The following is a 66,038-nucleotide window of genomic DNA, read 5'->3' on the forward strand; positions in this document are numbered from 1 at the left end:
CTAAGCTGGCAACATGAATTTTAGTTATATACAAGCAGTTTCTGGAGTTATTTGTTCTGAGTATTATAAGGCAAAAGCTATTCCAGTTGTTTCAGATGTCCCAGTTGTAGGCACCAGACTGTCACTGCATATAGCTCTTGTATAATTTCATTCTATAGACTTTCTTCTTCTTCTATATGAATAAAATTATAGTCCATACAAATTATAGTCCACTTAGTTTCTTATGGTTTTTAATCAGTCTCAGTCATGCTGCTCTTTCCCTTGTCTGTCTCTTGTAGAATGAAATCCAGTCAGGTGCTTTGGTTTTATCATGAAGACCAGAAGAGCAGATCTGGCATTTCAGGGGGCCCATTCAAACCATACCAATTTCCAACATCTTTCTTTAGCTGAAGCAGAGTTTTTAAAATATATCTACTAAATTATTTCTAAAGTTCCAATAACCAAAGAGATTCTGGTGAACTATAAGTGTTTATTGTCTTCAGAGTCAGGTTGTTTGACAGATTACTACTGGGGACTGTCAGTTATCAATTTCTGTCAGCTTAATGTGGTTCCTGGAGAAGCACATCAACCTGTATTTGCCACTAGTGGCTGAGGATGCATTTTCAAGAATAGGTAGATAGGAATTGGGCTGTACCTATTTTAGACCTCTAGTGGCCCTGTCATCTATGAACCAGAAGCCATCAGAAGCCAGTTACATACTCTTCTGTCAAGAGTATATCTTGACAAGAGGGTAGAAATAACATGGTTAACTATATCTTGACAGTTATTTGGACCCTACACTGTGCCCACGTAGTTCTTTCCTATTACTTCTATTATGTGAAATGCAAAAGATGTAACATGAAATGACCCAGGAGTTTACAGAATCCACAACCCTTCCCCACCTCCAACTGTCTGTCTCTTTATCCTTCTAAGAGGGGGAAACTCTTTTAGACTAAATTAATTTGAAATCTTAAAAAGTGAGTTCTTGCAGGGTCTTCATGTACATGTAAGATTGCATGGTACTTTCCATCAGAACAGAATTTTTCTTTGGTATCCTGATAAGTACTTGCACTTCTTGCAATTATTGCTGCTTAGTGTAATATTCTCATTGGCTGCTGGACCTTCATTTTAGGGGAGCTGTATATATGTAATGTAGGTAATTCTTTGGGATCCTCCTAGGTGAGAGGTGTTGTATAAAATACAATACATTTGAAGTTATGCAGATACTGTATTATAATTGCACAGAGGATGTTGCCAGCATTTCATGAATTATTTCATTTTAGTCCTTAAGAATATCTAAAATTTCAGTAGAGTACAGTTAATTTCTAGTTCATCTTCCTTTAAGGCACTTTATGCTAAATTTTATCATGACATTTGATATACTCTGTTCATAGGACTGTATTTTGACCTGACTGGATCAGGGAATTAATTGCAATTTACTGCTGATTTTCGATCTCTGACTACTTTTGGTGACTCAGTTTCCATAGAAATATAGGGATTTTCAAACAGAATCATGCTGATAATCCATTTAGTCCAATATCCATATAGCTCACTTGTCCTGTGTTTCACAGGAAGGTGCAAAACATCTAGCAGTAGACACTTATGAAACAACCTGCCCCTGTGGAAAGTTTGCTCTGATCCACCAATAATAATTAGAGACTGGCTTATGCTGTAAATCTTGAAAAATGATATCCCTAAATTATTTTTTTTAAATATTTACAGTGATGTCTCCATATATTTTCATTACTCATATCAGTGTCTAATACTGCTAACTTCTTAACTACAATGTCACCTGACAAATTTCAAAACTGATTGCATGTGGAAAAAGTATTTATATTGCTTTCAAAATTGCCATTTTAAAGTTTCATTGAATAGCCTCTTATTCTTGTACTAAGAGAATGAATAGAAATTATCAGCCAGCCTGACTTTGGTATCAATTCTTTTCTTGTTTCCTCTCTAACAAATTTTCTTCATATAAAGTCTTTTCAGACTTCTGTTCATGCTCAATGTCCATTTCTTAAAGATGAGTTCTTGCAGGGTCTTCATGTACATGTAAGGTTACATGATGCTTTTTGTGAGACCAGAAATTTACTTTGGTATCCTGATGAATACTTCCCCTTCTTGCAATTCCTGCTGCTCAACAATAATTTCCCAGTAAATAATTCCTCTCTAATTCTGCTATACCCTTACCAAGATAGAATGATTAGAAGTGAACACAGAATTCCAGGTGAGGGAATGCTATATCAAGTAGCATTATAATCATTTTGATTCCTTAGGCATTTGATCAGGTGGGAGCCAGATCCTATTTCACCCTCATGTGCATAAGTGACACATAGCCACTTAACTGCAGCTTTTGGCACTCATGCACATTTTTGGGTTCAGCATAACTAGGCACTGTGCACTTCTCTACTGTGGATGCTCAGCAGGCTGCATATTGGCTGTATAGGTAAAAGAGAATTCAAGACCTGGAACTTTAGTTGCAGAAAAAGTGTGACTAGCAGGTGTAAAGGGAGGTCATGCCTCACAAATATACTAGAGCTCGTTAAGTGTGTTGATATGCATGTGGATCAGGGTCGTTCAATTGCTGTTGTATATCTGGACCTTTAAAAGCTTTGACAAAATCCTGTACCAAAGGCTCTAAAGGCACAGACAAAAATTAGATTTGTCACACAATCAGCCCCTTGAAAGTGTGCCTAAACTGAAGAGCATGGCTGCAGAGTGCTCCATTCACGTCACAAATTAAGCTTCATTATATGAAGATTCAAGTGAAGGCAATCCAAAGCAGAGCACCTTCATTAACTTCTATCTGGTCCAGTGCTCCAGTCTCTGGTGCTGTCTCAGGATGGAAGGTGAGAAGGCAGGGGGGGAGGTCCATTCTGGGGCTTACCCAGCCTTGCTAGAGGCAGGGGCAGGTGGATTGGAGCCCCCGCTCTGCCAGGTGAGGGGCTCCTATCCACCTGTTCCACTCCTCCCTCCCTTACTCCAGCGCAGCTGGGCATACCCCAGAATGGATTTCCCTCCCCTGCCTTCTCCCCCTCTCATCCTGAAACAGCACCGGGATGAGAGAGGTGGGGCAGGGTTGAGGGAAGAGGCTGCAGCCTGAAATGGTCTTGTAGTAGTTTATGACCATTCGACCTCGTCATCCCTTGGGGCACTCTGGTGAACAAACGTTCCCCCAGATACTGGTGGTCACCCCTGATAAACTTATAGGTGGCCATCAAATCACCCCTGAGCCTGCTCTTTTTTAGGCTAAAAAGCCCCATGCCTCTCAGCCTGTTGTTGTAAGGTCTGTTTTCCTGACCTCTGGTCATGTGCATGGCTCTTGTCTAGACTCTCTCAAGCTTCTCCACATCTTTTTTGGATTGTGCTGCCAAAAACTGGGTGTAATACTCCAGCTGCGGCCTCACCAAGGCCGAGTACAAGGGGAGAGTGACGTCCCGGGATTTGCTTGAGAAGCATCTATGGATGCAAGCCAGTATTTTGGTCGCTTTAGTAGCCGCAGCATCGCATTGCAGGCTCATGTTCATCTTGTGGTTAATGATGACCCCCAAGTCTCCTTCTTCCACAGTGCTAGCCAGTGTAGCACTGCCGAGCCTATAAGGATGCTGCAGGTTTTTCTTCCCAAGGTGGAGAACTTTGCATTTTTCAGCGTTAAACACCATCAGGTTCTCGTCTGCGCATTTTCTGAGCCTGTCCAGGTCAGCCTGGATCACCCGCCTGTCTTCTGGCTTGGATGCTTTGCCCCAAAGTTTGGTGTCATCGGCGAACTTGGCCAGTCCGCTCGTGACTCCAATGTCCACATCATTAATGAAGATGTTGAACAATATGGGTCCAAGGACAAAGCCTTGGGGGACCCCCACTGGTCACAGGACACCATGATGAGTGACTGCCATCAATTACTACACTCTGGGTCTGACCACGGAGCCAATTTCCCAGCCAGCAGATCATGGTGGACCCAAGGCCACAATTGGACAGTTTTGCCAAGAGGTGATCATGGGATACCAGATCAAAGGTTTTTTTGAAGTCAAGATAGATGACATCAATCTCTTCTCCCTTGTCCAGGTGATAGGTTACCTGGTCGTAGAAGGAAATGAGATTGGTCAAGCAAGACCTACCCACAATAAACCCATGCTGGCTATCCCTTAGGATGTTGGCGTCGGCCAGTCCATTAAGGACGGCCTCTTTAATAAACTTTTCTAAGATCTTCCCCAGGATAGAAGTCAGGCTGATGGGCCTATAGTTAGCTGGATCCACTTTCCTCCCTTTCTTGAGTTAGGCACCACATTGGCCTTCATAGTTTCATAGTTTCTAGGGTCGGAAGGGACCCGAGCAGATCATCTAGTCTGACCCCCTGCCATGGCAGGAAAGAGTACTGGGGTCAAACGACCCCAGCAAGGTGTTCATCTAACCTCCTCTTAAAAACCCCCAGGGTAGGAGCCTGCACCACATCCCTTGGAAGTTGGTTCCAGGCCCTAGCCGCCCTGACTGTGAAATAGCGCCTCCTGATGTCTAACCTAAACCTACCCTCTGCCATCTTGTGACCGTTATTCCTGGTCACTCCTGGTGCTGCTTGGGGGAACAGTGATTCCCCCAATGCCTGCTGATCCCCCCTGACTAGTTTATAACAGGCCACAAGATCCCCCCTCAGCCTTCTCTTTTGGAGGCTGAACAGGTTCAGGTCCCATAGCCTCTCCTCACAGGGCCTGCCCTGCTGTCCCCTGATCATGCAAGTGGCCCTCCTCTGGACCCTCTCCATGCTGTCCACATCCCTCTTGAAGTGCGGTGCCCAGAAATGGACGCAGTACTCCAACTGCAGCCTGACCAGTGCTGCATAGAGGGGGAGGATCACTTCTTTTGACCTGCTTGAAATGCATCTGTGGATGCATGACAAGGTGCGGTTGGCTTTCCTAACTGCCTCCCCACACTGCCGACCCATGTTCATCTTGGAGTCAATGATGAGTCCAAGATCCTTTTCTGCTTCCATGCTGACAAGAGGGGCGTTCCCTAACCTGTAGGTATGGTGCTGGTTGTTCCTTTCCAGGTGCATCACGTTGCACTTGTCTGTGTTGAAGCCCATCCTATTCTCATCCGCCCACCCTTGTAGCCTGTCTAGGTCTGATTGTATCCCGTTGCTTCCTTCTAGTGTGCCCACGTCCCCCCACATCTTAGTGTCATCAGAAAATTTGAGCAGGGTGCTTCTTACCCCCTCGTCCAAATCACTGATGAAGATGTTGAACAGCGCAGGCCGGAGGACCGAGCCCTGCGGAACCCCACTGCCCATGTCCTTCCAGGTTGAGAAGGACCCATCCACTACCACCCTCTGGGTGCGGCCCTCCAGCAAGTTGGCGACCCATTTGACTGTGTGGGTGTCTATGCCACAGCTCCCCAGTTTCTTAATGAGGACGGGGTGAGAGACAGTGTCGAAAGCCTTCCGGAAGTCCAGGAAGACTATATCCACTGCTACCTCTGCATCTAATGATCTGGTGATCTGATCGTAAAAGGCCACCAGGTTGGTCTGACAGGACCTGCCACTGATGAACCCGTGCTGGTTGCCCCTAAGCATGCAGTCCCCTGCTGGCCCCTCCTGGATGTGTGCCAGAATAATTTTCTCGAACAGCTTGCCTAGGATCGAGGTCAGACTAACCGGCCTATAGTTTCCCAGGTCATCCCTCCTCCCTTTTTTGAAGATGGGAACCACATTGGCCCTCTTCCACTCCTCCGGTACCACTCCAGAGCACCATGAGTGCTCATAAAGCCATGCCAGGAGACTTGCAATGACCTGGGCCAGTTCCTTTAGAACTCTAGGGTGGAGATCATCCAGACCGGCTCACCTGAAAATGTCCAGCCCCTCAAGAACCTCCCTAACTAAATCCTCGCTAACCCTTGGCCTAGGTGTGCCTCCCCCGGGGCCCGAGGGGGGCCCAGCAGGGAGGTGGCAGTCCTGGTCCCTACTTAGGAAGACGGAGGCAAAGAAATCATTAAACATGTTAGCTTTGTTGTCTGGTGTGACGACCAAGTTTCCCAAAGTGTCCTGCAAGGGCCCCACATTACCCGGGACCTTCTTTTTACCTCCTATGTATTTAAAAAAGGACTTCTTATTGTCCTTAATCTGGGAAGCTAGTCCCAGTTCCATCTCCACCTTGGCCTTCCTAACTACCCCCCTACATCCCCGAGCAACTGCAGAATAGTCCTCTCTGGAGATGACCCCTTCTTTCCATTGGGTGTAAGCCTCCTTTTTAGCAAGGAGACATTTCCAGATGCTTTTGGTGAGCCATGGAGGCTTGTGTGCTCTCCTGCTCCCTTTGATCCTCGTTGGGATTACCTTCCTTTGGGCTTGAAGGATCGTCTCCTTAAGGAGAGACCACTCTCCTTGGACACCTGGCTCCCCTCCCCTCTGGGATCTCAGCGCTTCTCCAACTATACTCCTTAGCTCATTGAAGTTTGCCCTCTTAAAATCTAGGGCCACTGCCTTACTGCTTGCCTTTGCCACCTTGCACTGGATGGTGAATTCCAGCAGGTGATGATCGCTGTCGCCCGGGTGGTCGAGCACCTGCAGCCCTCTCACCAGGTCAACACCCATGGCCAGCACTAGGTCCAACAAGGCGTCCCCCCTGCTGAGGCTATGCACCTCCTGGGTTAGATGGAGGTCCTGCACTCTGTCTAAGAACCTACGTGAACGATCTGACCTGGCTGACTGCTCTTCCCAGCAGATGTCCAGGAAGTTCAGGTCCCCCATGACTACCACATTCTTAGCCTTCACTACCTCTGTGAGCTGACCCAAGAAATCCTGGTCAAGGTCCTCACCCTGGTTGGGAGGTCTGTAGTAGACTCCCACCATTAAGTCTCTTTCCCCTCGACTGCCTTGTACTCTAACCCAAAGCACTTCAGAGTGCCCCTCCCCGACTCCTTACTAATTGACGAGGATGTGCATTCCTCCTTAATATAGAGAGCCACGCCCCCACCTATCTTTCCTATCCAGTCCCTCCTGTACAGCCTATAGCCCTTGACATTCACCGCCTAATCATGCATTGAGTCCCACCACGTTTCTGTAATCCCCACTATGTCCGGACTGGTGTCAGCCAGCAGGAGGGTGAGTTCCTTCTGCTTGTTACCCATACTATGAGCGTTTGTGTAGAGGCATTTGAGGCCTCCTGTAGATGTGTGTACTGACCTCCTAGTCCCACCATTACCCTGGCCCCTGTCTCTTACCTGTTTATTTGCTTCGCTCGGTGGTCTGGGCCAGGCTGTAGTTGTGGGTGCTGTTTGGTTTGGCAGTCTGATGTTTCCTCCACCCTCGTCTACCCCTTGCCCCGACGAGCCTTCTTCCAGTCTTTGGAACAGAGTGCCAGGAGTTTTCAAAGATCTGTGCCAGGGGCTGGGCTATGATGCTCGCCAGCTTCTTGAGTCCCCTGGGGTGTAGATTGTCAGGGCCGGCTGACTTGAAGGTATCCAGCTTCTCAAGATGTTCCTTCATGAGGTCAGCATTTATGGAGGGCAGGGGATCTCCGCCACCTGGCCCTCCCTGTCCCGTAACGGGCATGGGCGTCCCACGAGACTAATGAAAGACCAATGCAAAGTACTCATTTAATAGGTTGGCTTTTTCCTGAGCGTCAGTTGTCAGTTGCCCCATCTGGTTCAGCAGGGGTCCAATGTTGCCCTTGCTTTTCCTCTGTCTCCCCACATATCTGAAAAAGGACTGTTTATTGTCCCTGATGCTCAAAGCTAGTTGGAGTTCAGTTGCAGCCTTGGCTTTCCTGGTTTGCTCCCTGCAGGACCGGACCAGTGCAGAATAATCCTCCTTGGAGATGAATCTCGTCCTCCATCCTTTGTAGGCTTTTCTTTTTAGCCTTAGGAGGTCTGCTACGTCCCTGGAGAGCCGGGGGGCTGCTGTGCCCTCTTGCTGCCTTTCCTTCGAGATGGAATAGACTTAGCTTGTGCATTGAGGATTGCTCCCTTAAGGAGCAACCACTCTTCTTGAACTTCCCTCTCTCTGTGGTCATGGTCCCTTAGGGCCTGACTGACAAGCCTCCTCAGCTTGTCAAAGTCGGCTTTTCTGAAGTCAAGGACTTCTGTGTTGCTGACTGACTTGCCAGCTTTATGGCGGATGGTGAAGGTGATCAGCTCATGATCATTGTCACCAACTTCCCATCGATCACTAGGTCACCGATTAGGTCATCCCCTGTAGCCAGTACCAGGTCGAGCAGCGCTTTGCCTCTTGTTGGCCCATAGACTTCTTGAGTCAGGAAGAGGTCATCCACACATGAGAGGAAGCTTTGCAACTGCTCGGATTTTACTGAGTGGCCCTCCCACGAGATGTCCTCTACACAAATGCTTGTAGTATGGGCAACAATCAGGAGGAACTCACCCTCCTGCTGGCTGACACCAGCCCAGACATAGTGGGGATTACAGAAACGTGGTGGGATGAAACGCATGATTGGGCGGTCAATGTCAAGGGCTAATAGGCTGTACAGGAGGGACAGGATACGAAAGAGGGGTGGGGGCGTGGTGCTCCATATCAAGGAGGAATACACATCCTCGTTAATTAGCAAGGAGCCAGGGGAAAGGCACTCTGAAGTGCTTTGGGTTAGAGTACAAGGCAGTCGAGGGGAAAGAGACTTAATGGTGGGAGTCTACTACAGACCTCCCAACCGGGGAGAGGAGCTTGACCAGGAATTCTTGGGTCAGCTCACAGAGGTAGTGAAGGCTAAGGATGTGGTTGTCATGGGGGACCTGAATTTCCCGGACATCTGCTGGGAAGAGCAGTCAGCCAGGTCTGAACGCTCACGTAGGTTCTTGGCCAAAGTGCAGGACCTCCGTCTAACCCAGGAGGTGCACAGCCCCACCAGGGCCTTGTTGGACCTAGTGCTGGCCACGGGTGATGACCTGGTGAGGGGGCTGCGAGTGCTCAACCACCTGGGCGACAGCGATCATCGCCTACTGGAATTCACCATCCAGCGCAAGGTGGCAAAGGCAAGCAGTAAGGCAGCGGCCCTAGATTTTAGGAGGGCAGACTTCAACAAGCTAAGGAGTATAGTTGGAGAAGCGCTGAGGTCCTGGGGGGGAAGGGAGCCAGGTGTCCAAGGAGAGTGGTCGCTTCTTAAGGAAACGGTCCTTCAAGCCCAAAGGAAGGTAATCCCGACGAGGATCAAAGGGAGCAGGAGAGCACACAAGCCTCTGTGGCTCACCAAAAGAATCCAGGAATGTCTCCTTGCTAAAAAGGAGGCTTATACCCAGTGGAAAGAAGGGGTCATCACCAGGGAGGGCTATTCTGTAGTTGCTCGGGGATGCAGGTGGGCAGTTAGGAAGGCCAAGGCAGAGATGGAACTGGGACTAGCTTCCCAGATTAAGGACAATAAGAAGTCCTTTTTTAAATATGTAGGGGGTAAAAAGAAGGTCCTGGGTAATGTGGGGCCCTTGCAGGACGACATGGGAAACTTGGTCGTCACACCAGACTGCAAAGCTAACATGTTTAACGATTTCTTTGCCTCCGTCTTCCTAAATAGGGACCAGGACAGCCACCTCTCTGCTGGGCCCCCCTCGGGCCCCAGGGGAGGCACACCTGGGCCACGGGTCAGCGAGGATTTAGTTAGGGAGCTTCTGGAGGGGTTGGACGTATTCAAGTCAGCCGGCCCGGATGATGTCCACCCTAGAGTTCTAAACGAACTGGCCCAGGTCATTGCAAGTCCCTGGCACAACTTTATGAGCACTCATGGTGCTCTGGAGTGGTACCGGAGGACTGGAAGAGGGCCAACGTGGTTCCCATCTTCAAAAAAGGCAGGAAGGAGGACCCGGGAAACTATAGGCCGGTTAGTCTGACCTCGATCCTAGGCAAGCTGTTCGAGAAAATTATGCTGGCACACATCCAGGAGGGGCCAGCAGGAGACTGCATGCTTAGGGGCAACCAACATGGGTTCATCAGTGGAAGGTCCTGTCAGACCAACCTGGTGGCCTTTTACGATCAGATCACCAGATCATTAGATGCAGGGGTAGCAGTGGGTATAATCTTCTTCTGGACTTCCGGAAGGCTTTCGACACTGTCTCTCACCCTGTTCTCATTAAGAAACTGGGGAGCTGTGGCATAGACACCCACACAGTCAAATGGGTCGCCAACTGGCTGGAGGGCCGCACCCAGAGGGTGGTAGTAGATGGGTCCTTCTCAACCTGGAAGGACGTGGGCAGTGGGGTTCCGCAGGGCTCGGTCCTCCGGCCCGCGCTGTTCAACATCTTCATCAGCAATTTGGATGAGGGGGTAAAAAGCACCTTGTTCAAATTTTCTGATGACACTAAAATGTGGGGGGACGTGGGTACATTGGAAGGATGCAACAGGCTACAATCAGACCTAGACAGGTTACAAGGGTGGGCGGACGAGAATAGGATGGGTTTCAACACAGACTAGTGCAAGGTGATGCACCTCGGGAGGAACAACCAGCACCATACCTACAGGTTAGGGAACTCCCCTCTTGTCAGCACGGAGGCGGAAAGGGATCTGGGGGTCATCATTGACTCTAAGATGAACATGGGCCCGCAGTGTGGAAAGGCAATAAGGAAGGCCAACCGCACCTTGGCATGCATCCAGAGATGCATCTCGAGCAGGTCCAAGGAGGTGATCCTCCCCCTCTATGCGGCACTGGTCAGGCCGCAGCTGGAGTATTGCATCCAATTCTGGGCGCCGCACTTCAAGAGGGATGTCGACAGCATGGAGAGGGTCCAGAGGCGGGCCACTCGTATGATCAGGGGACAACAGGGCAGGCCCTATGAGGACAGGCTGCGGGACCTGAACCTGTTCAGCCTCCAAAAGAGAAGGCTGAGGGGGCATCTTGTGGCCTGTTATAAACTAGTCAGGGGGGATCAGCAGGCATTGGGGAAGTCACTGTTTCCCCGAGCACCACCAGGAGCGACCAGGAATAACGGTCACAAGCTGGCAGAGAGAAGGTTTAGGCTAGATATCAGGAGGCGCTACTTCACGGTCAGGGCGGCTAGGGTCTGGAACCAGCTTCCAAGAGAAGTGGTGCAGGCTCCTACCCTGGGGGTGTTCAAGAGGAGGTTAGATGCACATCTTGCTGGGGTCGTTTGACCCCAGTACTCTTTCCTGCCATGGCAGGGGGTCGGACTAGATGATCTGCTCGGGTCCCTTCCGACCCTACAAACTATGAAACTATGAAACTATGTCTGGGTAATTGAAGTCACCCATGACAACCATGGTCCTGGAGTATGCAGCCTCAGCCAGCTCCCAGGCGAACTCCTGGTCAAGCTCAGGACTTTGGGTGGGATGTCTGTAATAGACTCCCACCATTGTGTCCCCTGTGCCATGTTCCCCATGAATTTTAACCCAGAGGGTCTCCAGTTGTCCACCCTGGTTGCCAATATCAGCTTACAGGGACATGTAGCGGTCCTTAACAGAGAGAGCTACAACCCCGCCCCTTTTATCTACACGATCCCTCCTGTACAGGTTATAGCCATCTATACCTGAGGTCCAGTCATGGATGGAGTCCCACCAGGTCTCCGTTATCCCAAGATGAAGTTAATGTTGGTAAGTGCAAGGTGCTGTATGTAGAAAAAATGCATATTCATGATGATAAGCTCTATATTAGTTGTTACTGCTTAGGAGAGAGATCTAAGAATCATTGTGTATAGATTTATGAAAACATCAGCAGCTGTCAAAAGACAAATGTAGTGTTAGGAATGAAGAAGAAGATGGAAGACAAAACAGATAATATCATTATGCCACTGTATAAATCCATGGTTGTACAGACTATATGAAGTGTGGGAGTGTTTTGGTCCTCCTACCTCCAAAAGGTAGAATGAGAAAAGGCACGACAAAGAGCAACAAGCATGATCAGGGACATAAAGAAGCTTCATATGAGGAGAGACTAAATAGGCTAAAACCTATTTAGAGAAAAAGACAACTGAGGGGTAAATATGATAGAGGTCTACAAATTAAGGAGTGCTGTGGAGACAGCAAATAAGGATTTGCTATTTACTATCTCCCACAATATTAGAACAAGGGACTTACAAAGATATTACTGTATAGGCTCACAAAAAATAGCCCTCTAAACCTGGGGTGTGTGTTTTTAGCAGAGAAGCTGGAATTGAAGCATGTAGTGGCTCCCTGTAATGGCTGCCATGGGCTGTGCTTCTCTCCTCAGGCAGGAGAGAGGAGCAGAATGTACTGTTCAGGGTCACAGTTAGTTTTAACCCTGTTATGGCCACTGAACAGTAGAACTGTATGTCTGAAGCTGCAGCTAGAGATTGATGCTGAAGAGTGCATATCCCTCCTGCCAGGAGGCAGCATTCAGTCATGCTGAGCCCATGCTGTGGCAGTTAAAATTCTGAAAAAAATCTTTTCTTCTTCATTATTCCTTCCCCAAAACAAGGTACATGTACTATTTGGGGGCATGTAGTGTGCAAGTAAATGGGGCATTAGGAAGCCTATTTAAAACTAGTCAAAGGAAGTTCTTTTTCAGCCAGGTAATTAAGTTACCAAGTTTGGAACTTGTTGCCAAAAGAGGTTGAATAGGTGAACAAATTAAATCGATTCAGAAGAGGATTAGATACATTCATGCAGAATATATTTGTCTTATCAGCAGGCATTATACATGATAGTAGGGCTGCAATCTTCAAATTAGGACTTCCTATATCTGCAAATGCTGGAAAGCTGTAAGGGAAGAGGGGAATATGGTTCTACATAAATATTCTTTCCCTTAGCACAGGGGTGGGCAATTATTTGGACGGAGGGCCGCTTACTGAGTTTTGACAAGCCATTGAGGGCCACGATAGGCAACCAGGGGCAGATAAATATTTATTTTCTAAATTTTTTAGGGGCCCTGCAGCCAGATAGAATGGCTTGGCAGGCCGCCTTTTGGCCCCTGGGCCGCATTTTGCCCACCCCCACCTTAGCATTTGCTCCATGCTACAGAATACTGGGCTACATGGATCTGTGTTTGAACCAGCCTGGCACCTTTTATGTTCTTAAAGTGCTTGGAGGAGAAGCCTCTGACCTTTCAGCCCAATAGTTATGGCATTTGTCCAAGGCATGAGAGAGCCAGATTTTAAGTTCCCATCACCAAAAGGGAACCTGGGAACTCAGCTTCCTAGCAAGCTACTTTAACTATCAGGTCATGGCTAGATATATATGTCAAGTGCTTTCCAGCCACTCTCTTGGAACTGGGACACTGGGTGGCCAAGGGTGGGTGGTATGTGGGCTCAGGAGAAATGGAGCAAACCAGAGGGTAGGTGAATCCCTTCCCTGCAAGTAGGGGTGGGACTCTGGGTTATAGCCTGGGCCCCTGTTCCCAATTCTGTTTATCTGTTTTTATCTAAGGCCCCATCTACACATTACACTTAACGTGTCATTAACCAGTTAATCACATCTTAAGTTGTGACTCAGTCACATGTTTAATTGGTTAGTGCTGCAATAGAACAAGGAATAAGCCACACATTTTTTCTACAAAAAATGTGTAATAACTGGCTTATTCTTTTCATGCCATTAATTGAATGTGTTGAATGGGACTCCCAAATGCAGGGATGTACCTGTGGTGGTTTAATGCATGGGCTCCACAGGGCCTGGGCCTAGGGGCTCCTGCCAATCGGGACCCCTGGAAAAATTCAGAGGGGAGGCTAACTGTTTGTGCCAGGATTGAGCTGTGCAGTGGCTGGTTCACCCACTAACCGATCCAGCTACTGTCCCAGAGCTGTGAAGTTGGAGCTAAGGCTGGGCACACAATTGACCCACCTGTTGCAGAGAGAATCACAGCTGGGCATCTGCTGGGGTGGGGAGCTGGGAGCAGGTGCTGGGGCTTGGCTTCCCAAGGCACCCGGGAGATATGAGGCAGCTCCTATAGCCAACTCAGAGACTCTTATCCTAAAAGTGATAAAGCCAGAAGGATAGAAAGGCTAGGGGAGGCTGAGTGGTGCCTTGGCTGGGAACCAGCCCCTCTCAGGAGAGCTATTGAACCTCAGAGCTGGGGAGCGACTACATCCAAGGAACAGGTGGACCAGAAGCCTTCAACAAGGAAGGAAGAGCGATGCTGAGCCAGTGCCTCGGTGGCCTACTCATTCCCTGTGTAACAAGTGTATATCTCAAGGCCGGTCATCACCATGGCCTGCTCACCTGTCTGGGCAGACTGCCCAGACATCTTGTTTGCCACGCCTTTGATGGAATGAATAAGTTATTTCTAGGTGAGAGGCTGCCCATTTAATATACCGATGTGTAGGATTTATCCACGACTCCAACCTTCCCCTATTGTACTCCAAGCCTTGCAGGTGTTATTATCTATCACTTCTGTGTCCCTCTGACGCTGGGCTCTACAGCCTGATGTCTAAACCTATATGGCGCTAGACTCTCAGCACCCTCATATCTGCGCACCTCAGCTTTAAAGTTCTCTGCACCCTTATCTCCACACCCCTCTGGTGCTAGGGCTTCCTGCAACCCCATAGTTGTGCCCTTAGGACATCTCTCTCTCTCTGTGCCTGTCACTAACTCTACCCAAGTTCTGGGAACTTTTCTCTAGGCACTCATGAGCCCTCCAAACCTCCCCTTTTAGCCTCATACCGGTCCTCTGGTGTAAACAGAAACACAAACAAAATACTCTAGGCTATAACTCAAGTATTATCAATGATACTAATCCTATGGCCCGTTTAGGGAACAAATTGACACCCTTAATACAGCATACACTCTAACCTAAGTACCTGGGAGGTTCCTATAGTCTCACAACACTTAAGTAGCAATGCAGGCAGCCCCAGTTCTCAGACAGCTTCCACATGCAGGAGCTCCTTCTCCAGCAGCTGCCAGAGAGAGAGTGCCCTGCTGGCTCCAGCCCTGAGCTTACATAGCCGAAACCCTGCCTCCTTCCGGTCATGTGACTCCTGCAGGTGTTACCCAATTACCTCTTTATGCTGTTACCCTGGCAACCCACAGCTGGAGAGCTCTGCTGACTAAACAGAGCTCCCTGGCCAAGTTGCTTCATCCTTAAAGGAGCAGGCACCTTTTAGTGCCCTGCTACACCCTGTCCAGGACAACCCTAACCCTGGGGCTGCAGGCAGGTGCTGGGAGCAGTTGGGGATGCAGAGCTAGAGGCTGGCTCCACATACAGCTCCTCCAGGGGCCACAGGCCAGAGCAGCCCTCAGGGTCATTGGTGATGCATAGGAGGTGCACATACTCAGAGGGTCTACCAGGTCACATGTTGAAGACCACTAGAGAAATGCCAGTTGGGGTGGCTCGTGATTTACTGTGATTTTAGGCTGAGACTGGAGGGACATTTATGAAGTATTAAACGTTGTAAGAAAAGACAGGATGGGAGAAGCTGGACTGTTGGGAAGTGAGGAACATGTTCCAGCCATGGAAAGTTTCGATGTAGAAGGTTTCATAGAATCATAGAAGTAGGGTTGGAAGGGATCTTGTAGATCTTCAAGTCCGACCCCCTGCCTGGGCAAGAGAAAACACTGGGCTCAAATGATCCCAGCTAGGTAGGCATCAAGACTCCTCTTAAAGACCCCCAGGGTAGGAGCCAGCACCACTTCCCTTGGAAGTTGGTTCCAGATCCTAGCCACCCTAACTGTGAAGTAGTTCTTACGGATGTCTTATCTAAACCTACTCTCCAACAACTTGTGGCCGTTATTCCTTGTTATGCCAGGGGGCACTAGGGGAAACAAGGTCTCTCCCAAAAACTTCTGGTCCCCCCTAGTGAGCTTATAGATAGGTCCCCCCTCAGCCTTCTCTTGTGATGGCTGAACAGGTTCAGGTCCCACAGTCTTTCATTGTAGGGTCTGCCCTGTTGTCCCTGGATCACGTGGGTGACCTCCTCTGGACCCTCTCAATGTTGTCCACATCCCTCCTGCAGTGGGGCACACAGAACTGGACGTAGTACTCCCGCTGTGGCCTGACCAGTGTTGCATAGAGGGGGAGGATCACCTCCTTGGCACTGCTTGAGATGCACCTGTGGATGCACAGCAAGGTCCAGTTAGCCCTCCCAACCGTGACCTCGCATTGTCAGCCCATGTTCATCTTGGAGTCAATAATGACTCCAAGATCCCTTTCTGCCTCTGTGCTCTCAAGAAGGGAATTTCCCATCTTATAAGCGTGCTGCTGGTTACTACTGCTCAAGTGCAGCACTCTGTCAGTATTGAAGCGCATCCTGTTTTTGTTAGCCCAACCCTGTAACCTATCCAGGTCTTGCTGAAGTCTTTCCCTCCCTACTAGCATGCTCACCTCACCCCAAATTTTGGTATCATCAGCAAATTTAAACAGGTTGCTTTTCACCACGTCGTCCAAATCGCTGATAAAGAAATTGAACAGCGCAGGCCCAAAGACCGAGCCCTGAGGGACTCTGCTGCCCACTTCTCCCATGTTGAATATGACCTGTCCACCACTACCCTCTGAGTGTGACCCTTCAGCCAATCTGCAATCCGTCTGACTGTGTAGGCATCAATGCCACAGTCGCCCAATTTAAAAAATTTTTTTTTTTATCTAGCAGTAAGGTGTTCTGAAGGGCCCAAGCTGAAGAGAGTGAATTCCAGGTCATAAAAGAGACTGAACTGGCTAAGGAGGAAGAGGATATCATGGACCCAGGATGCTATGTGAGCCTCCCAAGACTCAAGGTTAGGAGAGGGTTGCTTTCTTGGATAAAGAAAGGGGTACGAGAGGGGGAGAAGATTTCCCAGCTGTTAATAACACATCAGTTTAGGGCTTCTCTGCTAAAGTTGACCCATGAAAATCCTGTGGATGGGCATATGGGTTGCAGCAAAACTGAGGCCCAACTAACTAGGTGGAACAAGGTGGTGTTTTTGGCCTAAGATATATGCTCAGGTGGAGAGTTTCTGCTGGGCCTGCCCAGCATGTCAGAAGGTAAGCTGGAACAAGCCAGCCCGGGCGCCATTGCAATCTATGCTCCTAATAGATGTGCCATTCTCTCATATTGCACTTGATGTGGTGGGACCCCTCCTCAAAAGTTTGGCAGGGTATCAATTTTTGTTGGTAATAATAGATTATACAACCCGGTTCCCAGAGGCGGTCTCCATGCGAGCCATCACCAGTCCCCAGGGGGTCTTTAAGAGGAGGTTAGATGGACACCTTGCTGGGGTCATTTGACTCCAGTAATCTTTCCTGCCATGGCAGGGGGTCAGACTAGATGATCTACTCAGGTCCCTTCTGACCCTAGAAACTATGAAACTATAAGGGTCTAATTTTATGTTGGGGGTCCTTTGGAATCTATGTAAGGTATTGCAAATTAAGCAGTTGCATACGGCTGTATACCATCCTCAAACCAACAGCCTAGTGGAAAGGTTTAACGGGACCTTGAAGAATATGCTGTGCCAGTGTGTTCAGGCAGAGCCCTGTAAAAGGGACCTTATGATCCCACCTTTTGTTGTTCGTGGCATGAGAGGCCCCTCAGTCTTTGGGGTGTGTGTCACAGGCTGGCTAGGCGCTATGAGTGTATCAGCTGTGAAGCTGCTGGGTTTGGGATCGAGGAGGTGAGTCAGGAGTGAAGTAAAGGCAAATTTACTTATAGCTTAGCATACAACAGTTAACAGAAAGGTTAATGAGACAAACAGATATAAACAGTAATAAAGAGCTAATAGTGAATGATAGCAACAGATAGATAGAATGACAAAGAGTTCCCACATGAGGTTGGCAACTTATCAGCAGCCCCTCTATGTCAGGTTCATGCCAAGTTGTTCCAGTGAAGTCAGGCGTCCCTGATCAACGCTGTTCGAGGGGTCATCGGGAAGGTCATCAGGATCCGGTCTTCACTCACACTGGGAGTCTGGGGTCCTGCGGTACAGTGATGGTCCTTCTGTCCCGTCCTTCTAACTGGTCACTTGACATGTACGTTCCTTTATGCCTTATCTTATGCTAATCTGTTGGCTTTAGAGCCACTCACAATCTTGCCCTATAGCTGTTACCTTATGGGATCAAAAGGTGTTAGAAATTATCATGAAAGGTTACCGCCCGAACTCAGGTACACCCAATAAGCGAATTACACCACATTACTTTGAGGTTTGAAATTAGCATTACTCTGCCCTTAGTTTCTTATTCCTGGGTTCCTTGGAATGTGCTAATTATATTAGGTGGTCAGATCTTGTTATGGCTTGACCTTTAAAAAACCTGTTAGATTAGCTAATCTTGTAGCTGTGCTTATTTTTGGGGCTCAGTGGTCCCATGATCAGTGCAAACAGTTAGGTTCAACACTTTGGTTAAATTGTGATAGACAAATTCCACTTGTAGGTTGCAAATTTGAAAGCTTTTCATTAGCTAGTCTTAACTGCTTAGACAATTGCCTGAATGCCTACAAAAGCATGTATTTATTGCTCATGATAGTAACCCCTCTGGTTCTGGCCACCACAGGTGTACCCTGTTTGACCCGGTATATGGACACCGCCCAAAGGGCTGGCTAGATCTGGTGAGAGAAGGTTGGGAGGAAATGCCGCTGAAGGGCATTAATAATGTAGAGTATGTGAGAGAACTGAGACAATGCCTGCAGTGGGTGGGGGAGCTATCACGGGAGCACCTGAGGGTAGCACAGAGGGCTCGAAAGATCACCTATGATAAAAAGACTCAAGAGAGGGGTATTCAAGTAGGCCAGAAGATACTGGTGTTACTCCCAGATGCGGAAAGAAAATTCCTAAGGTGTTGGAAAGGCCCCTTCGAAGTGGTTTGGCAGGTTGGCCCTGTGGATTAAGAGGTCTTCAAGCCAGGTCATAGAAAAGAAAAGCAGATATACCATGTTAATTTACTTAAAGAATGGAGGGAACAGGAGGGCTTGTTGGTCGATCCCTCCCCACCGGATGAGAAATTCAGTCGGGACTTGGGTGCAGACCCAGGACAAAATGCGGGGGCCCTAACGGTCCCAGTTGGGCCCAGCTTAGCACCTGGCAACAGGGTCAGTTGAGGAACTTGGCAAGGGAATTTTAAGATGTTTTTAGTGAAATTCCAGGGTGTGCCAAGGGATAATGCATCAGATAATAACCCCTGTTGGGCAGAGAGAAAAATGAGGAGGATTCAATATTATAGATATCAGGCAATTCATGAGGAAATTACTAAAATGCTAGAGCAAGGCATCATTCAAGAGTCCCAGAGTCCTTGACATAGGCCCCATTGTGGCAGTGACTAAACCCAATGGGTCGCTGCAACTGTGTGTGGACTTCAGAAAAGTAAATGCTATATCTCATTTTGATGCCTTTCCTATGCTCCAAATTAGCAAGTTGTTGGAGAAAGTGGGACAGGCTAGGTTTATCTCAACCCTGGACTTAGCAGAAGGGTTTTGGCAAGTACTGTTGAGGAGGGAAGATATGGCCAAGACTGTTTGGTACTCCATGGGACTTGTACGAATTTAGGTGGATGCCTTTTGGGTTATATGGGGTGTCAGCTACCTTTCAAAGACTAATTGAATGGGTGTTGGCCTACACAGGTGCCTACATAGAAGATATTATTATATATACGCAGGGTTGGGAGGAATACTTAGAAGCAGTAAGGGCAGTACTACAGGAATTACGGCGGGCTGATTTTACAGCCAACCCAAAGAAATGTATCTTGGGTAAGGCTGAAACAAAGTACTTAGGGTTTATGGTAGGCCAAGGGTGTATTCATCCATTGGCTGACAAGGTGGAGGCCTTGTGACACTACATCCCACCCCAGAGCCGCAAACAGGTCTTGCCAGGTATTACCAACAATTTATACCCCAGTTTGCAGAAATAACAGCTCCCTTAACTGATTTGTTGCAAGGGAAAGGTAAGGGCCCCTTAAGTGGGATTTTGTGACCCAGCAGGCATTCAAGAAGGCAAAGAATGCTCTATGTTAAGACGTGGTGCTGGAAACCCTGGACTTTGAATCACTTTTCATTGTGCCTATAGATGTCTCAGATAGAGCATTAGGCACTCTCCTTTGGCAAGAAGTCAGTAGAATTTCACAACCCGTAGCCTATACCAGCCAGAAGTTAAACCCACAAGAAAGGAGGTATGCTACAGTAAAATGTGAATGCTTAGCCATTAAGTGGGGTATTAACTACTTTTGGTATTACCTGATGGGGCATGAGTTCACCATGATAACTGACCATGCCCCGCTGAGATGGTGTAAGACTGAACAGATGGGCAATGTGTGTATTACCTGTATTGACTCTGCAACCTTTCCACTTTAACATTGAGTATAAACCAGGGAAGACTAGTACTGTTGCTGATTTTTTTTCAAGATGTTATGAAGAAGAAAAGTTGGCAAAACAAGGCCACTTGGAGGCAGAGTCAGCCCAGTTATTTCATGGTAAGGATCTGCCTAACAGTGAGTTAAAGGGGAAGGTATGTGAGAAGATCAAGGATACCTGCCCAGAGAAGCTCCCCAGCCAGAGGGGCCCGTCCAGCAGTAGCAGCATGGCTATGCTCTGGAGGGAGCTTCTGATCCACCCAGATGTAGCCTTATCAGCTTGCCAGCTGTGGTGAATTGATTCAATCAAGTCTCCAAGAGCTATTTCCAACCCTATATGCCATCAGGAAGGAAGAGAAGAAGGGGCCGGCAGAGAAGGCAAGTACCCACTTGCCGGTCAGGACTGGAGTCCCCGGGAACAGGGCAGCAGACCCACAGGGTTTATAGAGTTTGGAGGAGCTTGAAAAAAACATTTCTGCATTAATTGGCTGCAGCGGGTGGTTAATTGAGCCAGCAAGATGCTAATTATCAAAAAAAACCCCAAAACTGCCCGATCACAGCTTCAGCAATTAGGAACTGGTGGACTGAATGAGAAGAGGAGGGACAGCAGCCACTGTGAACCCTGGCACCATGGAGAAAAGTGAATAAATGGACATATCAGGTCTTTATTTTTTTTCTTTGTTTTGCAAGGAGGGTTTTTTTTTCCTTTTGCCTGTCCTTACATTCTGACAGGTGGCACAGCCCTAGTAAGCCTTTGGAGCATGCTACTTTCAAATACAGGGGGAGTTCAGGATTTCAATTCTGCATGCCCCCTGCACCAGTAAAAAGGTGTGATTGGATCTAATGTTGGATCCCACAGTCACACCTCCTGCCATGCATGTATGGCATGACAGGTGGTCTGATTATATGGACCGCACATCAGATCCTATTGTGCCTTTACTTGAATGTCCAGAAGGGCCTTAATGAATATTAAATACAAAGTGCAGTGGGATAGTTCTCTCCACTGGAGGAGGGGTGGAGAAAATCCTGAATAATGCATAGCCTCTGGCTTGGTGGTTGGGTAGCACATTTGGCAGGAAGCAAGAGACACATGTTCAAACCCACTCTGAGTAAGGGGGATCTAGAACCTGTGTGTTCTGCTTCCTGGGCAAGTAGCAGAGGCCTGCCAGCAGGGCCTCTTAGGCAGGGGGCAGAGAGGGGAGCCATTCCCGCCTCCCTGTGGCGTTGGGCAGAGGGGGCTTATCCTGCCACTCTGCCCCATGAATGGAGCCAGTGGGGACAACAGTGGTTGAAGCAGGCAGATCCCACTGCAGTCTCCTGGGGGCAGTGGGGCTAAAGGGGGGAATAACCCCCACCCCATTCCTGACCATCCTGCCTCAGGGGCCATGCTGACTAGCGTTTCGCTGCACCCCTGGCCCTGCTGCTGCGACCTGTGGACCCCAGCCCAGGTCATGTGGGACAGGGTTGGGGTGGGGGAAATTAAAGCCCTCCCTGGCAAGTTCACTACAAGTTACTCCCTGGGCTGACCACGCCGCCCTAGCACAGCTTTCCTGCAGCCGAGGGTCGCTCCAGCGCCCCTTGGCTCCTGGCCTGAGCAACTGCAGGCATGTGCCAACATTTCCACAGTCCAGATGGAATGTCTTTGCAGTTGCAAACTAATTCAATCTCTGCAGGTTAGGCTAACTTAAAAAGATTGAACCAATTCAGGCTCCAGCTTTTTGAATGTCTGTCCCTAACGTGGAAGTACCAAAATTTGTCATTACACAGATGTGTAAATGGCAATTAAGTATGTAGCATTCTTTTTTCCAGCTGAAACTGGATATGTAATGGAAGGCTTCATAATGCCTAGGTTTTTTTTCCTGAGCTGGTACAATTAATTTAAAACCCAGCAAGTCACATGTGAAATTCAAATGATTCTTGCTGTTGTGTATTACTTTGCCTTTGTCAGAATGTAATCTTCCATTCTATATAATGATGATAATATCTATATTAGGTAATGCTATGGCATAATCAAATAAAGCTTGCTTGTAAAGTACTCCAAGATAATTGCTCAGATAGCAAGTGGTGAGTGTGTAGAGGTAGGTACATCATTAGGTTGGAAAATGATTGAAAAGTGAAAAAATACCTACTATTTCTTGTCTGTCAAGTAGTATGCCTGTCAAGTGAGCTTCGATAGTATCTGTGGTCTTATGATTAAACTAGTGCTTCTGTTGGTTTAAATCATACTTTATCCTTTCTTCTACCAGCAAAACCATTCTATTCAATAGTAATTCCTCACCTGTATTATCCTTTTCTATGTACCCTTATACCTTGTCAGCAATTTTGCACCCACTTTTTGACTCATTATTTCTTACATCTTTTAAAAATGCATGCCTTTTAATGCAGATAATGTTATGATACATGTTCAGGTCACTACTTAAATCGGAAGTGTCCTATGTTACCTTTCAAATTATATAAATAGACTACATTGTAACTACAGACTTTCCATCTCTTTACAAAATGTTTTGTTTTTCAAGAGATAATTTTGTACATGTGCTAGTCACTCTTCCTGTGGAGAATGTGCAACTCCCTGAAGTCAGTTTCCAAAAGTGAAATATTGTTGTTTTGCTTCGCATAGTAGCACTTTCACTAATAAGCATTTTAGATACATGGAGACTGAAAAGTAGGGGCTTTCTGAGTTCGTCCTTGTACTTCATATTCTGCCCATTTCCTTGGACTTGAGTAAGAATAACATTGGTATATCTTTGTTTAACCACACAAGAAAACAATCACTTGCTACCTGTAGAAGCTAAAATTGGTTCTTGACCTACAAAACTCAGATTTAAGTATGAACCAGAGGTTTTTGGTTTGATACATTATAAATAAGGTCAAATTGCCCAGATCTACCCATAAATCATGGCCCCTTCTCTAGAATTTTTGCATCTAATGTTTCAATTACAATTTAATTTTGTATAACACACAGACAATTTCAGCTTAGCCCACTAAAAATAACTTAGTATTAAGAGACTTGATTTTGGCTTCTACTAGATGAAGCTGCAATTTTTGGTAAGTTTTATATTTATCTATGTAGTACTTCACACCTTCTAAACGTCAGTTTTTGAACTTGCAGGCACTGTAAAGTTTCTATATCTGTGTCAGGACCTCTGGAATTCAAACCTGCAGTCCACAGCACCTTTAGACTGGCCTGGGCTTTACCCTGAGGTCCTTAATAGGTAGGGTAACCATAATAATTTGAGGGAAATCCAGGACAGGATATGGAAATCTAGGATGGGGAGGGGGGCGGGGGGCACCAGCACATGTGTGCGTGCACACACACACGCAGCCCCAACTCTCCAGCTCCCAGAAGCAGGGCTGGATAGGACAGCTCTGTGTGTGTGTGTGTGTGTGTGTGTGTGCATGCACACACACCCAACCAGGGCTGGGTGGGACAGTGCAGTGCACATGCATGCACAGACACACACATACACGCCCGACTCTGCAGCTCCGAGGAGCAAAGCTGAGCAGGACAGTATGGCACACACACATACACACAACTCCGACCCCACAGCTCACGGGGCAGGCCTGGGAAGACAGCACGGCATATATACATGCACACACACAGACGCACATACAGTCTGAACCCATAGCTCTCTACAGACCCCAACTCCACTGTGCAAATGACTCTGCCCGCCACCCGGCAGGGTCCATACCACAGAACAGCCCATTGGCTGGATTCCCTGAAGAAAATTGAAGCTAAGTTCCTGGATTGACATGAATCTCCTTGCATGTGTCCAGTTCCTAACTCAGCAGCTGCATGTGCCGGCTGAGTCCCACCAATCCAGGACTTTGGTTCAACAGCTGGGATGCTGAGACAAATTCTGAAGTCTGGGACTGTCCCAGCCAAACCAGGACATGTCACCCTATTAATAAGGGATCAAGTGACCTAGGAGGATCTGTGGGGGCCACAAGTCTCTGATAGGAGGGATATAAAACCCTGTCATTTCCAGCAGGCTCTTGTCAGTGCACCAATACTCTTCGTATTTCTTCTATGGATCTCCTTGCTTCACACTTGTTTTCCTGCTCCTGTGTTGGACTTTGTGGCTTTGATTCCTCAGTACTTTTGACCTTGGCTCTGGTGTTGAAGCTTTGGCTAGTGTCTCTAGATCTGAATCTCTGCCTTGTTCCTGTCTTGCACCTGCCTTAGATCCTCCTGCGCTGTTGTTCTTTGTAGCATGGGTGAGGGCTAGGGCCCTCTGATGACAGAAGGATTAATTGACAGCCCCGCTCTCTGTTTGCGTCACCCCTGGATTCACCCACCATGTCTTCGTCTTAAATGGTAGAACAGGGTGAATGAGAACATACCTGGCCTCTGCAGTAGCTTGTCACAAGGGTTAAGGAGAGTTCCACCAAATATCTTTATGGGGCTCCTCCTTCTCTCCTAAAGTTGTGTGCTGTCACAGATGCTAACAGTTCATCTCTCAAAGTGGTCTCTCTGGTCCCTCTTCTTTCTCTGATGCAGCCCCTTTAAGATGCTGGGCCCCATTCCAAGGTGTTGCCCCTTTTACACTCACCAGTCCAAACACTAGATAGACCCTGGGCCTGCCTTGTCTTCTCAGTGAGTCCATCCTACCAGGGGAATAGCCCTTGGGCTTCCAGACCCTGGTGGTTTAACACTCAAGTCTTCTCAGGGCTCCTGGATCCTCAGGTCCCGTTCTCAGCCCCTCTCTGGGTTCCTGAGTGCTGCCCAGCTGGGCTAGCCCAGCTACTTATGTTCTTCACTTCTGGGTCTACAGCTACTTGCTGTCTGCTAGCTGCTGCATCTCCTGTCCAATGAGGGGATGGGGATGGTTTCTGGCACAGCTCCACTCCTCTGGAGCTTCTGCGGTGATTCCCCCTGCGTGCTATAACCAGCTGCTTTAGAAGGGCTGCATACCACTCCCTCAGCCAATCCAGAAGCCCCATCTGTTCCCCGTGACTGCCTCATGGCTAGTTTTTGCCGTGTTCCCTGGCTGTTCCCTGTTCCCAGCCTGACCCAGTCATCTTTTCGGTCTGCAACCCTCAGCAGGCAGCCTGGGGGGCTTTTCTAGATGCTGTGGTGCCTGGTAAGTATCCTGTGCCTGAGCCCCTGCTACATACCCTCTCTTAAGTGTGTGGCTACACTAACTTCTTTTCACTTTCCTTCAGTTGCAGGCATCTTTCAATTCCTTTGGAAAATCCAGGGCATGTGTAATTTTTCTGGTTCCAAGTCATGCTGTCATGAAAGAAAATCTGCCACCACGTTGCCTTTCCCAGATTGATAGCATACTATGAAACTAAATGGTTGTAATGCTAAGGCCCACCACGTAATTCTGGCATTATTTGTTTTTGCTGATTGTAGCCACCTCAGGGCTGCATGGTCTGTCACCAAGGTAAAGTTTCTCCCCAGTAGATAATATCTAAAAAGCTCCATGGGCCATTTTATGGCTAAGGCACTCACATTCAATAGTCGCAAGAGTATTGTTGCTTTTAGTCCAATACCTTCCTACTGGCTTAGCTATCGGGACTTCATCTCTTTCTCTCACTTGCAAATGTCAGGGCCCCAAGGCGATGCCTGAGGTATCCATTTGTAAAACAAAGGGTGTAAAAAAATCTGGTGTGTACAGCACATGTTTCTGACACAGAACATTCCTCAATTGCTCAAAAGCCTGTCTAGTCCCTGTCTAGGAACCCATTTATAATCTGATTTGGTTCCTCTTTCTTGGTTAGAATGGTTAGGGGCATAATGATTTCAGATAAATGAGGTATGAACTTTCCATAGTTCACTAATCCCAAGAAAGAGCGTACCTGCTTCTTTGTCATGGGTTTTCAATAGTCTTGGATGGCCTGGACTTTGTCAGCCAAAGTTTTGACTTGCCCATGTCCCACCGGAAAACCCAGATATTTTGTCTCTGCTTGTCCTACAGCACACTTGTTGGAATTAGCTGTCAAGCCAGCTCCTCACAACTCCTTCAGAGCAGTGAGCAGGCCTCTCACGTGTTGGCCCCTAGAGCTAGAAAAATAACATCATCATCAATGTATCCTCTTATGTATACCTGATGGGGTGCCAGCAGTCTGTTCATAAGCCTTTGGAAATTTGCAGCAGCAACCTGCAAACCAAAGGGCATCTATTTGAACACATACAGATCTCACAGCTAGCATTTTCTCTGTTCAGGGCATCAGGAATGCATCAAATTTTGCTGCACTATTAATTTTCCAGGAATCTATACAGGGCCATAATGAACCATCCAGTTTGGGTACCATTACTATGGGGCTCCACAACTGACTCTGTGACTCTTTAATGATGCCCTGACTCAGCATCTGCCAAATCTCTTGTTTAACTGTCATGTAATCTTTTTGGGATACACCACCATGACTCTCAAACCATGCATTCCAGAGGGGTAATGATTAGATGCACCACCCACCCCCTTGGCTAATCTACATTAATCTTGGAATACATCCTGGTATTCCCTTATTAGGCAGGTTACCTGGGCCTTTTGATACATGGTCAATTGCCCTCCTAACTTAGGACTGTGTTCTTTTCCCAGGACTGCTTTCATGGAGTCATCCAGGGGTCCCAATTCCAATTTGTCAGGATAAGGTGCCATCAGTAGAGCCTTCCTGTCTTTCCATGGCTTTAGTAAATGTATACGTTAAATTTGGGTTTCCCACCACTGATCTGGCCATGGGCCATACTTGTCAAGTCACCTGATATGGGCTATGCCACTGGGCCAGCTGCTTTGATCAGGAACCAGGACTAATACTTTGTCTCCAACCTCCAATTCCCGTTCCCAGGCCCTGCAATCATAGTAGGCCTTTTGTCTCTTCTGAGCCTTCCCTAATTGCTTCTCCACTGTTTGGCTTCTCAATTCCACCTTTGGTTCTTCTCCCATAAGTTTGGTCTCTAATCTTGTCCCTGAAGAGGCTAAAAAGCTCCCAAGGACTGCCCACAGTACCTCATGGAAATAAATCCCACTCCAGGATCATGACACAGGAGAGCTCACTTGAAAACCCCACTGGCAATTTGTGGGGGGTTTCTAGACCACACATCTTAGATGCTTACTGTGGTACATTCTGGGTTGCCTGGTGCATACACACCAGGATAGTGCATTTTGTGGCTTCCCCAATTCCAGTGAGCTATCACCGAGGTATTCAGTATAGTTCGGGTGCACCCAGAATCAAGTATGGTCTGGCACCACTCAGATGTCTACTCCCACTCTCACCATGGGTCTCAGTGCCACTTTCCATTTCTTCAGGATACTGAAACTGTAGTCCATCCACCCATCCCATGGATTTACCTTGGTCTTAGGATTCTCCCTGGTGAGTACACTGGCCAGCAGACTAGAAAGGCATCGCCACTGTATGTACCCCAGCAGGCCACAATTAAAACATTTTACTTTGCGCATGGTTGGAGCCCTTCTTTCTTCCCTGGAGGGCCCTCATGTTCCCTACAGATACCCTTTGGGATGGAAATATCACTGCCCTCTTGAGGGGATCCCACCTCAGCCTTGGTATAGGCTTCTGCTTGCTTGAGTGCCTCTTGGAGTGACTGGGGTTGATGTTGGTGTACCCATTTCTGAGTAGCTCCATCTAAGTCCCACAGAACTGTTCTAGGGTGTAACAGGGACTCAGACAAGAGCCCTGTTACTTGGAAGATTGGGTCAAGCTGACTTGACAGTGAACCCAACCAGGTGGGGAAGTTACACACCTCAGGCATGATGAGGGCTATTAGCCTGCTGAGGGAGGCATAAAACAGGAGGCAAGAGACAGCCTGATTGCCTTCGGGCACCAGAAGAAGACATGAAAGGCGATGAAGTTCCATGGAGAAAGAAGTAGACTTACTGGCAATCTGGATGGACTCCAGGAAGACAGTAAAGCCCTGAGTTACGTAGCAGTTTGGTGATGAAGAGGATCACCTTGCCAGGAATCCTGTCAGGCAGCAGATCCCTGAGAGACACAGCAGGGCAGCAGCAAAAAGAGTTTTTCTTGCTGGTAACTCCACTGTGCCGGTGAGCGTGGCGAAAAGCGGAGCTGCCAGGTGGCGGATCAGCCGGGACTTCTAAGAAGAAGGGATCGTGCCCCTTAGTGAAGGAAGGGAGGGAATTGGGGTTATCCCCAAGTCTGAGGTCCGTTGGGGCTGAGGAAGCTGGGAGCAATATAACAGATCATGAGAGAGAGCAGTTAGAGACTGCTCTTAGGGTTGTGCACCCACGGAGAATGGGGAACACAGAAAGTGTATGCCACTAATGAGATAATTAGCGGTGAAGAATCTTTATTAAACATCTGGTCTGAGCATTTCCTGATTGTAACTCTGATTACCTTGGCCAATGACGTAATTGGTGAAGATATTGCCATTTCACCACTGTTACCTGGAAATAAACATACACTGTGAGCAATTGACATCGGGGTGGCATTATTCTATCCAAGAACCATGAAAAAACAGTAACCTTCTTTCTTTCTTCTTTCATTCAAGTCCTGGCAGGAGAGTCTAAAGGAGAGACGGGGATAAGATTGACTATCCTGCTCACATAGGGCTCTAGAGTTATGTGATCCAGTGTCTCCCCTTTACTGCTTGCTTTGGACTTCAGCCACTTTGCCACCAGATCCTGAAATGTAGGGGTGAGCAGGCATGAACACTTGTCTTCCACTCACTCATGAGCCCAAAATTACTGTCTATAATGTTCTAGTAAGACCTGCCAATGGTAAAGGATCACTTCTTTTACTCTCTGGTAAAGTGAGGTTTCTGCCCAAGGTAAGGCCCTATAGGCGACCTGTGCTTTTCCCATCAAGAGGGGTCCTATCCTTCTGACCCACTGGTCTTGGCCCCAACCTATGGCATTTGCCATTCTTTCACATGATTGTAGATGAGCCTTGGGTTTATCTTCTTTGACCATCCTAGGCATCCTGAGCTCCTCTGCCCCTTGGAAGCCTACCAAAGTATTATGGGCCAGTAGCTCTTAGGGTTTTGTGTCTCACAAGCAAGATATTCTGCATTTCTACTTCCTGAGCTTGGGTTGTAGCACACTCTCCCAGCTGTTTGTGTTGTCCCTGGAGGAATTGCAAAATCATCTCCTGGGTTTGCTTCCAACACTCAGGACTGGTACTTGCTAGTTGTCTGTCTTCCATCTTATCTGTCAAGATGTGTAATTTCTGACCAATGCACCACTGTAGCAGGGGCAAGGGCTAGGGCCCTCCAGTGGCAGAGTTATTAGTTGACAGTCCCACTCTCCATTCCTGTCACCCCCAGATTTGCCCACCACATCTTGGTCTTAAATGGTAAAGTGGGGTTAATGGGAATGTACCTGACCTCCACAGTAGCTTGTCACAGGGACTAAGGAGAGTCCTGCTGGGTGTTTTCACGGGGTTCCTCCTCCCCTGCATCCCAACCACACCTCTTCCAAAGAGATGTGCCATCACAGATGTTAACAGCTCCTCTTTCAAGGTGGTTTATCTGGTCCCTTTAAGATGCTAGGCCCCACTCCAAGGCATTGCCCATTTTAGAATCACCAGTCCAAGCAATAGACACAACCTGGGCTTGCCTTGTCTGCTGTGAGGCTGTCCCACTTGGGGAATAGCTCTGGGTGACACTCAGTCCCTCTAAGGGCTCCTGGACACTTAGGTCCCACTCTCGGCCCCTGTCTGGGCTCCTGAGTGCTGCCTGGATGGGCAAGCTGGCTACTCATGTCCCTTACTCCTGGTCTGCGATGCTTGCTGTCTGCCAACTGCCTCATCTCCTGTCTGCTAAGGTGGGAGGTTCCAGTATGGCTCCTCTCCCGCGGAGCTTCCCTGGTGCTTCCTCCTGCATTCTGCCACCAGTTGTTTCAAAAGGGCTGCACTTGGCTCCATCAGCCAATCTGGGAGCCCTGCCTGTTCCATTTGACTGCATCATGGCTAGTATATACTGCACTCCCCAGCTATTCCCCATTCCTGGCCTGACCCAGCCATCTTCTCTGGCTGCAACCCTGAGCAGGCAGCTTGTTGGGGCTTTCATGGATGCTGTGATACCCAGTAAGTCTTCTGTGCCCAAGCCCTTGTCCTGCTTTGCTCTTGCCTTTCACCTTCATGCCTTGTTCCTGCCTTAGACCCCAGTACCCTACTCCTGTTTACCCTATCGTGTATTGGATTCCCTGGATTTTGACCTCTGGTTTGGCCTTAACCATGGACTTACTTTCCTCAGCCCCCAGTGTGGTACAGCAGACTCGGACTGACACCTGGTATTCCAGCTCTGTTGACCCTTGGCTTCTGAACCCTGACCTTGCCACATCTGGTCAGACCTGTGAAAGTTAGTGTATTTCTGACTCCATGCAGTTTCAGTTAAAAAATAAAAAGGTGGTTTTCCACTTACTTTCTAGCGCTGCCATTTTATATTGGGGTCTAAGAGCTAAGCTGGACGTGTTCTTTTTAGCAGGTTATCTACCCTGCTGGTTTCTGCAGGCAGGCTTTTGCTCCCTTCAGAGCTTCTCAGCCAATTATCTTAAAGTACTTGGCTTTTAGGCACCAAACAAACCAAAAAATAAATAAAAAATCCTTCTACCCTGTCCTACGTACTCAAGGAGGAGCCCTTTAGGTCTAGCTTGCAGCACAGCAACCTAACCCCCTCCTCATAGCCAGCAGTTATATTTGCAGCTTGCTTCTTCCTCCTTTGCTTACCATTCCTGGAGCTTTTAAAGCTCCTAGTAGGACACTTCCTGCAAGTGCCCTTCAGCTGAACTGTATCAACATGACTGATTGTTCCTTCTTAAAGGAACAGACTGCTCTGTTATAATTTATTTTTGTGCATTCTCAGTATAATCAAAATTATGTGGTCAAATTTGATTCCCTTTATACCTACAAAGCTCCATATTCTTTGGACTTCCACAATTGTAGCAGTTCAAGAAAAAATAGGATCCAGGTTTCTCTTGGTTACATTGTCTTTGTAGAGCTCACAAAGAGAGGGCAGTGAAAATTCTAGAGAGAAAATAAATAGGTAGATATGTCACTGCTTAAGCAAAATCTATTAAGAAAATGACATTTTTATTTACACAGTTACATTACAGGGCAGTCTAACACTTCAGGATGTCTATACACATGCTCCAGAGTAGAGGGGAGGCACTTTAATTAGAGCAGCTCTAATTACCCACAGCGTCACATGTATTCAGTGTCCTGCACTTCAGAATGGTGGCAGGGGCAATTTAACTGAAGCTCGTTCAACAAGGTTTAGTTAAAGTGTCCCACCGCCATTTTGAAATGTAGGGACGCTGACTACACATGACGTGGAGGCTGCTGGAGCGTGCTAATTAGCATGCTTCAGCAGACTTGCAGGAGACTTGATTAATCGAGTCTGCTCCGATGTGTACTAATTAGCACGCACTGGAGCAGAAGTCTGTCAAGTGTATAGGTGCCCTCAGTCTCCAACTCAAAGCCAGCAAGTTCAATATTATTGTTCAGTATTTGAAGTAAATAAATATACGAATGAAAAGCATCTTATTGGAACAATAGGCAATAATGTGAACTTGCTATTGGCATCAGAAGTACAATCACAGACTTCCCAGAAGTACAATTGCAAACTTTGAAATAAAGTTACCTTTGTGGTCTAAACCTAAACTGCAGATTCAAAAACACTATAATTGGAGTATTATAGATATAAAAGCAAGGCCTTCGTCCGACAATTTTGAATCATGCTATGAACTGACTTAACAGTTGGTGCTAGTGCTGGGATCTTTAAAAAAGATGTTATATGTCAGTTATTAATAACAGATGAAAAGTTTCTCTGATGTGAAAGTCAGTTTGCAGTTAAGGTCAGTAAGTCTCTGTTTCAAATCATCTATGACACCAAAAGACAAAAAAGGCAAAGTAATTTCAGTTTTCTAAGAGTGGACTGTATAAACCTCTACTGTCTAGCTTCAGTTAAACACTTTGAAATTGTACTGAAGTTAATCATCTTGTCACATTTTCTATTAAATCTTTTGTTACCAGCAAGATAGATATGCATTAGCACTAGAGGCTTAACTTTCAGAAATAAAAGGCATGGTTACTTACCTGTTTTGTGGTGCAGATCCCCAATTTGCAGGTGTATACAGCTAGTAGGGCTATGTGAGGCTTTGGACTATGCTTTGGATCTGGAGAAGCTTCAGACACTTCGGCATCCAAAGCAGCATGTCTTGATTAAAGCACTGGCTTCTTTAGGTTTTCCAAAACAGTTCGGAGCTTCTGAACCACTTTGGAAAAGCTTTGGAGCCGCCTCAGAGAGCTGGCCGTAGGTTATAATGGGGAATCAATGAAATATCTATAATTTCATTTGTTTTTGTTTGATTTGGATGAAACTTGCAGCGGTGGTAGCTTGAAGCCCCTGCTGAGAGCATGAAGCCTGCCAAGATTCAAGAAGATAGGTGCAGGGGTTTGGGGGGAACTGCACCCCAAGTTCTTGAAAGCAAAACTCATGTTGTATGTGTGTGTGTGTGTTACACCACAGGGGGGTGAAAACTGTGGGGATAGTAGCCCGTGGTGAGGCCACAAAGCCTGCCAAGTTTCAAGATAATAGGTGCAAGCGGGTTGAAAATCGCAGGGGTGGTTGCCCCTGCTGTGGCCATGAAGCTTGCCAGGGTCATCTATGTCACGATTTTTGCCTGTCAGCAGCTTGAGGTGCAGTTTCCCCCAAACCCCTGCACCTATCTTCTTGAAATTTGGCAGACTTTGTGGCCTCACTAGGGGCTACTACCCCTGCAGTTTTCACCCCCCTGTGGTGTAACGCATACGTGACATGAGGCTTGCTTTCAAGAATTTGGGGTGCAGTTACCCCTAAACCCCTGCACCAATCTTCCTGAAACTTGGCATGCTTCATGCTCTCTGCAGAGGCTACCATCCCTGCATGTTTCATCCAAATCAGACAAAAAACAAAGTTATAGCTATTTCATTGATTCCCCATTATAACCTATGGCTGGATCTCCAAGGCGGCTTTGAAGCTTCAGAGCTGCTTCAGCCGGATCAAAGCGGGAAACCAATCCAGAGCTCCGGATCAGATTCCTGGCATCTGAAGCTGCCAGATCCGAAGCCAGATCACATAGCTGCCTACTGGCACAGGCCTAATAACTAGATGGCTAAATAAGTGTCAAAATGTAGTGGGAAGCCGCACTTCAGGGATGTGTGTGTATGCAGTAATGTAAAGCAAAAGTGAAACATGAAAAGACATGATACAGAGCTGCTTACTTAGCTGTCCAGTGAATCTCCCATCCACTGATGTAGGGTCACTTTATAATTGTATTCCTGCACTAAATCACATTTGTGAATTTATGAATCCAATAATGATCTCTAAACAGCATGTGTACTTTGCATTTAAGTTCTCCCTTTTGCATTTAATCTGATGTTTATGCCCTTGCTGTTCTCAAATATTGCAGTCCTGGATTACTTGTAGGCTCCAAGGTAAGCATGTACTTGAGTGCTTTGCTGGACTAGGGTTTAAGAATCACTGGATATTTTTATATGTTCCTGGTATTATTTATTGTATCTATGTGGACCGATGAGGTGCTGGTACCTTTACCACTCAAATTTTTATCATGGAGTACCATTATACTTTTTAAACAAATTTGTGCATGGCTAACTCTGATAAGTCAAATCCCTAGCTGGTGTTTGATGGTACTTAGTACAGAAGGAATATATCATTTCTCTACTGTTTATGTATGTTCTGTATGGGGAAATGAAATTTGACTTTATTTACCAAACTAAAAATGCACCAATTGGTTGAGTATAAACAAGAAGCTTTTACCAATTATGAGTTATCCTGGTGATACGTTCAGTCACTAATTAATATGTCTGGTTTATTTGGTAACCCTCTCATCTCTAGGTCAGAGAGCTACATGTTTAAGTGGTGAAAGATTAAGTCCCACATTAGGAGTGGAGCCAATTTTCAGTTCTGATTGAGGGTCAGCATTAGTGGGACATCACTTTTCCATGTCTGGCTGCTTGCAGACATTAAAATAAAACAAAACAAGTGGCTTTACTTTAAACTCCACACATTTCCATGCTGAGCCCAGCACATGCCCAGAAAAAGCAGTGCATTAATTGAACCCAGATTGCCCAACATCTATATCAATTGGGTGCTTTAGAGGGGCTTTTTTGGTGTTTTTATCAAATAGCTGATTGAATCTGCTTTAGTTAAAAGCATCAAAAAGCCCTGCTAAAGCACCCAGTCCAGTTGCTTCTTCCAGTAAGGTGTGGTTTGGTTTTTTGGGGGGTTTTTTTAATGTCTGCAAGCAGCCTTTAAAACAGGGGCAGGCAGTTATTTTGGCTGGAGGGCTGCTTACTGAGTTTTGGCAAGCTGTCGAGGGCTGCAAGGGTAGCTCCGCCCCTTGACAGGTGCCTGCTCCCTGGTCATGATCTTGGGACCAGAAGTCCTTCCCCTTGCCCCTGGAAGTACTCCTTTCAGCAGGGGGTTTGCTATCTCAAAAACAGAAAAATACCAGATTATATTCTAAAAATCAAACACCTACTACAACATTCATTAATTTGATCTCAAAAATATTTTTGTCCTTATTTATTTGTGTTTGTATAGTGTACATAGAGGTGATTGTATAGTAGCTTAAAATGAATTCTTATTCTTGTATATTGTGGGGGCATGGGGGACGGTTATAGGTTTGTAGGGGTGTGGGGGAGGTTATGGGTGTGTGGGATGGTTTGTGGGAGTGGATAGGTGAGTGTATGAGTATGTATGGGGTTAAGGGGTGTGGGGTGTGTATGTGGGGTGGGGGAGCATGTGTGTGGCTAGATATGTGGGGTGTGGGTAGGTCTGTGGTTTGTGAGCATATGGGGAGAGGGTGGCTGGGGAAGATTGTAGCATGTGTGGAAGGGGAGGGTGGCTAGGGTGTGTGAGGGGGTGTGTGGTGTGCATGTATGGCAGTGTCTCTCTCTCTCTCCTGCTGCTCCTGGCCCCAGGGCACCTGCATGGGCCCTGTGCTCCTGCTCACTGCCACTTCCCCCTCCCATCTGCCACTGCTGCTCTTCTTCTGCCACTTCCCTGTCTCCCCTCCCCACCCAGCTTACTGCTCTGGCACCACATCCCAGCTGCATGGCCAAGACCACAAGATGCAGCAGGAGCTGGCTTGGCCCAGCCAGCACTGCATGGAGCCAGCTGAGAATCACAGGGGCTCCTGCTGAGTCTTGCAGTCCAGCGACGTAGCTGGGAACCACATGGTGCTGTAGTGGCCAGTGGGTAGGCAGTGGTGGGCAGGAAAGTGGGGAAATGAAGGCAGTAGGTGGGGGATGAGTGTCAGTGAGTGGGGCCATGGGAACACAGTGACAGCTGAGCGGGTGTGTGTGGCCTGCACCAGCACACCAGGGTCAATGCCGGCAGGGCCCCAGAGCACAGGGCCTGGGCTGGCAGGGGCTCTGTGGAGCCAGACAGGCTCTCTCCTCTCCCTGCTGGTGCAGCCAAACCCAGCTCCATACCAACCCTGCCAGCCCTGGTTCTGCGCTCTTGCCACCCCACCCTGGGCCCCTGCTGGCCTTGGCTCTGGGGTACCAGCACAGGCTCAGTGCTCCCACCTAGCTTTCATTGTGCTACCACACACCCACTCACTACTACTCTCCCCCCTACCTGCTGCTGCCATTTCCCCACTTTCCTGCCTGCCGCACTTCAGCACCATGTGGCTCCCAGCTGCATGGCTGGGACCACAGGACTCATCAGGAGCCAGCCTGGCCTGGCCCCAAGTACTGGGGTGATCTCCTGTGCTCCTCTCCTGCTTCCCTCCTCCCCATTCCCTACTTCATATCTGAATTTCCCTCTATGGTGGAGGGAGGCAGGGAGCAGCACCAGGGTCCCAGGCCAGAAGCCTCTGCTAGGCAGAGGCTTCTGTTTGGGGGCTGAGGGGACAGGGCTGGGCTGGCCTTGCTGCTGTGGCTGCTGGATCCTGCCGCTGTCTCTTGCCATCTTTGACAGGCTGTCAGGGGCAGATAAATATTCATTTTCAAAATTTTTCAGGGGGCCCATGGGCCATATTTTTCCTGCCCCAGCTTTAAAATGTAAAGTGTAGATTTCGATTGTCTCTTGTTTGTCTACAAATGAATCATCTCTTGGCACTTTGTAGTAAGTAAAGATCATAATGTATTTCGGAGAGATGTCAAATTCCCGAAAGTTTGTCTAACATCTTTCCTAGCTATATAGTTGGTCCAATAAATATATTATCAAAAACCCCTGAGTCATATATCTTCTGGACTACCATGACAACACTCCAACCCATGCTGGTTGGTAGGAACTGGCTGATGGTCAGTAAGGTAAACCACCAATCAGAAACATAATTGAGTTGCCCTCCAGTTATACTTCTCTCCTTCAGCTTATTGTGTTAATAAAGTTAATCTGTTCCTGGAAGCTGACAGTGTTGGACCCAGGAATAACACACCTTCCATTGTTCTCTTGTTTGTTCAGCAAGCTCTCAAAAACAGAGTAAGTAGCTAATAGCTGTTAGAACACAGATTTTTCTCTTCTTACCTCTGCAAAATAAATATAATTTTATTTTACTTTTTATTTATATTTTATTTTATTTGGATTTAAGCTTGAGTATAACTCTTGAAAAGCTTTTCATGGAAGATTTTAGTAACTGAAGTGAGTTTTCTAGCTCACTGAATCAGATGCACAATTAAGAAATAGTGATTTTCACAATATTTAATGGTTGTATTGAAGTATGATTCTATTATAGCTTTGCATGGAATACTCATTAAAGATGATTATTCACCATAAATTAAAACTCACAGAAAATCTAAAGCTATCAATTGAGCTAATTAATATTTTTTAATCAGGGTATAATTTTTCAATTTGCTTGGATCACAGGTAAACTCCTTAAACATTTTCTTTTTGCAGATACTTGCATTGTGACTAAGAACTATCTATCAAGCCAAGCAGTCCAGGGGAAGGGGTCACAAAAGTGACAGGGGGAGGAGAGAGCTTGGGGATAGGTAGGAGAGGGACTGTTTGCTACCTTGGGTGGGAAAACTGGGGCGTGGGGGTTGGGGTTGCCTGGGGGCTGCCTTGGCAAATGGCTCTGGCACTGGGTAGGAAAGGGACTGTTTACTCCTCCAGGCAGGAAAACTGGGGCACCAGAGGTTGGGGGCAGCGGGAGAGAACACAGGCGTGGAGGAACAAACAACCATCCCCCTACCCAATACCAGGACCATCTGCCAAGGCAGCCCCCAAGTGTCCCCAACCCCTGGTGCAAGTCTTCCCATGAGAAGGAAGGAAAGCTCCTGAAGAGCTGGTCCACCTGTTTCCAAAGGACCCCTCCAGTCACACAACCACCTTGGGTACCACTATCAAAGGTAGCTGATAGATGAAATATGGTCAGCATGAACACTTGGTCACTAGGGGCCAAATTCACACTTTGAAATAATTAGGAACCAAATTGTTTGGGAGAAAACATGTAAATAGTAACACAGAGTGCCTACAGATGAGCAGTGAGGCTGATCCACCATGCTGGAATTCCAGCATGCTGGAGCAGACTCAATTAATTCCAGTCTGCTGGAGCATGGCAGTTGCTGTACTCCAGCGACTACCTGTGCTGCACCCACACCCTGGGGCAGCTGATGCATGGGTGCCAGGCAGAGGGGAGCAATCCCTACTGCCCCACACTGTGTGTGGGGGGACTCTGACACAAGCCCTTAGAGGCCCCAAACACCGCTGCCAGAGCTGGTGAGTGTGGAGTTTTTGTTTTTTGTTTAATGCCGGGAGCCTGAGTCAGGCAGGGAGTGGGGCTGGGCAGGGCAGCCACAGGGGCTTCACCCATGGCTCCTCCAGCTGTGACTGCCTCTGCCCCAGCAGGGGGAGCCGTAGGGGCTATGCCCTGCTGCTGCTTGCCCAGCCAGCCCGGAGGAGGAGGGGGCATGATACAAGCATGGCTTGGTCTAGGCAGCAGCAGGGCATGGCCTTCACTCCCAATGCTGCCACACCTTCATCAGCACTGGGAGTGGGGGGCTCTGCCCTGCTGCCACTTGCCTTCTTCCGCCTGAAGCAAGCTGTACCTGCAACCGTGGTCTACCCTCTGTCTCCCAGGGGAGAAGGGCCTGGCAGTAGAAGTCAGTTTCTTGCTCACAGTCCCTGATGGCACGCAGTCTCTGGACTGCAGCCTGAAGCTCCTCCAGCTGGCGTGCCAGAGACCCCAAAAGGGAGCAGACCTCACAAGGGGAGGCGGCCATGCTCCCAGGTCCCAGAACCTGAAAAAGTGACAGGCAGCCCCCACAGCCGAGAGCCAGGGGCTCTGCATTTCATGGTCGCTGGATAAAATGGATCAAGAGCAATGAAGAAAGTTCTGTCTGACTGGGAACAAAGCTCTACATTTGAACTCAGGGCCCCCTCACAGGGAGGGGGGCTGTCAGTTCACTGACTCACATACCCTATCACATATTCTTTTCTCCTGACCTCAGTTACTTTTAAAAGTAACTTTTAAGGTTACTTACTTTAACCTTACTAAAGTCAAGGTATATTACATCTACTGCTCTCCCACCCCATTAATGGAGCCTGTCACCTTAGCGTAGAAGGACATCGGTTTGGTTAAGTATGACTTGCTCTTTGTGAACCCATACTGGCTGTTCTTGATCATTTTGGTTTTTTCATAGATGCTAGGGTCAGAAGGGACCTCAACAGATCATTGAGTCTGACCCCTTGCCTAGGCAGGAAACAGTGCTGGGGTCAGATGACCCCAGCCAGATGCCTATCCAGCTTTCTCTTAAAGACCCCCAAGGTAGGGGAGAGCACCACCTCCTTTGGAAGCCCATTCCAAATTTTGGCCCCCCTTACCATGAAGAAGTTTTTCCTGATATCTAGTCTAAATTTTCTCTCTGTCAGTTTGTGACCATTGTTCTTTGTTACCCCAAGAGGTGCCCTGGTGAACAGAGCATCTCTTCTCCCTTGCTGTGTCCCCCTAATGAATTTGTAGGCAGTCACAATATCACCTCTCAACCTTCTCTTGTGGAGGCTGAAGAGGTCCAGGTCCCTCAGTCTCTCCTCATAGGGCTTGTCCTGTAAGCCCTTACTCTTATGAATGGCCCTCCTCTGGACCCTCTTGAGTCTATCAACATCCTTCTTGAAATATGGCATGCAAAGCTGGACACAGTACTCCAACTGCGGTCTGACCAATGCCACATAGTGGGGAAGTATCACCTCCTTGGTTCTATTTGTCATGCATCTGCTGATGCATAATAAACGGTAGTTAGCTTTGCTGATGATTTTGTTACACTGACAACTCATGTTCGTCTTGGAGTCCACTGTGACTTCAAAATCCTTTTCTGCTTCTGTCCTGCTAAGAGGGTCACTTCCCAGCCAGTAGATGTGCTGGATATTTTGCACCCTAGGTGCAGCACTCTGCACTTGTCCTTGTTGTACAGCATCCTGTTGTGTACTACCCACTTTTCTAGCCTGTCCAAATCTGCCTGCAGTCATTCCCTACCCTCTAGAGTGTGCACTTCACCCCACAATTTAGTATCATCCGCAAACTTGGACAGAGTACACTTCACACCCACATCCAAGTCACTGATGAAGATATTGAAGAGTACAGGTCCAAGGACCAAACCCGGTGGGACCCCACTACCCATATCCTTCCAGGTCAATACCAACCCATCTACTACCACTCTCTGGGTGCAACCGCTAAGCCAGTTTGCCACCCACCAGACCGTGTAAACATCTATGTCATACAATGAAACCAGATTGGTTAGGCATGATCTACCTGCTACCCATGCTGGTTTCCCTGCTGCATTATTTGTCCCACTGGACTCCCACAGATATGATCCTTCATAATCTTTTTAAAGACCTTTTCAAGGATGGAGGTGAGACTGACTGGCCTGTAATTACTCAGATCCTCTTTCCTCCCCTTCTTGAAAATAGGGACCACATTTGTCCTTTTCCAGTCCTCCAGGATCTGACCTGAGCACCACAAGCACTTAAACAGCTGTGCCAGTGTTTCTGCTATGACACTGACTAATTCCTTCAGTACTCTTGAATGCAGCTTATCCAGACCTGCTGACCTGAACATATCCAGTCTATTCAAGTGACTCTGCATCAAGTTAGCGTTGACAGTTGGTAGACTGGTGTCCCTCCGATGCCCATCTAAGAACCCATTAGGAAACTTTTCTTGAGCCCTGTTCAGGAACACCGAGGCAAAAAACTCATGTTCTTCTCTAGGTGCTTCACAATAGGCTCCTTAAGAACTTGCTGTGTGATCTTATCCACTTCTTCCTCTTGGTTTGTTGGCTTGTAACAGATGCCCAGAATGACATCCCCCCTACTGCTTTCCCCTCTGACCAGAGGCTTTCAACAGGTCTACCTTCCACTTTATACTGCACTTCTGAACATGTGCACTGTGATGATAGAGACTGTTCACACCCCCTAGGTACCCAGGGATCTCTGACCAACCCAGAACGGGCTGGGCAGGGAGCTCTGGGGAAAAAAAAGAGAAAACTTACCTGTAGAGCGGGGAGAGTCAGAGCCAAGGTGATGTGTGGCAGTGCCACTGTGATTTAAAAGCTCCCTGTCAATCAGTCTAGGTGGCGCCCAGCTGATTATGTCAGCCACAGGTGCTTCTGTGAAAAAAGGCAATGAGAGTGCAAAAAAAGGCACTGGCAAAAAAAGGCACTGATAGTGATGGCAGGGGGGTGGTGGGAACTGCCTCCAGGCCAGCAGAGACTGGGGCAGATGAGATCTCGGGTCACCAAGGCAGGGTGGTGCTAGGGCTCTATTAACACAGGGCAGGGAGGCCCCAACTGGCTGAAGCTGGGACAATGGTTTCAGTCTAGTTCAGGGGCCAGCTCCCATAGGGAGTGAAGAGAATTACATAAACTCAACATGGGCACTGAGCCCTGAAGTCATAGCTCCCCCAGAGTGGAGGCTTTCTCTTTTGTTTTCTGTTTACATTGATTTCATATTTTGAGAGGCCACAGGGGCCAGTGAATGAGTAGTCCTTTGTCTAAAGCCCACTTTGGTGAGTAATGCCTAGAGAGCGAGGAGCAGACAGATGGCCATAAGAGGGCCAAGGAAATGCCATCTGACCAGGCTGGCAATCCCCTGAGGAAGCAGAAGCTGGGACATTGGTTGACAAATACTGGGACTGGATAAGGCCGAAGTTGCCACAAGTGATCAGAAAGCCTCAACACCAATGGTTGGCATGTGGAGGGAGTGTAGGGGAGGTGGAGCCCCAATGTCAACTGCATCAAACCCATGAGTACCCCTAGCGGGGACATCAATACTTATGCCACTGAACCCCTCCTTAGAATTCCTTTAACATCAAGTTGTGGCAGGAGAGTTGACGGTGAAGAGCCTGCTTTGGGGTATTCTAGTGATCGATTGTCAAATAGGCAGTGGTGTGACATGTACATTACCTTTGTATATAAGGCAACACCTCCTCCTTTCCCCCCCGCCTGTCCTTTCTGAACAAGTTATACCCATCTATGGCTGACTTCCAATCATGTGAACTATCCCACCACATCTCCATATTCCCATTACATCATCATTGCATGATTTTACTAGGAACTCCATTTTTTTGTGTTTATTCCCTATGTTTGTTATATTAGTATATAAACATTTCAGGTATCTTACTGATTGTCCTGTCTGCTCCTTGAGAATATTGCTAGAGCTTCCACTATTGCTTTCCCTTGCTAAGTTTTTTATCTGAGAGATGTGTGTGTACATCCAAGGCATACAAAAATATATATATCTGTCTAGCCAGTACCTGCTACTATGCCTGTTCAGTCCATGTGCACACTAAACATGTCCACAGTGCAAGGCAAATAGAAGTATGACCTATGGGTGAGTAGCAAAAATCCCACTTCCACACCTAGAGAACTGCCATTTTCATGCACAAAGGGATATGATCCACTCTTATGTCAATTAAAAGCTGATTAATTTATACATCTCAAAATGTAATGGTAAATAGGAAATAAGTACTTCTACTGGGGTCCCTCAAGGATTGGTTTTTGGCCCTACACTATTTTATGCTTTTATTAATGGTGTGGAAGAAACCAAAATTGTTACTAAAAAATTTGCACATGTAACCCGGTCATACCCAACTACATGCTCCCCTCTCCAAATAGAAGAGATGGGTAGCTAGGCAGAAGTGCTGTGAGAGGGATCTGTAAAATACTGGTCAGTTCCCTCTATTCCCTATAGAGTCAGACCAGGACCAGGAACAGCATAACTATATACAAATGTATTAATATTTACAGGGAACCTTAACAAGATAGCTATTAATATACAACTGATACAGATATTTACAGATTGATAAGAAAGTATTGGTAAATATGTGCAACAACTACAGGTAAATATAGCTAGGCAGATAAACACAGGTATCAACAGGTAAGTTCAGGCAAGAACAATAACAACAATTAGATACAAATAAACCTCAACTTGCTGACATAACCCAGGCCACATTGGAGGCTAACAATATATGAATATCTATCTATCTATCTATCTATCTATCTATCTATAACTGTTTACAAAATGGGAGGTGCAAGTCTTCCCCCTGATCCAGGTACCCACATGGTCAAGACTATTGGGTGTTCCCCTAGGATGCCAAACCCTGCCACCCTCCTAAGGGGAGGAGGGTCCCAGTACCTCCTCAGACCCAGATGGGCCCATCTGGTTCCTGATCCCTTGGGACCCCCTTTCAGGGCTTCCTCCTTTGTGGGGACCCGTTCCCCAGGTACTCATAGATCCAGAGAGTGGGCTGGCAGGGCTCCTAGAGCCAAAGGTGCCTTTTTGGGGCTGCCCTGGGCCCTGCCTTCTGTCCTCCATTGGGGCTTGAGCCACCTCTTGCAGGTCCCAATACCCAGGCCTTGCCTTCTGCCTTCCATTGGGGTTTCAGCCTCCTTGTGCAGGCCCTGAATCCCAGACCACCAGGCCTCTGCCACACCCATCTGGTGCCTCCTGGGTGTCTGGTCTCACACCAGGAGAGGGGTTGCAAACCCAAGCAACCTGGCATCATTCCCAGGGTCTGGGGGCTCCATACACTGCTGCATGCACCAGGTGTCCAGGAACCCAAGCTGTCTCCTGCAGCTCCCTGGTTCTGCCCCATGCACTGCTCTGTGCACTGCCAAGGTTGTAGCCAAAGCTCCTTGCTGCTTCAGTCCCACCAAGGGGGTCTTCCAGGGCTACCTCTTCTGCCCACTAGGCAGCTCTCCCTAGCTCTTCTGAGCCCTGCCTTCTTCTTTGTCCCTCGATGCATCTCCCATGTGCTGGGCATGCAGCTCCTTTTATTCACTCCAGAGGGCCACCTCTGAAGGCTTGCTGAACTTGCAGAATGCAGGCTTCAATCAGATCCAGAAGGCTCTTTGCCTCCCCACCACCACCCCGTGTGAGGGGAGGGCCCTTACCTGATTGGTGGACAGGCTCTCCCAATACAAAAGATTTTCTGATCCCATTTGAGCTGGGCTGCATCAGTAAGTCTGGCACACACACAAAGATAAGGAAAGTAGTAGAATTGGGTATTTGACTGGTCAAAAAGCACTTGGTCAACTGATTGGTCAAGTACATTTTAAGCATTAATTTATTAGAACAGTGACGAGAGAGACTTTAATCTTTACTTGCATAGATACTTAAGCTAATTACAACAAATCCCAAGTTAGTTATCTATTATTGTAAAACAATAAAATAAAGTTTTAACAATTTGAAAGTTAATGATTTTATAGCTATCAGTGTTAGGTAAGTATAAATATGAATAATATTTGAGAATGAACAGTTCTTTTTTTCCATAGCTTTTATTCTGAAACCAAAGTCTGCCCAAATAGTTACCAAAAAAAAAAAAAAATTGGGGGAAGGAGGAGGAAATTAAAGAGAAATAAAACACATATAGCAATTATAAAAGACAAAAGTTCATTTTTAAAGTGAAGTTATGCTAAGTAGGCAGCAGGCTGATTCTTCATGCATTTTTCTGTTTGCATTTACAGATGTCAGCAGTCACAGAAGGTAGTCAATAGGAGCCTTTCTGTGCTGCTGGTTTGGGGTTTTTTAGGGGTTTTTTTATTTTTGGTTCTTCCCTCAGTATAGAGAAGCTCCTGCAGCTCTACCTGGCTTAAAGTTGAGGAAGGAACTGGAGTTCAGGAGTGAGGAGCAGGGTAGAGAGTACCTGTTTGTAAAGTGTGAGTTTCCTCACTAATGCCCTTGCTTACAAATGACACTATGATGCAATAAAAAAGATAGGCCAACACCTACCTGATGTGGGTATCATTTGTTAGCGAGGGCATTCTTGGCTTTGTGGCATCACTGACAGTTTTTGACTGTGGTCAAATAGTATTTGGTCAATTGACCAGTAACTGATATTATTTGACCAGCTTGCAAGTCCTAGAGAGTGATCGATAAAGAAGAGGATATGTCACTGATGCCTCCTCTACATGTTACAGTATTGTGAAATTAACTGATTAATTGTGCAGTTACCTTGAGACCAAAGTAGCTATCACACAATAAAAAGCTCCAACCAGCTATAAAGCTAGACCTCAAAAATGTGTACTAACTTTATAGCTGGTTGCTATGCAGCTTTAATTTGCACATGTAGCAGGGTCCATGTCCACAGTACCATGTCTGCGGTGTTCAGGGGTGCATGAAAATCCCAGGCCCAGGAAGGGCTTCTGGTCCTGGCTGCCCCTCATGCTCAACTAAGACCCAGAGTCCTCCAGTTGCACTTTTACCTGCACATGTAGAGGAGCCTGATACAGAAATTTGCGTTGTTAGGTGAACTGAGTGCACACAAATAAAATGCAGTTAAATTTGGCTAAATTAAAATCAAAATTGGCTAACTTAAAATCAAAATAAAGAATCTAGGTTATACTAAATAGATTGAGGCTGTATCCTGAGTAGCAGAAGCTCTGGACAAAAATGTTTTATGATATCTGTGGTATAAATAGGGGGTACAGTCAATTGGTAGAAGAAAGCTATATTGCTTCTATATTTTGTACTAGTACAATCACTATGGGAGTGTTGCATCCTGTTCTAATAGTAATGCTTCAACAAGGACGTTTATAAAATGATGAGGGTTAAGGAAAAGAGTCACAGGAATGATTACAAGCCTGGAAAACTTTGTACTGTTGTGAAAGACTTGAAATTTAATGCATTCAATTTATTGAAGAGATGGCTTAGGAGTGACTTTCCTTTTGTTTAAGACTATCCTTACACAGGGAACAAAAGTAGTAATAACACAGCAGAGGTGGCCAGACTACAGCTTGTGAGCTGCATGCAGTTCCCACATAGTTTTAAAAGACTCTTTCAGAACAGAGGATTTAAATAAAAACATCCTTTTTCTGTCTATAATGTTTCATTATTTTTCTTTAATTCACACTTATTATTTATTCTAAGAAGTCATTTAACAGCAAGTTACTATCTGAGTGAGCTCTTTGCACACATCGCTGACTGGGGCATGCACATGAGGCCTGTGCAAAGAAGCTAGTATTTGCTTCAGATTCGGCTGATTCGGGGGACAGTGATTCAATTTGATGTTTCAAATTGCTGTCCCGAATCGATTCAGCCACTGCTGAATTGTCTGAATCTCCAAATCGGCCCCATCCCCCACCCACTCTCAATGACTGCCCTACCTGCTCTCCCAGCTCCCAGCTCTTTAAAAAAAAAAAGAAGAAGCCTGCATTCACCAGCTGCTGCCACGCAGTGGGTGATCCCCACTGCCCCATGCTGTGACAGAGCCCCACACACAGCATGGGCCAGTGGGAGGCAGCAGGGATTGCCCTCTACCTGGCAGCAGCTGGGGCCAAGAGCTGGGGCCAGGCGGGTGGGGGTTGGGGGGCTCGTGGCAAACCTCCCCATGCAGTGGGGGGCAGCAGGGATCGTCCCTCTGTCTGGCAGTAGCCGGTGACTCATGGCTTTTTTAAAAAAGAGCTGGGAGCTGGGGCTAGTGGGGCAGCCATGGGGGGGATTGGGAGAGCAGGTGGGGGTTGGGGTACTCAGGGGTGCTGGGGGAGCAGGCAGAGGATGGGGCCTGGCAGGGATCCTGCTATGGTTCACCCCACCTCCTCCAGGCCCCCCCTCCCCCACCCCCTACTTACCAGCAAGGAGTCTGAGTATAGCTCCCTGCTGCAGCAAGCAGGGACTGCCTGAATAGCCAAAGCTCTTTGAATCTTTTCCAAATTGATTCAGAGAACTTCAAATCGATTCAGACCTTTTAACTGGTCTCCTGATTTGAGTCAGATACGGAGATTTGGCCACTGAACTGGGCCGAATCTCCTCCAAATCTAATCAGCACCCAAAGCTTTGCACAGCCCTAATGCACATCTCAAAACTTTTGTGTTCTTTGATTCTCATCTATGTCAAGATTTGAGTTTGCATCTAGAAGGGGTATGAAGTTTGGCCACTTCTGCAAAAGACAGCTTTTCAGTCTAGCAGTCAAAGATTTAAGACTTTGACTGGAAGTTGAAGTTATTCCTATTGCTTACAAATAAGGGACACCTTGTTTAAAAAAAAGGGTAATTAACCAGTTATCAAAGTTTTTAGTGGAATTTTCCTCACTGAATATTGTAAAAATAAAGATTAGATATTCTTTAAAAGGAAATAAGACTATTCTATGGCTGGTAATTTGAAGGTATCAGTCTGAGGTATCCAAACATACTAAATTGCCTCAACACAAGTATTTCAGTAATCTTAACAGACATGTAGTGATCAAATATCAGCAATGTCATCAACAAGAGCTTTTTTATAAGTAGAGGCCAAACATATGCTACTTTTGAAATAAATGGCATCTTAACCTGTTCAAAAGAGGCATCAGAAAACTTGATTGCCAAAGACCTTATTACTTCCTACTACATTTTATAAGTCCAGAAAGATAAAGTTCTGAAGGAAAGGCTGTGGCATCAATTATTCCAATGTAATTAGTTTAAGTGTCATGGTAGACGGAAAAGCAGCTTCCTACTGTAACTTATAATGCTTTGCAGGAAGCGTTCTGAGTTACAACAATCCCCCAAAACAACCAGAAGTTCACTGTTGCGTCCATGGGGGGGGGAATAGGCCTGTGCAAAATTTTGTCGCGTGTTTCATTTAGATGCTGTTTTGACTCATTTTGAGCTTGAAACAGCAAAATTGAAATGAAATGAAAGGCTTCAAAACAGCCTCGAAACAAAACAAGGGCAATCAAAATGTTTTGAAAGTTTCAAAATGTTTTGAGTTTCAAAGCTGGGCTCACTTCCAGGGAAGCAAAAACTAAGGAGAGGGAGGGAGGAGATGGGGGCAGGACTGCTCTGATCTTGACTGTGTAGCTGGCCAGTGATTGATCCTTCCCTGAGGTCCCTTCCAATCCCAGTGCTCTGGGGGAGGAGTGGAAAAACAGCATAAAAAGCAACATCGTTTGAACTGAGTTTCTATGTGCCTTGGGCATAAATGACGTGTGCCCCCAGTGGCTGGGGGCACGGTGGTGGCAGCGGGATCATGGCAGCAGTGGTGGGATCATGGCGGTAGTGGTGGGAGCATGTTGGAAGTAACCAGGGAGCTCCAGGTCCAGAGACAGGCTATCACTTCCTACTTGCTGGCCTGTTACTAGCAAGTAGGATTCAATACCTTTTGCCTTCTATACCCTTTTATTATTATATTCATTCATTTCTTTCAATTTATTACTCCCCCAAAATCCTCTTTTTTGTTTTTGTTAGTCTATTTTGATTCTTTTCCCCCAGAAAAGAAATCTGTGCTTTCTCTCACAGTGTGCATTCCATTCACTGTGCAGGGAAGCACAGCATATATTGCATATTATCATATAAAATTTATTCAGGAACACATACTACATACATTTATATATTTTATTTATTACATAAATACATACATGCAGTACATAAATATATATATGCAATTATCTGCATAAATAAAGAATACATTACAGAAGAACACACAGATTTTTCAGCACATCAAGGCAGACACTATGAAACACACCATGAAGTACGCTGGAAAGGCAGCTTGCAAGCCTTTAGGGAGGGGTGGAAGCGGGGGTAGAGGGAGAGCTGTAAGTTCCCCTCCCCACCGCCAAACTGAGACACAGACTCTTTCCTATAACTAGCAGGCATGAGACTTCCAGTTCTACTGGCAGCAAGGAGGGGGAGCAGTGCCACTGCCTGAGTCTGCATCCCCTCCAAGAGCACCAGCCATTACTCCCCACCACCACCACCACCATGACAACAAGCAGCACCAGCATAACAGTCTCCTCCAGCCCATTTCACTTCCCATTCTGAGCCTTCCCATGCCAGAGGAAGAGCTGGATCTGGATCTAGATCTGGATCTGAGTGCCATAGCAAGGGAAATTCTGGGGAAGGAGGGGGAATCATCTGAGTTTGTGCTCCACACCTCTCATGTTTCCCTTAGAGCCAAGTCTCCTTCCCCAGAAGGCACTTCAGAGGAGGTTGAGGTAGAGGTTGTGGAGACAAGTGGCTCAGCTGAGTCTGCTCCTCCTGTTGCTGTGCTTCCACCTGCTGAGGAAGGGAGAAAAGGCAGCATCTGCACATGCACCTTCACCCCAAAAACAAGTGGGTGGTGTGGTCTGGGATCATTTTGAGCTGGAAGATGATCCCACATATACTATCTGCCTGCACTGCTGAGCCAAAACCAGGCTGGGGAAAGGGAATGAAACACATGAGCACCATGGGGATGCTGATGCATTTCTGCAGGCACCAACTGCTTGCTCTTGATTCTCCTCAGACTGGCACCAGTGGAACCATGCTAAAGAAGTCCCCCTCTCGCTCAAAAGCCCTCGTCCCCCTGAAGCAGAGCAGGTCACCCTGGAACAGTGGGGGAAAGGTGGATGGAAATGGGGGGGGGGGGCGTTTCCAAGACAAATGAGATCACCCAGAGCATTGGGGAGATGCTTGCTGTGGATGGTCAGCCCTTCTCCTTAGTTGATCAGCCAAGCTTCAGTTGGCTCATGGCGCTCGTGGCCCCATCCTACCAAGTGCCTGCATGCACCATCTTCAGCTGGACAGTGGTGCCCTCCCTGTATGAGGCTGTAAGGGAGAGGAGGAGGCGGCAGGCTCCGAAGGACCCTGCCTAGGCGCAACCAAGCGCACCCCGCGCGCTCCGGCTCAAAATGTGCGGTGGAAACTTACCCTTTGCAGCAGCCCAGAAGAGGGAAGCACTGGAATGACCTGGACCGGTATAAAAGAAGCACCGGAGCCATCCTGAGTGGGCATGGATCCGGAAGGAGCAGGCGGAGGAGTCGACGTTGGCAGGAGTGCCCTTCGGCGGATTCAAGCTGCTTGGAGACGTGGCCGAACCTTTTGGGGTAAGAGGTATCCCCCAGTGGGATTTGAAAATGCGGGCCAGTGGCCCAGCAGGGCCGAAGATGGCTAGACGCCGCGGGGAGGGGCTAGGACCCGGCAGGGGTCAGAGACGTTAGAAACTGTAGCAGGGCATACTCGCAGAGACAGGAGCCGCTGCCCTGCTTCCTTTTTTTTTAGTGCGGGCAGAGTAGCCTGTTGCAGGTTTGAAGGGGGTTCCCCACCCTCTGGCAGACAGGGGAGCACCCGGGAAAGCCGGTTGAGGGTTGAAGTTGGTGGCGCGCCCTAGGTGACCTTGGCCATGGCTTTTTCGTTGGCTTCATCTTATGTGTCTTTACATTACAGACCATCCTAACAAATGACCGGTCCAGCTGGACGGTCACACACCCGGTGGATCAGGCGAGGGTGTAGGGGTGGCGGAGCCCTCATTAACCCGGGACCCCAGGAGTGAAGGAGTCTCATTTTTGGACTGTACGTGCCAGACCAACTGAACCAATCCGAATCACCATCAAAGTCATGGCAGGTGAGACAGACGTGTACGAACACCCAACCAGCAGTGAGTCACTCCTTGACATCCAGTAGGCGGTCCCGAGGCGGGGAGGCGGTACCGACCTTGGTCACAGATCTATTCCCCGACAGAGGCATGCAGAGAGTACTTGAGGGAGGAGGTACACAAGGGAGGTCTGCATGTGGCTTTACACTTCATCTTGGACATCTGGAGCAGCTGGGGTGGAGATCATGCATACCTCTCCCTCACAGGGCATCTGTGTGACAAGTCAGGCCATCATTGGGCTCTCTTTCAATCTGAGGTGATGGATGAGTCCCACATGGCAACTGAGATCATGGGGGCCATGAAATTCTTGGTGCAGGGGTGGCTTATTGGGCAGGGTGAGCTCACCCGTGGGTTCATGGTCATCGACAATGGGGCCAACATGGTCAAGGCAGTCTGTGATGCCAACTTTGTTGTCATCCGCTGTGTGGCACACAAGTTGTACCTCATTGGCAGGAATGCCTTGGAGAGGGACAGAGCTGCTGGTGATGCAGAAAGGTGGCAGGCTACTTCCACCAGAGCATCGAGGTGGGAAAGATGCTGCAGGACAAACAAGCAGAGCTGAACATCCTGAAGCATAAAATCATGCAGGATGTAGAGACTCGGTGGAATTCCACATAAATGATGCTTGAGAGGATGGTGGAGCAAAAGAAGCCATGAGATGGCCTTGCTCGGGGAAATTGGGATTAGCAGCCCCCTTAACAGAGCTTAGCGGGATACCATCTCCCAGATCTTGGTGGTCCTCAAGCCCTTCCTCGAGGCCACCAACAGCTTCATTTCTAGTGATGCCCTCCTTATTGAGGTGATTTCTGTAGCAAGGGAACTTCAAAACCAAATGGAGAATTTCCAGGAGATCAGTGTTCCCGGCTGGGGCAAGCTGCTGTCACCAGACATGCAGGCACTGGTGACGCGGCTGAAAGAGGGCATCAGGAAATGGCTTGATATCTTGTGGCCCAGTACAGTCCACATGCTGACCACCATGTGTCACCCAAGGGTGAAGGGGAGCATCAGTGTATGTGGCAGCAAAACCCTGGATTAGTGGACAGGGGTGCTGATGAAGAGAGTCAGGGAGGCAGAAGGGCAGAGGCAGGAGGACATGGAAGAGGGGGATCCACTGTCCCGTGCCAGCACGCCATCCACCAGCCAGTCTCATCCTCCACCATAGGCACTGCCAGTGTGGGCCAAGGGCATGCCTTCCATGGTGGGGTCCAGAGCCACCACAACCTACCATCAAGCAGGCAACACTGAGGTCTTGGTGGCTGCCTATCTCAATGAAGATGTGGAGCTGCTGCTGTTTGACCCCTTGGCCTACTGAGCAAACCGCAGCCAGATGTGGCCATGCTTGCTTGGGAACACCTGTCCTGTCCACCGACCAGTATTCCAAGTGAAAGTGGTTCTGCATTGCTGGTGATGTAGTGACATGCCAGCACACCTCTTTAGATCCTGGTTTGGTGGAGCAGCTGGTGTTCCTGAAGATGAACCTCCCGCTCCTGGAGTTCCTTAACCTCCACATGCAGACAGAGTGAGTACCACCCTCCTCACTCCACATCTGCACATCTTTCTTTTTTTTAACCCTTGGGTTTCACAGTCATTTAGTGCCCTGCTCTCAGAGCTGGAGGCAGCACTCGCTGTATCACCAGCCTGCAGGGGAAGAACATGTCCCTGCTGAGCTCCCATGCCAAGACTAACTTAGAGGTATGGGCAGGGGCTGTCGGGAAGGAGGACTCAGGTCCTGGGCACAACCACTAAAACTGCACTCTGCCAAGGTCAGGAGGCCTGGTGGGACTGCCAGTGGCATGGCAACCCCAGGAAATGCCAGGACCGAGGATCTCTCTGGTGAAAGGCGGGTAGGAGGTGCCATAACCTCCAGACACCACACGCTCACACACAGTCCTGGCTGGGGAAAGCCCAGACCCATCACATCTTTGACAGGCCTGAAGCTTGCTGGTTGCAGTAGAGTTGTGAGGCTCCAAGCGAGCTCAGCTTAGCTGACTGGAATGCCAGCTTTTGGTTTGAAAAACCCTTCGTCAGGCTGAGGAAGCACCTGCAGTTGGTGTGTGTCCTGTGAGGGACAGGCTGGAGTCGGGAGGAGGGGGGATGTAGCAGGTAAAAGTGTAGAGGTACCTGGGGAGTCAGATCTCTGGCAGATTGTAGTGTGTCAAAATTCCAATGTCTAAGCTGAGTCATTGAGTTTCTGTACATAAGAGGTTGATGAAGTGCAGTTCATGGGCTTGTCTGTGAAAAGTGGTTTGTAAATTCCCTTTGAGGATGGAGCCTGAGAGATTGGAGACAGGTAACTGGGTGTTCTTGTCTTTGATATATTTTCAGTGTGCGTTCATTCTGGTGCACAGTTGTGCAGGCACTGGTGACGCAGTGTTGTTTGGTGTCTCCTACGTCTTTTCCAATAGGGCACTTGGTGCCCTGACGGAGATATATATTGTGAAGATATCTCCATACTGGAGATATTGTTGGCAGGTTTTTCATGTCTTGTCATGGCATGGTTTTGCGCCATTCAGTGTGTTTTGGGCTGTAGGAAGTTGACTTCTGGTGATGGGGTTAGCCAGGTTCAGTGCTTGTTTGTATTTATGAACTGCTTTTCATAGATGAGTCTATGAATTGCACTTCATCAACCTCCTAGGTACAGAAACTAATTGACTCAACTTGGACGTTGGAATTCTGACACACAACCTGCCGGACATCTGACCCCCCAGGTACCTCTCCACTTTTACCTGCTACATCCCCCTTCTTCTCTACCCCAGCCTGTCCCTCACCTCCTGACACCTCCATTTTCATTGTCTCACTTTCTTGCCTGAATTGCATGTCAGCCTCTTGCTTCTTTACTATTCCTTCCATCCAGGAACAGTACACACACCAACTGTGGGTGCTTCCTTAGCCTGATGAAGGGTTTTTCAACCTGAAACCATGCTAAGATATAGTTCTCCAACTATTCAGTTGGTCTACTAAAAGATATCAGATTGACCCAAAGAACCTTGTCTGCCAGTGCCATGTCCTTAGACCAACACAGCTACAACCTACACCCCTAGCACCTGTCCCTGGTCATCTGACTGGAAAGAGGCAGGGCCCTGGCTACATCTAAGCCCCAGGGCTGGGGCTGCCAGGGGGAGTTCTCTGGCAGCTGCTGGAGAAGCAGCTCCTGCAGGAAAGGAAAGAAAGTCTCTGTGACAGTTTGGCTGCCTGAGATGCTACTGTGCTGCTTACTTACCTGTTGTTATTTGAAGTGGTGGACTGGTATGAGGCTGTAGGGGAGGAGGAGACCTCATTGGGGCACACTACCATGTTGTGTAGAGGACTCAGCACCAGTGAGGGCGCACCGTAATACACATACAGTCATGAGTTTTGCTTGTCAGCAGCTTGAGGTGCAGTTTCCCAGAAACCTCTGTGCATATCTCCTTGAAACATGGCAGGCTTCATAGCCTCAGCAGAGGCTACCACACCTGCTCTTTTCACCTCACCCCCTCCGCCATGCCTTAATACTTACAAGTGACATGTGTTTTGCTCTGAACAGTTTGAGTTGCAGTTTCCCAGAAACCCCTGCATCTACCTCCTTAAAACTTGACAGGCTTTGTGGTGTCAGTAGGCACTACCCTCCCTGCTGTTTTCATTTGAATCAGGCACAAATTAACAAAGCTACAGGAATTTTCGTGATTTGCTCATTTTAGCATATGGGTGAAACATGGAAATGCGTTGAAACAGTGAAACAGTTTTGGCAAAAAGAAATGGAACAGTGCTTTGAAATGAAACAAAATGGTGAAATGGAAGTCAAAATTAAATGGTACTGTTTCACACAGCCCTAGAACCTAGCTTCTGGTAGCCAGCCTCCCTCAGCAATGGCCCCTCCTCCCTCTCAGCCTTGGAGCTGTTTTCAGAATGCAGGGAGAGAAAGAAAGCAGAAGAAGCTTGTTCTAAGGGTTTCCCAGCCTTTGCTAGAGGGTGGGGTGGGTGGGTCGGAGACTTCCTGAGGCAGACACAAGTTACTGAAGACACCATGTTTTGAAACATCTTCATCTGAACATTCAAGCACTGTGGGTTTAGATTTTTATGGGATCAGGCCCTTCTAAAGTGCTTTGCAGCCATGTACTTCTGTTTGTCATGGCTGTAGAACACTTTTAGGGGCCAGATCAGGCAAAAACTGTCCCTTCTGTCTACAGTGGCTAAAATCCAGTCAAAGGAAAACTAACTTTTGTCCCCATGAGATGCTGCCCTGCCTCTGAGGGCACATGATTTGATTTAATTCCAATCAATTTTTACTTGCAAAACCACTAGAAAATTCTTCACAATATGAAGATTTACCAGACTTTGTTACTTCAGGAAAAAAAACTGCTTATTGAATATAATAAATACTATGGTGAAGGCCAAGAGACAGCTCAGCATAAGGATTTAAAGAAGCTTAAAATGGATATGATCAGCTTAGTTACAAACAATGCTTGCAGACAAAAGAAAACCCCAGCTCTTTACTTTCAATTTGGTGTGCCCCTGTTCTGAGCCCAGCACATGTCCAGAAGAGGCATGGCATTAGTTTGACTCAGCTCATACAACATCCATATCAGCAGTGGTCAAAATATGGCCTGCAGACCAAATCCAGCCCACAGTAGGTCCCTCATTCCCACCTGGCCCAGGCACTGTCTGGCCATGGCCTGTCCTGCCATGCCCTGGGCACTGCCTTCCCCTTTCTAGGCAGGCCAGGCAATGGCAGCTTCTTCCATCTGCTGCCACTGCTGGCCTCAGCCCCGCAGTACCAGTGGGGACCCTCACCACAGCACTTTCCCTGGCTTCCATGGGCTGTAGCCTGCCTCATACCTGCTACAGACTCACCTGCTCATGCTAAGCAGCAGCAGCAGCGCTGGCTCAGCAGAAACTGCTGCTCAGTGTGGGGGAAAAGCAGCCCCACCCTCTTGCCGCTGCCCAGTGCTTCCTGCTACAACCACCCAGAGCCCACACTGGGATGCCCAGTGTCTCCACTTCTGTTGTTCCCACCTCCAGGCTGCCCCCTGAGGCCATGGTGGCAGCACAGATGAGTCACAGAGCAGCCCAGCATGGGTTTGGGGTGGCTGCAGCAGGGAGCACAAAGCAGCAGGGAGGGGGAGAAGCTGCTTTTCTCCCATGCTGAGCAATAGCTTCTGCCCTGCTGGTGCTGCCACTGCTGTTTAGCATGAGCAGGTGAGTCAGGAGCAGGCACAGGTTGAAGTTGGTCCGCTCCTACTGGGGTCAGTCCAAAGCGGGTACAGGATGGGGTGGGGCTGTGCACTGTTATTAGTGGTGGGGACGTGCCACAGGGTGCACGGGTTGGGTGCTGACCAGCTCAAGGGGATGCGTATGGGTGGTTCCCATGCACACCCCACCATACCCATAAACCCTCCCCTGCAAACCTCACAACCACACCCTCCCCACACGCAATCACACAACCCACAAACACCACAGCCACCCACACCTTCCCCCACACTTCACATGCACACACATCCACACACCCACACCCAACCTCCCCACACACCCCTACCCACCCACCCCCGTATCCCCCATCCCTCCACAACCCCACAATATACAAGAGTAGGACTTCATTTTGAGCTATTATGTAATCACCTCTATATACAGGACACAAACAGAAATCAGGACAAAAATATTTTTTAAATACAATTTTAAAATATTATAGTGGATGCTTGATTTTTAGTATTACGATTTGTTTTTTTCCAGTTCCAACATGGCAAACCCCCTTCTCAAATGGAGTACTTCTTGGGGGAGGGAGGGGGAAGACTCCCAGTGGCAAAGGTCAGAGGTTAGGGGGTGGGACTTCTGGTCCCAAGATGGTGACCAGGGGGTAGGGTACCTGTCAAGGGGTGGGGCTACCCTCGTGGCCATTGACAGCTCACCAAAACTTGTTAAGCAGCCCTCCAACCAAACTAATTGCTCGTTCCTGATATATATAGATCAGGTGCTTCAGTGGGACTTTTTTGGCCTTTTTGCCTAATAGCTGATTAAATCAGGTATTAAATAAAAGGGTCCAAAAGCACCCAATCTAAACAGATGCTGTAGAGCTGGGTTGAACTAATGCACTACCTCTTCTGGTAAAGCATGGGGTTTTTTGGGTTTTGGAGGGTTTTTTTTCTCATCTGTCAGCAGCCTAGACTTCTGGAAGTGTTCAAGTGTCATTTGTTTCTAGGGCTGGTGGTGGAACATCATTACAGACCTTGCACCTCTACAGGAAAGGTGTGCCTTGATTTCAATTCCAATGAAGTCTTTTATTTATGTACTAGCAAATTGCCCATCAAGAATGACAGGGAGCAGGGGAGAAAGGAAGCTTGCTAACCCAAACCCCACCCACACACCACCACCACCTCCCAGGAGCAGGGGAGGGAAGTTTGCCCCTCTACCCCCTCTGCCAGCACCCCACGCTGTCCCCTCCATCCTCACCATCATGGTACCACTCCGCTGCCTCCAGGGATCAGGGCTGGGACCAGCACCACTAGCCTCACTGTGAGCCCTGCTGATGGGGATGGAGCAGGGGGGTTAGGTCAGCAGTGCTGGCAGAGCAGTCATGGCAGACGGCTGCTGCGACGACCTGTCCATAATGCTCTTGGAGCATTCTGATTCATTATTTCAGTAACCAATCAGAGTGCTCCAAGAGCATTATGGACAGACAGACGGACTAAGTCCTTTATCATATTAGAATTTATAAGACTTGTATCCCTGTGTATCCAAAAGTCTCAGAGTGGCTAATAATCTTACCAGTAAAAATCACTACTCATTCAGTAGGTACATCATTAATTCTATGAGCAATGCCATGTATAGAATCTGATCACAATGGAACAACTATGCACGCTGGATATATAGTTTCCACTGGCCACACTTTCATATTTAGGTATCTATAGCTTCCATCTTGAACAGAGTGGAGGCAGTACTGTGTACGCTAATTTAGTATACATAGAGTATGCTGTAGAGAGTTATGGTTGAGTACAAGTAAAGAAGTATTAGTGAAGAAATATGTCTTTGTTTTTTTAATATATTTTTTGTTTTAGTCCTTTCATAGGACAGTCACCAGGAACTGTTGGTCCTTTCTCAGAATGGTAAGTGGATATGAAGTCCTTACAATTGTAGGAAAGATTAAAGGTTCCTATTTATTGATAAGAATTATTAAAACTTGTAACAATGGTTAGGAGTGCATCTTTTAAATCTGTGATGCCTACAGTATTTTGACTGTATGGTTTGCAGGTTATATTTTGTCTTTCTTCACTTAGATTTACTAAAAAGTTGGAAATAGGCTTTTTGACTGGACAATATGGACATGTTCACATATGTAAACATATGCGCTTGCAGCAGCTCAAATAGAAACAGTGCAGGTTTGAGCTGGGACAGCCTGGGAAGGGAGCCTGCACTGCCTGTGGGCCCCTCCCCCAACCATCCCTGTTGGAGCCTAAAGGTGCTTTGGCAGGCCAACCCCTACCTTCACCTCCACTTTCACCAGAAGCACACCCTGAGTGGCTGAACTGGATGGCTCCTACCATCACAGTTGCTGTTGCTGTTGTTCTGCTGCTGCCCCCTCTCAGGAGAGAAGGAGATTCCCTGCTGCACCACCTTGCACCACCTGACACCATACCTGCACTGGATTACTCCCTAATTGACTGACTGCTTCTGTCCTCCCCCACAGCTACCTCACTACATTTGATCCTTCTTTGTCTTCCTGCCTACTGCTTTGCTGCTGTGTACCTGGCTGGAGGCCTGTGGGGCTCCTGGACAGATATTCAACAAAGCCCCTCCACTGCTCCAGCCATCTGTTACATCTGCCTCAGCAGCCTTCCCTGTGTGTTCTTGCCTTTGCGTGGTAAGTCCTGTGGTCCACTCTGCCTGCCTTGGTGTTTGCTGTATGGCTGAGAAAGCCAGCTCGAGTTTCCCCAGCCCTTGTGTGTGGGTGTGCTCCCCCTCCCCGACATTCTCAAAGCATAGCCCTTGCAGTTTTTTTCCTGTGGTGCTGTTGCTCAGTGAGCTTCAGCCTCCTTCCTCCCTACGGTCTGGGCCGAATCCAAGGGAAGTGGGGAACACACCCTGTAATGACGGAGGGCCGTGCTGACCCTCCTGCTGAAGAAGGGGGATCCGCACAACCTGAGGAACTGGCATCCCATGTTTCTCTGCACGGACTACAAGGTGGCAGTGAAGGCTATCTTGCTGCACCTGCGGTCCATGCTGAGAGACATGATCCATCCCTACAAGACGTACACAGTGCCTGGATGTTCCATCTTTGACAACCTGTACCTAGTTCAGGACCTCCTGGAGCTAGCATGTCAGAAGGACCTGTCTTTCACCCTCCTACCCCTGGACAAGGAGAAGGCGTTTGACAGAGTGGATCATAGGTAACTCACAGGCACGCTGTGGGCTTTTGACTTTGGGCCCTGCTTCATGCGGGCTCTCCAGGCGCTGTATGCCTCTGCAGAGTGTTTGGTCAAGCTCAACTGGACCCTGGTACCCATCCTGTTCAGGAGAGGGGTGCGTCAAGGTTGCAGACTGTCAGGCCAGTTGTACATCTTGCCCCTGGAGCCCTTCCTCATTCTCCTGTGGAAGTGGGTGGCAGGATTGATGCTCCAGGAGCCAGTAGTGTGGCTGGTTGTGTCAGTGTATGATGTACTCCTCATGGTCCAGGACTCAGGTGACTTGGTGCAGGTGAAGGCCTGTCAGGCATTGTACTCAGTGGCCTCCTCTGTCCAAGTCAACTGGGTCAAGAGCTTTGGCCTGGTGGTGGGTGATGGGTGGTAGGTGGGCTCACTCCCACCGATGCTGCACGGGATCTGCTGAAGCATGGGCTTGCTACTTTACTTGGGGGTCTACTTGTCCCCTACTGACCCCTTCCCACCAGAGAACTGGCACCAGCTAAAGACAAAGATGGTGGAGCGGCTCTGAGCATGGACAGGGCTCCTGACATGTCTCTCCCTGCGTGGGAGAGTGCTGGTGCTGAACCAGCTGGTCCTGTCCATGCTCTGGCATCACTTACACAACCTGCCTATGCCCCCTGAGGTCCTGGCAGGACTCCAGAGATGGACACTGGAGTTTTTCCGGATAGGATGGAACTGCAGACGTCCTTGCAGGAGGGCGGCCAGGGCCTGGTTTGCCTGCACAGCCACGTTCTGGCATTCCACCTTCAGGCCCCGCAGCAACTGCTATTAATAGCCATGCGGGATGGGGCCACCTGAGGCGTGCTTTTCTCTGTCACTTCTGGGGGCTCCAATACAACTGTCAGTTCCTCAGCCTGTGTGGCTTCTCCCTGCAGGACCTGCAAGGGCTGCCAGATTTCTACCAGGACCTCCTCCAGGCCTGGAGGCTGGTCTCTGCCTCCAGGTCCCCTACCACAGTCGCCCAGAGCACTGACCTGCTCATCGAGCCCCTCCTCTGGAATCCCTAGCTGCAGGTGCTGACAGCAGAGGGGCCCCAATTGTGACAGAGGTTGATCCTGGCTGGTGTCACCTGTATTGGAGACTGGATTATGATAGGTGAGAGTGGGTAGAACCCACTGTGCTGGCCTTGTGCATGGGTCTACCCATAACACATGCAACCTGCCGTCTGGTCCAGAAGGTGAAATATGCCCTACCTGCCAATGCTCTTGCCTTTGTTGACTAGGTCTTGCACAGTGGTGGTCCCCACTCCCCCTCCCCCCCATGTCCTCCACACCACTGGAGTTTGTCATGGGGCTGGCGCTTCGCCTCACCTCATGGTGTTCCCCACTCCACCACCTGAGCCAGCTGGAGGACACCAGACCATTCCACTTTTCCACCGTCCATCGCCTCCACCTCTCCATGCTCACATGCCACATGATCCATCATGCTGCCCTTGTGTCCTGCCCAGACACCAAGTGACAGGACCTGCTCAGTGACAGCGTGGCTGGGGCACCCCAGTGGCTGAGTCTGTACTCCATCCTCATCCCATGAGCCACTGGGGAACTCAGCTGGCGGCTCCTCCATGGAGCCATCACCACAAGCGTTTATGTGGGGAGCTTCACAGACACCCCAGTCTTCTGTTCCTTCTGTGGGCAGAGGGAGACCCTGGTGTACATGACCCTCGAGTGTTCCAGGATGCAGCCCCTCCACCTCCAAAACCTCCTCTTGAGGTTCTGGTTGAATTTCACCCCCACCTTTTTGGTTTTGGTCACCACATCTATGGTCCTACCAAGTCCTGGGACCTCCTGATCAACCTTCAGTGGGCCCTGTACTTGACCAGGAAGGAGGTTCTGGCGGAAAGGTGACCAGAGGCTGTGAGGCCACTTTTCTTTCACTTGTCCAAGCATGTTTCTGGGCAGAGCACCAGTGGGCAGTGACCACCAGCTCCTTGGATGCCTTTGAGGACTGGTGGGTCCAGTCTGGGGGGCTCTGCTCAGTGTCCCCCTCAGGCACACTTTCATGTTTGACCATTTGACCCACACAACACTCCTATCTTGGTTTTTTTTCCATTAGTTGTCCCAAGAATTTAGTTGTTCCATTCATCCATTAGCCCCCATAACAAGGGGCTACTAGTTAGTCAGGTGGCCCTTGCCCATGGTAATCAGATGGACAAATAGACAGGAACTTCTGGAGCCTGGGCAATTAGTATCTGGGGACACTACCCCTTGTACCACATGGACTACTTAAGCAGCATCCCAAATTCACTTTGCAAAATACCCCAAAATCCACATTCTTCCTCAATTAAAACCAAAGAGAGAGAGACACACAGATTGATCAGATGGGCAATGTTTTATTGCTATATTTAAAATGTTAAATAAATTTGGAAGCCTACCAGTGTCTCTATCATCATAATAAAATAAATCCTAAATATGTATATGTTTTAATGTTTGCTTTTGGTTTCCTTATCATATGGTGAGTGTGTGATGGGGGGTGTGGGGTTTTCAGTAGGGGGGTGGGAAGAGCAGTGTGGGGTGTGGATGAGTGTGTGGGTGGGTGTGGAGGGATGTGGGAGCATGTGGGTCAGTGTGTAGGTAGGTGTGGGGGGACTGGGTGTGGGAGGACTGCTTAGGAGGGGTGTGTCCTCGCCCCCCACAGGGCAGAGCCCATCATGCAGCGCATAGACTGCCCTGCCTGTAGGGTCCCAGCACCAGCCCCCCCACCAGGGACTACAGCACCCCTTGCCTACCACTCAGGCCCAGCGACCCCCGCTGCTCATCACCACCCCCCTGCTTGTTCTCCTGCTTGTCTCCAGCCTTGGGAGCCCTGGAAGACATCTAAATGTTATAGGCACTTTGGGTGTTGGACATAAAGTTCCTCAGGTGCCTTAAATTCTGTTTCTGTATATTCCCTAGAGAACCTCAGTCCATATAGTGCTGAAGTGCACAAAACTGAGCAGGAAGATGAGCCTGGGGAGGCTGGAGATGAGCAAAGGAACAAGCAGGAGGCTGGAGATGAGCAGGGGAAGGTCTTCAGTGCATCTCTATTGGCTTGTCTCCAGCCTTCTGCTCAATATCCTGCTCTGGCTGCAGTCCTCCTGAGGCTGGAGATGAGCAGAATGAGGGGGAGGCTGGAGGCAATTCAGGGATTCCACTGGTCAGCTCCAGACTCCTGATCGCTGCCCTGCTTGGCTCCTCCACCCCATTACTCCCCCACCTGGCTCCCACACCACCTGCAGCTTACCAGGAGCAGCAGCAGCAGTAGGGGATGCTCAGAGCCTCATGGCACAGCCCTGCCGTGTGGCGTGGGGCAGTGAGGCTTGGCCCCGCTTTTTTCCCTTGGGGTATTTTTTGACCCGTGGATATCCAGGTATCTAATTTTGCCCCGGGATGCAAATTTGCAGCTCAGGGAATGTTTTTTTCCCCTGCACATGCCTCTTGAAGCATCTGAAAGGGGTTTGAGATACTGCAAGAGGCACGTGCGCGCTCGTCTGGACACACCCTATGGCAGTAGTTTAGGCTGTTTTAGTAGTCAGCAAATTCCAGGCCAGAACTCTCATCACAGAAAGTGTTTGCTTTAAGGATTTATTCAGGGCATGTTTCTGAGCCAGGCATGTGCCTAGGGTTCTCTGAACCAAGTTGCTGATTCTCCATTGGCTCATATCTGATTGCTGGCACTAGGCTTCAATAACATGTTCTAGTCATTTGTTTGATTACTGTAAGTTGTCAGCCTATTTAGCACAATGTTCCTAGCATTTGGTGGTTTAATAGTGCAAAACATACAGGATCTGGTGAAATCCATCTGAAGAGTAATTGGTAGATTGGATGTATATTGGGAGATTAACACTACCTAAGTGTAAGCAAGGCAGATAACTAGAAAGGGGAGTTGCAGAAATAGAAAGCTCTGCCATAGAAATGGGGAAAATGACTGGTTTTAATGCTAGAACACTTCATAGGAAATTTATCATTTTGCTGAAATTTAATAAACTTAAGAAAGAGTCCCGTTGGCCAGAGATGGTGTTTCTCCCTGGGTGGGGTAGTTCAGGAAGTTGCTTGCTCTACACTGGGAATTTTTGACTAATGAAGGACTTATGATTGAATGCAAGGAAAGCAGTATTTGTGAAGAAATATGTTTGCATCTTTAAGCTGGGGGCATTTAACACTCTTTGCAGGAGTGAGTATTATTTCAAAATGAAAGTCAAACTTTCCATAATATGAAGAGAATATGTAAGGCCCTATTTTGGCACAGAATGCTATTCCTGGAAGGGCAAAATCTAGCAATAAATAATTCACTAGTACACATATGTATGAGGCCAGAATACATTGACTTTCTGCTTTAGAGGCTGAAATATTTAGCATTTATGAAATCAAAGTCTGAGGTCTCTGAGATACATAGTGTTAGAAGCAAATAAATGTAGAATAAAGAATTCAGACTTGAATAACAGATCTGGAGAACAATAAAGGTAAGAATAGTGTTAAAGAAGAGGTATAAATTCTTAACCCAAGCTGAAACCAAAGATATCTAGTTTGAAACTGAATCAGCATTGAATTTTTAAACATCAAAGTCTTTGTACACTTTTGATCAGCCTTATTATTGTAAAAGGCCAGCATGGAAAATGCTTATGCTTCACATGAGCATTTATATAAATAAAGCAGGGGCCTCCACATTCTAAGTTATTGAAAATGCAACTTTGGCAGAGCTGGGAGGGGAGCATGCCAACATTAAAGAAAGCAGTCTGTTAGAAGCTATCAAAAAAATAATAAAGCTTATATATGTGTAAGCACAGACTTCATTTAGAGATGAAGAGGGACTACATGCTTGATCTGAGCCAAAAGGCCAAGAAACAATATTAGATGTTTAAAGAAACAAGTCTAAATATTTCTGTCCTTATTTTTCTTCATGCTGTGCTGCTAAAATATTAATTTGAGGTCTGCCTTGTCAAGCCAAAGAGTGCAGCAGAAAAATAGTTTCCATTTTTATATGGAACCTTGAAGAAATATTTCTTACCCAGACTCACGTTTGAAAGGGTGTGTCTGTAATCAATGAATGAATAAGGAAAACAAAGGAATATCAAAGATAACTCACAATGAAGAAAAAGGAAAGAGAATTGAACCAATTCCCTCCCATATTTGCTACACCAAAGCTTCTATGCTTTTATCAGCTAGTATACACGGTTCTTGTGTTTAAACATGTCACACAGAAAAATGCAGCATTACCAGCATTGCAGTCTGGGGGTCAGATGTATATCACAGTTCTGTGGGTTGGGAATTCACTATATTCGTCATTTGACCCCAACAGAATTCCTGCCCCTTGGGCAGGGGTCTGGACCCAATGATCTTGCGAGGTCCCTTCCAGGCCTAATGTCTATGAAATCTATTACATTTATAGCATACTGTATTTACTCAAATAGAAGATGACCCTGATTATAAGACAACCCCCCTCATCATTAGATTTTATAAATGGAACATTTATAAATTTCTTATAATTTTCTGGGTATATAATCTAATTGTTGGAGGTTTTCCTTGAATTTGTCCCCTTCCCACTGCTATAGCAGAGAAAATAAACTTGGGAAGACAGGTAGCCCTTTGCCCTCTGCTTCCACCCAACTTTTCCCTCCCAGGGAGCCCCTTACCCCTCTCCTTACTGTCAGCCCCTGTTCTCCCTGAGCACATGGAAGTGAGGAGAACATTTGAAAACTATAATCTTGATATTAAACATGGCTGTAGTAATTTGCATATAGTATTCATACACTTTTTTCATCCAGAATTGGTACATTACCTTTTTATTTTTAAAACTGATGCAAGTTTTAGTACAGGTACTTATAAACACACTTTTTAAGCAGCACTTTGTCACCTTCTTATGTATCATGCAAACTATGCATGATATTAGTTCAAAGCCAAAGGCCCATGATTTACCATCTAGTTCATTGGGCTGGGGCCCTGCAGAGTCAAGAGGATTTCAAGCCATAGTGACCCCACAGCTCAGAACTGCTCAGTATGTGTATGTACTCCAGGTACTCCCCACACAGGAACCATGTGCTAATTAGCCCTAACCACTCATGACTAAGCTCAGAGAGGATTGCAGGGACGGAGGATTCAGTTTGATGCATTGGAGAGGACATGTACGGGGTGGTAAGCCGGGAACCACCAGAGAACTAATTTGAATCCTGGATTGCTGCAGAAAAAAAAGGAAAAGACTGGAAGGGGCAGGAGCAGGGAAGCTGCGAAAAGAAAAGAGCTCCTCACAAGTTGAGTTTGTTTTAGTTTTTTGTTCGGTTTATTTGGACATTGACATGGACTAATGCTGTACTAGGGGTGTGGGAGTGAGAGAGAGCCTGAGCTATGGCAACTCCCCTACACCTAGGGAAAAGAAAGAAAAAAAAGGCATGGGAATATTCTGAAGACTAAAGGGAGACAAGATCTCACAGAAGAAGAGTAAAGAAACTGAAAGTGAAATTCCCTGTCAGTTCAAAAATAGACCATGTTAGACCTTGACTCCATGCGACACCCAATGACTAGGGAGACAATGAATTAATGCCATCATGCATGACCTGCACACAATGCTCATCAACAGCTTTATTCAAAATGGAGATGGCTTCAGACAAAGTTCCAACAAACCAGGGAAATGCCACAAACATTAGTTTTCATATTTATACACCTTGGCTTATGCTCATTAACATTTACCCCACCTTTGTCCCTCCTTTGTTTCACCCTTAATACTTCCCATTTTAAGCTCTGCCTCTGTTTACTGTTTGTTTAATAAGCATGGCATTGCCTATGCATTTCACTTATTTACATGTCTTTTTGCCATGAGTGCATGCCTAAGACCCTGACCCCACTTCTTTCGGTCACTTGGGTCGACTTCGACCAAAGCCTGGAACCTTCTGGAGGCTTCTTTACCAATCACCATTCACCTTTTCACATATGTTTATCTTGGATTCTGTTTAATAGATTTCATGGACATTAGGGCTGGAAGGAACCTCGGAAGATCGAGTCCAGCCTTTCGCCCAAAGGGCAGGAAGTCAGCTGGGGTCATAGGATTCCAGCAAAATAAGCATCCAGTTTGCTCTTGAAGGTGTTCAATGTAGGTGCTTGAACCACCTCTGATGGCAGGCTGTTCCAGACCTTGGGGGCTCAGACAGTAAAGAAATTCTTCCTTATGTCCAGCCTGAAACGGTCTTGCACTAGTTTATAACCGTTCGACCTCATCATCCCTTGGGGTGCTCTGGTGAGCAAATGTTCCCCCACATACTGGTGGTCACCCCTGATAACCTTATAGATGGCCATCAGCTAGTTGGAGTTCAGTTGCAGCCTTGGCTTTCCTGGTTTGCTCCCTGCAGGACCGGACCAGTGCAGAATATTCCTCCTTAGAGGTGAATCCCATCCTCCATCCTTTTGTAGGCCTTTCTTTTTAGCCTCAGGAGGTCTGCTTGATCCCTGGAGAGCCAAGGGGAGCTGCTGTGCCCTCTTGCTGCGTTTCCTCCGAGATGGAATAGACTTAGCTTGTGCTTGATGATCGCTCCCTTGAGGAGCAACCACTTTTCCTGAACTCCCCCCCTGCCCCCCTGTGGTCATGGTCCCTTAGGTCCTCAATGACAAGCCTCCTGAGCTTGTCAAAGTCAAAGCTTGTTACCAGTTACATGTTGTCTTTCACATTGCAGTCTGTTTTTCAGTCCCACGTTGTACCATCTCCACATTCCTAAGACTTCACCTCATTCACAGCACACAGACTTACACAGACTCACTTGAAAATGGCTGGCACAGTTAAGATGGCTACTTAGCATAAGCAAATGGCTGGCTTAGCATAAGTATTCAT

At 47.7% G+C, this 66,038-nt stretch overlaps 1 long non-coding RNA gene across 1 annotated transcript; it reads left to right on the forward strand.

The window, feature by feature from the left end:
* Nucleotides 1–16,469: 16,469 nt before the first annotated feature.
* On the forward strand, nt 16,470–60,658 carry LOC149855740 (uncharacterized). The gene is made up of 5 exons (XR_016438433.1): nt 16,470–16,576; nt 17,639–17,804; nt 56,883–56,930; nt 57,512–57,685; nt 59,123–60,658. It is a non-coding gene; the product is annotated as an uncharacterized LOC149855740 (long non-coding RNA).
* The last annotated feature ends 5,380 nt before the right edge of the window (nt 60,659–66,038 follow it).

This window comes from Crocodylus siamensis, chromosome 11 (assembly GCF_052110815.1).
Source record: "Crocodylus siamensis isolate JL-2025a chromosome 11, ASM5211081v1, whole genome shotgun sequence".
Lineage (NCBI taxonomy): Eukaryota > Metazoa > Chordata > Crocodylia > Crocodylidae > Crocodylus > Crocodylus siamensis.